This window comes from Akebia trifoliata, chromosome 10 (assembly GCF_017979445.1).
Source record: "Akebia trifoliata isolate Shusen 1 chromosome 10, ASM1797944v1, whole genome shotgun sequence".
Classification (NCBI taxonomy): Eukaryota; Viridiplantae; Streptophyta; class Magnoliopsida; order Ranunculales; family Lardizabalaceae; genus Akebia; species Akebia trifoliata.
This window is the reverse complement of record NC_141384.1, coordinates 19070582-19142670: the sequence shown is the minus strand read 5'-3', so window position 1 is coordinate 19142670 and position 72089 is coordinate 19070582. Positions and strand designations below refer to the sequence as shown.

The window sequence follows — 72089 nt, the reverse complement described above, 5'->3', positions numbered from 1 at the left end:
GTTAGCACAAGAGTGCGTTTTCTACTCTCTATCTTCTTCTCAAATAAGAAGAGAATGAGACAGCAAGAGCATGCAGCAACGTCTCTCTCTCTCTAATGTTTTCAATAAACCAAGCCCTCGTCTCTCTCTCTCTCGCTCGCTCACTCTATCTCTCTCTCTGGCTGCGACTCGCGATAGTGAGACATGGGGCTGCGACGATGCGTCCTGCGACACTAGTCGTAAAAAATTTCTAGATTTGTCCAAATCCATCTGATTCTGTTGGATGGTTTATAGCCCAAAAGTTAAACCTAGACTTTTTGGTGCATTTTTCGAAGTAGCAGTTCTTCCTGTGTACTGTGGGACGAAGGAAGAGAGAGAGAGAGAGCTTCAGAATTGCAATCATGGAAGATTATGAGCTGAAATATGATCATCAATTCTGTTCTGGCACCACTTTGATGGCACCTACTCTTCATCTTTGAAGCTTCCCTATTTGACACTCTGTGTTTTATTTTGGGAACGTGTTGAAAAAAAAAAAAAAAACAAGCTGCGACAGATGTTTTATTCCAATATTCACAATTTGTTATGACATGTACTGGGGAGGGTGTTCGGCCTTGTGATTTAAGGCTACACTTAATGAAGGAGATTTCAGGCAGGCCAACTTCTTTGAAGAGAAAGTCATCAAAGAAAGAGGTTTCTCCTAGTGCCACGTGGATTAGGTTTGTGTTTTTGAAGAATAATTGAATGAAGGCATGATTGATGTTGCTGCCAGCAATATTAAAATGCAAAAATGTGAAGTGTTGGCAGCATGTTGTGTGTTGGCAGCAATTAAAAAAAAGAGAAGCTGAGTTGTGCGTTGCGTGTCATGTTGTAGCAGCATGGCAGCAACATATAAAAATGTGGTTGTGTTGTGGTTTGTTGCTGTAGCAAACAAAAAAAAAAACGGGGGGGTTAAGACTATCTTCACCAAGTTAGTAAGGTTATCTTCCTTGCTAAGGGTCATTGACGCCCCCACGTGGCAGCAAATTTTTTTTTATAAAAAAAAAAAAAAAAAAAAAGAGTTTTATTGTGTGGTGGCAGCAAGAAGATGGTGGTCGACGTGTGTGTGATGGCGACAATTGAAGATAGTTAGATTGTGAGTGGCAACAACATAAAAATTTGTGGCCTATATTCTTTTTAAAAATAGGCTAGTCTTACTAATTTAGTAAGGTCTCTTCCTTACTAAGGGTTATCAATCTCGCCACATGGCATCCAAAAAAGGTGATCTAATGCCACGTGTTGGTGACGAACAAAATTCCATGAACTTTTAAAGGAAAATTTCAAATTTTAAAAAAAAAAAAAAAAAAAAATTTTAATTTCATCTTAAACTTTGATTTGAAATTTCATAATCACTCATTTTCAAAATCTTGGACTTAAATTTCTCATTTTTAAAATTGATCTGTTGGATCCAAATATTTTCCAATCAAAATTGTAAAGGTCATGAAATTAGATTATCAATGAGGAACCACGTGGCCTAATGACCCTTAGTAATTTTGAAATCTTAATGTGTTAGTCGAGATAACCCAAGTTCTCTTTGAGAAATTTGTTGAGTCCTAAATTCAAAAATGCAAAAAATTCCTAAAATTCCAAGAAAAAAAAAAAAAAGAATTTTTTGTGCATGTTTCAATATTGGATCTAATCGATTATTCTGTGCTATGTTCATTGATTATTTGAAATACCATGATCTTAATGGATATATACATGCTTTGATTTCGAATTGGATATTTTGAATATTTCTATATTTTTTATCAATATTTATTCGATATCCACATGTTGATGGCTTGATTGGTTTGATCTGGCCCATGGGCCCACGTGTTTGAAAAAGCCCCGGTGTAACGGCCAAATCATCTGTCACCTAGAGTTAGGTGTAAGCTCGCCCCGGAGCTACCCGGGAGCACCCATGTAATATCATGTAAGGCTCGTTATGAAGCCATGTCAGCCCCCGTACCAGGGCATATCTGTTAGCTTAGGGTACGTGTCAGCCCCGTGCCAGGGCACACTTGTTAGCTTAGTGGCATTTTCGTAATAAGGGAGTATGACCGGCCTCTACTTTTGATGTTTCCTTCTGGAAATCTAGTAAAGACTTAGCATACACTTTGTAGGAAGGGTGTCAGTGCTGTCCCAATCCCCGGCCTACACCCACGTTGTTGAAGCCCTTGAAGCCCAGCTCCGTGGAGGTCCCGCGTGTCATAGGATCATCAATTGCTTGTAACGCATCTATTTGCTTTTATACCGCGTTACACCGTGTAATCAATATTATATCAACAAAGTTGCCTTCGGGCTTTATCTCGTGTTGCCTCGTTTACTTGTTTGCTAGCTACGTGTGTGTGGTGTACGATCATTTTACAGGCTTGCAAGTGGATTTGACCCCCTTGCGCCGCACGACCCCGCTTCGAAAGAATAGGGCCGTGACAGTTGGTATCAGAGCAGCAGTTGTTTGAGCAAGGTTGGTATTCCCCCTAGCTATTCCCCGGAGATCCCATTCAGTTCACGCGAACAATGGTAAGAGGAACTACTAGTACCGCGGATCAACCCGCTCCAAACACACCACCACCACGTACAAACAAGGAACGCATCGAGGTATTGGAGGAAAGGATAGGTATGCTATCCGGTATTGTTGATGGTATTGTGCATTTAGATGATCGCCAGAGCACGCTGGAGGAAGGATCCGAGACATTCAGAGCTAGAGTAACAGCCCTCGAGGAAGATACCCGAGACAGTCTAGCCGTCTTACAGGAACAGGTTACAGAGCTCACTACAAAAGTAGGTCTCCTAGTTCGCGCCGTCGGTAACGAACGGCCTACCAACAGTGAAGCTTCTCCCTCGCGCTTGCGAGTACCCGAGCCACGTACCTTCAATGGTGTTCGCGATGCGAAAGAGCTCGAGAATTTCCTGTTCGACATGGAGCAGTACTTCCGTGCAGCTCGTCCGGATTCCGAAGGGTAAAAGTAACAACTGCTTCTATGTATCTTGCAGGTGACGCCAAGCTATGGTGGCGGACAAAGTACACCGAGATGGAAAGTGGCCAATGTTCCATCGATACATGGGAGGACCTCAAGAAAGAATTGAAGCACCAGTTCTTACCAGAGAACGTAGAGTTCATTGCCCGCAGAAAGTTGAGGCAACTCCAACATACAGGTACAGTTCACGAGTACGTCAAGCAGTTTTCCGCCTTGATGCTTGATATCCGTGATATGTCAGAGAAAGACAAGCTGTTCTCATTCCAAGAAGGACTCAAGCCTTGGGTTCAGACAGAACTTCAACGGCAACGTGTGGAAGATCTCGCGTCTGCAATTGCAGCAGCCGAGCGGTTGACTGATTATACTCCCGCGGGAGGGAGCCAACAGTATGTACATCCTCAATCGAAGGGTTACTACCAGCAACCTGAGTACACAAAGAAGTCTTCGAATGGCAAGAATGGAAGGCATAGAAAGAGTTCCAGTCCGGGATCATCACGGAACTCCTCGCCTTCACAAAGCAGAAGTACCTCGCCAGTCAAGCGTCGTCACAAGCATGGATGTGTTTTGTGTGGTGGGCCTCACAAGACAGTTAAGTGCCCACAGCGAGCCAAACTGACTGCACTATTAGCTTCCCAGAGTGACCCTAGTCACGAGAGTACGAGTGGGCGAGATTATGAAGATTCTCCTCACATGGGAGCCTTGCATCTTTTGAATGCAATGAAACAGACATCTGAGACTCAGAATAGCCGGAAACGGAAGGGTCTAATGTATGTCGATATTGAAGTTGGTGGGAAGACCACCCAGGCAATGGTTGATACAGGAGCTACTCACAGCTTTATTACCCCTGCAGAGGCGAAGCGTCTCAATATCCGGCTCGATAAGGGTTCAAGCCGTATGAAAGCTGTAAACTCCCAAGCCACTCCTATCCAAGGTTCGGCCAAGTCAGTGTCCGTCAAGATAGGTACATGGAAGGGTAAGCTTGATTTACTCGCAGTTCCGCTCGATGAGTTCAGAGTTGTCATTGGGATGGATTTCATGCGACAAAACAGGGTAGTACCAATGCCATTTGCCAACACCTTGGGCATGCTAGGTGAATGTCCAAGCTTTGTTCCCGTCTCCACAGGCAAGGAAGAGGGAAATTTGATTTCAGCCATTCAGGTGAAGAAAGGGTTGAAGAAAGGTAAGCAACCGTACATTGCTTCCTTGAGAGTTGAAGCCGAAGAAAAGGACCATAGTTCAACTCCCACACAAGCCACACAGGTTTTAGCAGAAGATGATGACGAGATAGCGAATTTGCTTCCGAAGACACTACAGCCACGTAGGTCGAATGATCATCAGAATGAATTGCTACCTGTTGCCACACCTCTTATAGAGAGGCCTTACAGGATGAATCATCCAAGACTAGCTGAGTTGAGCAAGCAGCAGTATGGGTCTTCAAGACGTATCGATTATCGAGCAGTGAAGAAGATCACCATCAAGAACAAGTATCCTATCCAGCAGAGTGCCGACTTGTTTGATAAGCTTGGGCCAGCCAAGTGTTTTTCAGAGTTAGGTCAGAGATCAGGTTACTGTAAGATTCAAGTTGCAGAAGAAGCCCCTCAGCCATTTAGTCAGAGTGTCAGCAAGAATTGTGATGTACCTCAGAGTGTTGTCAGCGTCAGAGATTCAAGAGTCACAGGGAAGTTATGGAACGGACCATGCAGACTACTTAGATTCCAGCTTGATTTTCCAGGCAGTGTACATCATCAATCAGCTTGGCCAACGGAGAGATTCAGTTCTGCGTTGGAGAATTTTAGGCATTTTGCCAATGCCGATCATCAGAATTGGGCGAATTTGTTCAATTCCACCATTCAGAAGAACTCTTCCTCCAACAAGAGTACTTTTGAACTTATATCAGGCCAACAGTGTTTAACTTCTCACACTATTGTTTCAGGCTACAGGAGACACAGTCCAAGGACGTACAGGTTTGCTAAACTCTGGTTACCGTACAGGTTACACAGCATCTACACTGTCATCCATGCAAGAAGTCTCAAGCCGTACCAAGCAGATCTAGGAGATCCCGCGCGCAGCATTCCAACACGTACCACTTCTCATTCAGCCTTTCAGCCAGAGCGTGTTGTCGACAAAGTTCTCGAAGACGTCATTTCAGCAGCAGTTCCATCCAGCAACAGCAGCAGCAGCAGCACGTGGAGTACTTCGTCACACCATACATGCCAGAATTTGAAGCTACACAGGAGAGTGCAGAGAACCTACAACCTTTCAAGCAGCAGATTGAAGAGTTTGCCAGGTCAATGCGACGAGGACGTCTGCAGAATAGGTGGGGGAGACTGTAACGGCCAAATCATCTGTCACCTAGAGTTAGGTGTAAGCTCGCCCCGGAGCTACCCGGGAGCACCCATGTAATATCATGTAAGGCTCGTTATGAAGCCATGTCAGCCCCCGTACCAGGGCATATCTGTTAGCTTAGGGTACGTGTCAGCCTCGTGCCAGGGCACACTTGTTAGCTTAGTGGCATTTTCGTAATAAGGGAGTATGACCGGCCTCTACTTTTGATGTTTCCTTCTGGAAATCTAGTAAAGACTTAGCATACACTTTGTAGGAAGGGTGTCAGTGCTGTCCCAATCCCCGGCCTACACCCACGTTGTTGAAGCCCTTGAAGCCCAGCTCCGTGGAGGTCCCGCGTGTCATAGGATCATCAATTGCTTGTAACGCATCTATTTGCTTTTATACCGCGTTACACCGTGTAATCAATATTATATCAACAAAGTTGCCTTCGGGCTTTATCTCGTGTTGCCTCGTTTACTTGTTTGCTAGCTACGTGTGTGTGGTGTACGATCATTTTACAGGCTTGCAAGTGGATTTGACCCCCTTGCGCCGCACGACCCCGCTTCGAAAGAATAGGGCCGTGACACCCGGGCACACCCCACCCTGCTTTGCACACACCACATGCACGTTTACCGCTTTACTCACTTACACGTCCCATTTAGCCAACGTGGCACTAGTGCGTGGCCCGGTCTCTTCGGAGATGCGACGTCATTCATGAAACCCACAACTCCAGTCACGTACCTTAGGGTATATCAAACTGGGGGCATCAATACCATCTGATCAGGTGATTCTGAGAAGTATGTTGATGCACCTAGGCTGGAGCGACCTGAGCCTTTGACCTATTGTAAGCCACACAGTCACATGTCCCGATTGCCAACGTAGTACTAGTACGTGGTCGGTCCCCTCGTGGGATGCCAAACCATTTATGAAAGCTACAACTCTTGACTCGTACCCGTAGGTATAAAAGGTAATCTAAGTATATCAATTGCTTCATGGTCAAAATCGGTGCCTAAGCAAGATCTTGCCCCGCTGTACCCTACTGTACGAGGGGGATAGACTACGTCTATTCTAGACGATAGGTATTTAAGTGGGCCCTTGCTCAGCATTGTGCGCCACCTCTCAACTGGAGATCAAACTGGCTGTTTTTGGCTTCAGAGAAGTGAATTGAGGTTTTAGATTATCACCTATACGGTATATCAAACCAAGTCACCACGTATCGAAAGGTATATAGGTGTGCTTGGGCAAGGGTGGCCAGATAAAAATGCATTGCACGTAGTAAGCTTAGAGTCTAGAAACCTTCCTAGTAGGTCACGACTCGAACTTATCGTGGGTGTTCCCGGGTTGTTCATTGAATGGAATCTTATGAGACTTTGTGATTGATATGAATGTAGATGAATGATGAGATCAAAATGCATGTGAATGATAAAATGGATGTATGTGAATGATGAGATCAGAGTGTATGATTGGCCTCAAGGATAAAAAATGTTATTTTTGAAAATCAAAATGGGTGCACCGACCCAATAAAAAATTCATCTCTTGCAAATGACCCAGCCCAACTCGATTCAACAATCCTGATGGACCAGGCCATTTAAATCGAAATAGAAATCAAATTTTCAAAGAAGAAAAATAGTTTACAAAGGGGAAGTATTTTCCAGAAAAAATATTTTCCAAAAAAAGTGTTATTCTCTAAAAAATGTTTTCTAAGAAAAAACGTTTTCCAAAAAATATTTTCCAAGAAAAGATACTTTCTAAATAAAAAACTATTTTTCAGAAGAAAATGTTTTCCAAAAGAAAAGAAAAAGAAGGAAAAATAATTTGCAAAAGATCTATTTTTGCCTGAAAAGTTTTTATGGACCTTGGAAAACTACCAAAAAAATGTTGTAAAAAAATAATCAGATTTGTGAAATAAAAACATTATTTTCCAATATTTTTCAAGAGTGCAACATAATTATTTTTCTTCTGAATAATCATTAAATGGACGAATTTTTTAATGGATTGGTGCACAAAATTCAATAAAATCTCAGGGTTCATTTAAAATGTTATCAAGGGGGTGACACTGAAATTGGTTAAATTCACCTTCAAAGAGGTTTAAAGGTTATCATTGTATCTAAGCTCAATCGTCCATTGCCTAGCTAGGGTTGTAAATCCAGTCAGTTAGAGTAACGTCAATATCAAGTCAACAGTCAGAAATGAACTCAAAATTTCTCAACATCGTCCAGTTGTTCTTTGAAGATTATAGTGCTTCAATCTTACCGGTTGTAAGCAATATCTCAGTCCTCAATCCTAATCAAACTCGTGTGGGTACATGTCTTGAGTTTTCGTGAGTTATTTGGGTTAGCTCGAGTCTTTTTTTCCAACAAGGTCATGTCTTCCTTAAATTGAGTCTACTCTTTCCTATTGAGTCAAGTTAGTTCATCGAGTCTATAGAGGTGTCTGTTGCCCCATCTGAAATTGATCGGATAAAAGAAATTTTTGAATACCTCGAGCGCATTAACGAATTAACTAATAATTTGATAGATTCCGTTCCTGAACAAGAAGATAAGAGTCGGGCTCAACCTTTAATCGAGAAAGGAAAGGTCTTTGACCTCGAAACAAAAAATAATTCCTAAAGAGATTCAAATAGAAACCATCTTATCCCTAAAGGAACACGAGGGGATAATGAATTGACTCAGAAATTTCAAAAGACTTGTTCGTGTGATCATATGAGGGTATGCTAGGTACAAGCTTGGGTGTTGTTCAACATGGAAAGGATACTCGTCTATATCAATGGAATTAAAGAAGATGTTATAAAAATGTATCAGTGCTATCCTCACTACATCTTGAGTTTCAAATCATATATTATCAGTCGATATGGGGGTACCTTTTGAACTAATCTCTGATAATGGGTCGTACTTCAAAGCATAAATCATGACTCTATGTTTAAAGTTGAAGATCCGGAAGCACAAATCATCCCCCTACCGTTCTCAGATCAATGAAACGGTTAAAGCAGTCAGTAAGAGTCTTAAGACTATCATCAGGAAAATGTGACAATCACATCGAGATTGGTCAGAAAAATTATCATTCACGCTATGGACGTATCGAACTTCAATTCGATCCTCTAGTGGAGCTACTCCCTACTCCTTAGTGTATGGCATGGAAGCTGTCTTGCCAGTTGAAATGGAAATTTCGTCTCTCAGGGTCTTGTTGGAAAATCATTTGTTAGAAACAGATTGGATTCGTCAGCAGTATGAAGAATTAAACTTGATCGAAGAAAATGAGTTAAAGCCCTGTACCATGTGCAAGCTTATCTAAGAAGAGTCACCCGTGCATTTGACAAGAAGGTCAAAGCTCATCATTTACAAGTCAAAGATTTAACTATCAGACTTCAAAGAAAATTGAACACTCCTCCTCGATTATAGGAGAAAGTCTAAATTGGAAAAATTCATTCATTAAGGAAATACTATCTGGAAAAGTCGTCAGACTTCAAGATCATGATGGAGGTGAACTACCAGAACCAACCAACCTTGACCAGATCAAGCGGTACTACATTTAAGGAGGCCATTTTTGGCCGAATCAATTTTCCTATTACCTAATTCTTTATCTCCTTTCTCAACCCCTTTGCAGCCTGTTCAAAAAGAGAAAAATTGTGCCTTTTATTTCTTAGCCTGATCACCTAACCTAGGGGAGGCAAAAATCCGAACTACGTTTTGGTCTGATCCCAAAAAATTTGGGGTACGTAGGCAACCTGAGAAGTTACTTCAGGCCCGACCACACCAAAATAAAAAAAATAGATTCCCCGATGAAGAAAAAATCTAAAAAGAAAAAATTCAAAAGAATGGGGAAGAAAATTCAAGAAAAAGTTTAAATGAAATGCCACACAAGGGGCATTTGGGTTTTTGAGCCTCAAAATCCCTTTTATTTTATGCCTAGTCCCAAGCCTACCTATAAAAGTCCTCCTAAGTACCGTGTGAAAAGGTCAAGGAGGGTAGTAGAACATGATCAGACAGTAATTCTAGAAGGTCAGAGGAAAAGAAAAAGAAAAAAAAATGATGAAGCCTGCTAAGTTGAAAACCCGAAAAAGGCGACTTAGGCAAAAATTAAGGCAAGCTCGCAAAGTTGAAAATCTGAAAGGACAACTTTGGCAACAATCAGAGCCAAAGAAAAAAAAAAAAAAAGCTCGCTAGATTGAAAACCTAAAAAGGCGATTTAGGCAAAAGTTAGAGCAAAGCTCGATAGATTGAAAACCTGGAAAGGCGATCTAGGCAAAAGTTAGAGCAATAAAAAAAAAAAAAAACAGAAGAAAATCCCAAGCTGAGAGCAGTTCGAGCTGAAACATCAGAAATCTGAATAATCAAGTTCAATACTCAGCTTAAACCAGGCATAGATTCAGAAGCCACAAGTATCTTGTCTACGATCGATCTGAAAATTCTTATTTCCCCAAGTGAACCAATGGAGAGAATGGTGAATTCTATGATGAGTCTCAAAAGGAAATATTTTGTTCTCTTGAGCCTAACTCAAAATCTTCAATAAAATTAATCAAAATTAAAAGTTGGATCTTTATTGCGCTTGTGGTAATCAAATATTTCAAACCTTCATACAAGGGGCATTTTTTCTTTTTCCTCTAGATATGTAATTTCCCCCTTATACTAGGGGCATTTTTTAATGATGTGTTCAATGCCATGTTTATTGTCAAACTAGGGACATTTTGTTTTTGAACAATGATGAGAACTCCAAACTTAAGGTTACCCTCTTGATAACAGTTCTTCAAAAAACTTTTGAGGTTCAAAAGAAATAAAAACTCAGGTCTTAAATTCATAAAACATTTGGATAAATCCTTGAGGTTCAAAGAAAAGCACTTCGGATCTCACATTTGACTATGTCCAGAGATCAACTAATATGGTATTCCTAGATCCAATCATTCCTGGATTCGATCATTTCTCTTCCAGATTCAGTATCTTCCAGATTTATTCAATTCACTCTGATCAGTCTTTTCCAAATTCATTCATTATTTCCCAAAAGTCCTTCATTCCTGTGCCAATTTTGCTTAGTTGCCGCTAAGGGTTAACTTGGATTTTACTCAGTTGCCGCCAAGGGTTATCTTGGATTTTGCTCAGTTTCCGCCAAGGGTTAACTTGGATTTTGCCCAGTTGCCGCCAAGGGTTAACTTGGATTTTGCTCAATTTCCGCCAAGGGTTATCTTGGATTTTGCCCAGTTGCCGCCAAGGGTAAACTTGGATTTTGCTCAGTTTCTGCCAAAGGTTATCTTGGATTTTGCTCAGTTGCCGCCAAGGGTTAACTTGGATTTTACTCAGTTGCCGCCAAGGGTTATCTTGGATTTTGCTCAGTTGCCGCCAAGGGTTATCTTGGATTTTGCTCAAATGCCGCCAAGGGTTATCTTGGATTTTGCTCAGTTTCCGCCAAGGGTTCTCTTGGATTTTGCTCAGTCTACGCCAATGGTTATCTTGGATTTTGCTCAGTTTCCGCCAAGGGTTATCTTGGATTATGCTCAGATACCGCCGAAGGTTTTCTTGGAACTATGCTCAGATGCCGCCGAGGGCTTACTCGGAATTATGCTCAGATACCGCCAAGGGTTTTCTTGGAATTATGCTAAGATGCCGCCGAGGGCTTTCTCGGAATTATGCTCAGATACCACCAAGGGTTTTCTTGGAATTATGCTCAGATGCCTCCAAGGGTTTTCTTATAATTATGCTCAGATGCCGCCGAGGGTTTTCTCGGAACTATGCTCAGATGCCGCCAAGGGTTTTCTTGGAATTATGCTCAGATGCCGCCAAAGGTTTTCTTGGAATTATGCTCAGATGCCGCCGAGGGCTTTCTCGGAATTATGCTCAGATACCGCCAAGGGTTTTCTTGGAATTATGCTCAGATGCCGCCGAGGGCTTTCTCGGAATTATGCTCAGATACCGCCAAGGGTTTTCTTGGAATTATGCTCAGATGCCGCCGAGGGCTTTCTCAGAATTATGCTCAGATACCGCCAAGGGTTTTCTTGGAACTATGCTCAGATGCCGCTAAGGGCTTTCTCGGAATTATGCTCAGATACCGCCAAGGGTTTTCTTGGAATTATGCTCAGATGCCGCCGAGGGTTTTCTCGGAATTATGCTCAGATACCGCCAAGGGTTTTCTTGGAATTATGCTCAGATGCCGCCAAGGGTTTTCTTGGAATTATACTCAGATGCCACCGAGGGTTTTCTCGGAATTATGCTCAGATGCCGCCAAGGGTTTTCTTGGAATTATGCTCAGATTCCGCCGAGGTTTTTTTCGGAACTATGCTCAGATGCCGCCAAGGGTTTTCTCGGAACTATGCTCAGTTACTGCCGAGGTTTTTCTCGAAATTATGCTTAGATGCCGCCAAGGGTTTTCTTGGAATTATGCTCAGTTTGTATTTTCTTCATGCTCAGATTTGACTCATTTCCAACTCAAACTCTTTGAAATCTATCTCAGATTTTGAGCCCACACACTTACACAGTTGTTATATCAGTCAAGGAGAATTTTTTTAAATTCAAGGGTCTGACACTGCCAGTGAGAGCTCACGCTCAAGGACCTGACATTTTTCTAGTTTGGGGAGAGTTTTACGCTCAATGATCTGAATACCCCGACGAATTGCTAAATCAGGCTGCAAAATGAAATGTCACTAGCTTTGGCATTCGGATATCGCACTATCTATCAAGATAGATTTGCTGTCTAGTTTGCTTCAACCCTCTACCAAAGAGGGGCATCTGTAGACACCCCATTTTTGTATCCGCCTGATTAATCAAGTCGTCGACCCGATCGCAAAGGTTCCCAATGATGGATGTCTATTCCAATACTTTATTTTGTTACCAGATATGTTTCAGAAATCCAGATGAGGTATCTCGAACTGACAAAACTTAGAAACCACGCTACGCTAGGAAAATACGACCCCAGAAACATAGAAATCATCATCTTGCAAACCAAAAAGAAACTTCACGATAAAAATCACTAAAAATGATTAAATTATCAAAATACCCCTAACCCCAAAACAACCCTAGAGCCTACGTTAAGCTTAGGAAAACTCTCTCGAACACATAAAATAACAAATCGGAACCAAATAAATCATTTCACCAATTTTAACAGAATTTGACAAAATTACGAAAATGTCCATCATAAAGTTCACAATAATTTCACATAAAAATTTTCATAAATGACACAAACCAACATTTTCATTGAATTCCTTATGAAAAACCGATTCTAAAACATCCTAGAACATTAAAAACCGACTTGAAACGTGAAAAGTCCTCACCGGGGGCAAAACGGTAATTTCACAATTTTCATAATTAAAAATTCGAAATTAATACATAAAACATTAAATAATTAAAGTGAAACATTAATGGAATTAATTTAAAACTTTGAACCTAAAAAATTGATCAATTGGACTCTTAGGCAAAATTGTTGAGGGTTCGTGGGATATTTCTTTAAGGACCCCTCCATTTGGGGGTCCAAAGAATTAAAGATATTTTAGAGGGGGGTTCTCCAAAAATTAAAAGTAAATCAAGCAAGACTGAAGTCAAGGTATTAAAGTCAATCAAGTGAGACTGAAGTCAAAATTAAAGTCAATCAAGCAAGACTGAAGTCAAGGTACTAATCGAGTCAATCTCATAAAACTAAGGTCAAAACCCTAAATCAAAACCCTAATCTAAACTAATCAAGTCAATCTCATAAGACTAAGGTCAAAACCCTAAATCCAAACCCTAATCTAAAACTAATCAAGTCAATCTCATAAGACTAAAGTCAAAACCCTAAAACCCTAAAGACTAAGTCAAAACCCTAATTGAAACCCTAATCAAACCCTAATGCTTCTAAAAACTTTATAAATAGGAGCCTCCACACCCTATTTTCGTATCAAAGAAAAAACCCTAGAAAAAGTAGGTGAAGAAGCCTCCATAACCTCCCCAAAACCCTAATTTTGGAGCCCCAACTCCTTCCCTAACACCCCTACTCCGATTTTAGCCTAAAAAACACCCAAAAGCCTCTCAAAAACATCCCAAAAATCCACAACAAATTCGAAGCACCCAGATCCAAGAAAGAGATACCTTACCTCGGAGATCAGAAATCAGATCCGGAGATAGAACGAAGTAAGGAACACGGCACAAGGAGCCATTTTCACCAGATCTGAGGGAATACCACTTTTGCAGATTAAAGGTAAGTTTATTTTTATTTATTTTTTTTTAAATTTTTTTTAATCTAGGTTTATCATTAGCGATGTAGATCTATTTGGGATAAATAGAGACCGGCATTGGCCGGGCGGGGTTGGTGCCTAACACCTTCTAACCCCGTAACATGATCCCCGGATTCAGATTTCTATAGTAGATTAGTTCCTTTTTATCCATTTAAGGGTCAATTTGGTTCCTAGACCATAATAACTAGGTGGCGACTCCCAAACCTCAAGGGTCAAAAGCGGATCTGCGCACCCCGCGGATCGAGGGCGCTTTCAAGTATCGGTTTCGATACCTAAGCACAACCTTTTTTTCTGGTGATGTTGGCATATCCAAGGCATTTTCATGGATCCATCCTGCTAGGTGAGGTGGCAATACTCTAGGGCGACGCCTTGTGGTGGAACCTTGCCTTAATATTATTTAAGATAAAGGAAACCCTACTTGTGACTCACCTTATCCATCCACAACATATCCTAATTAGATGCAAGCTATAAATGAATAATTTCCTAGTATAGGATCACATTTGGGAGCTCAATTATTGGCCATAAAATTGATTTATTAGGAATAAGTTAAAGAACATACGTGTCATTTGCAGTTTCAATTATTGTTTCTAGTCAGTTGAGTCTTCCTTTAGAATAGGACTCTGTTGAGTCATCTTTCTTTTTAGATATTTTTTTGTTATTCTTGTTGTAAAAGATGTATTATATATTTGCTTCAACTTTAATGAGAAAATCAGAATTCAGTTCAACAACTCTCCTATTGAACTTTATTCTGATGTATGGACTTCACTATTTTATCGCACGATGGTTTCAAATACTATGTCATTTTCGTTGATCACTTTACCAAATACATATGGTTTTACCCACTCAAACGAAAATCTGAAGTTCAAGAAATTTTTAAGCGTTACAAAGCCATTGTGGAAAATTATTTTCAACACAAAATAATCACTCTTTATTCAGATAATGGGGGAGAATATATAGGCCTCAAAGATTACCTCTCTCTAAATGGCATAGCACACTTAACCACTCCACCTCATACACCCGAACATAATGGCTATTTAGAAAGATGACATTGCCATATTGTTGAAGCCGGTCTCACCTTACTTTCTCATGCTTCACTTCCAATTATTTTTTGGTCCCATGCCTTTGCTACTGCTATTTATTTAATTAATAGGATGCCAACCACTACGCTCAATCTATCATCTCCCTATGAATTAATTTTTCACAAAATGCCAAATTATTCTAATCTAAAGATTTTCGGATGTTTATGTTATCTTTGGCTTCGTCCATATACATCTCACAAACTTTATCAAAGGTCTAAACCATGTGTTTTTATTGGATACTCGTTATCCCAAAGTGCCTACTTGTGTTTTGAACCATCAACTTCAAAAACATTTGTTTCTCGTCATGTTAAGTTTGTAGAGTCAGTTTTCCCGTACACCTCTCTTCATGATCATCTACCTTGCCCCACTTCCAACACCATAGATACTTGGATTCCCCCAGTGCTCATTGTTTCATTACTTTCTCCAACTTAGCCGACTTCTACTACTCCACCTGAAACGCGCCCTCAAGAATTGCCTCCTGTTGAAGACACTTCACTTCTCTTTGAGATACCAGCACATCAAACAGAAATAGAGCATCACCCACTAACCACCCAACATCGCATGACTACTCGGGCCAAAAATAATATTCATAAACCAATTCAAAAGCTGAACCTACACACCCACTTATCATCCCCACCTGATCTTGAACCTACTTCCATGACTCAAAGATCATAACTGGCGTCAAGATATGTCTGAAGAATATAATGCTCTTGTTTGTAATGGGACATGGGAGCTAGTTCCTCCAGATGGTACCACTAATCTTGTTGGTTGTAAATGGATCTTTCGAATTAAAAGACACTCTGATGGCTCTATTGACCGGTTTAAAGCTTGTCTTGTGGCCAAAGGATTTCATCAATGACCTGGTGTCGATTACCATGAGACCTTTAGCCCGACTGTTAAACCTACCACAGTAAGACTTGTACTCAGTATTGCGATAAGCAATGGTTGGTCTCTTCGTCAAGTCGATATCAACAACGCCTTTCTTCAAGGTCGGTTCTCAGAACATGTTTATATGGCTCAACCAATAGGATTTGTTGGTTCAGATCATCCTACATATGTCTGTAAACTTCATAAAGCTATCTATGGTCTCAAATAGGCTCCACGGGCTTGGTATCATGAACTAAGTCAATTTCTTGTGGATTTAGGTTTCAAGAATTCTCACTCAGATACTTTTCTCTTCGTTCTCAACACTGGCATACATGTTTTGTTTTTACTGGTGTACGTTGATAATATCATAATTACTGGTAATAATGATGACCTAGTTTCTCAATTTGTTACCTGCCTTGCTCAACGCTTCTCCCTGAAAGATCTTGGATCTCTTTTTCATTTTCTTGGCGTTGAGGTTGTTCCACATCGCCATGGCATATTGCTCTCTCAACGAAGATATATCCAAGACTTACTTAAAAAGACTCATATGGCAGATGCTACCCCTGTTCTTACCTCCTTTCCAACAAATTCTTCCTCTCTCACCATCACCTCGGGCTCTCCTCTCTCAGATCCTTCTCAATTTCGTGCTGTAGTTGGGAGCCTGCAATACCTCTCTCTTACTCGTCCAGATATCTTTTTTGCCGTCAATAAGATGGCCCAATTTATGCATCAACCTACTGACGAGCATTGGGTACTTTTTAAACGAATTTTACGGTATTTATGTGGCACGTTGGATAAAGGACTTCTTTTACATCTTGAGTCTCCTTTATCACTTCATGGATTCTCTGATGCTCTTCATGCATTCTCGGATGTTGATTGGGCTGGCAATAAAGATGATTATTCTTCCACTAGTGCCTACCTAGTCTATCTTGGACGGAATCTTATTTCTTAGAGTTCTAAGAAGCAACATACTGTTGCTCGTTCTTCTACAGAGGCAGAATATCGTTCAGTTGTTGCTACTGCTGTTGAACTTTGGTGGGTATGCTCTTTACTTGTTGAACTTGGTGTGACTTTGTTGTCTTCTCCAGTTGTCTACTGTGATAATATTGGTGCCACTCAATTAAGCTCCAATCTCGTGTTTCATTCTCGAATGAAACATGTAGCAGTGGATTACCATTTTATCCGTCATCAGGTTCAATCTAATCTACTTCGTGTGGCACACGTTTCTTCTGCTGACCAACTTGCTGATCTCCTAACCAAAACTTTGCCACGTTCTTAGTTCCTGCTGCTAAGAGACAAGATTGGCTTCTCTACTTGTGGCCTATCTTGAGGGGGCCTAAAAAACATACGTGTCATTTGCAGTTTCAATTATTGTTTCTAGTCAGTTGAGTCTTCCTTTAGAATAGGACTCTGTTGAGTCATCCTTCTTTTCAGATATTTTTTTGTTATTCTTGTTGTAAAAGATGTATTATATATTTGCTTCAACTTTAATGAGAAAATCATAATTCAGTTCAACAACTCTCCTATTGAACTTTATAAGTAAACTTCTAATATCAAATATAATCACATTGGATCTATAGGGGGTATAAAATTTGTTTGATTGTGCAAGATATAAGGAAAATAGATGTTAAAGGTATACAACCATTCCTTTGTGTTAGCTGCCAATGCAGCATACATTTAATCCTTACATAAGCTGGATGTCTATAATATGTCTATCAGGATGATCTTGAAGGAGAAATCTACCTAAAGGTTCCTAATGTGACCCTTCCACTAAACCAAAATTACTAAGTAAACATTGGGAGGCCCTTTTATAATTTAAAGCAAAACTTTTCTATGGCTATTATCTTTAATTAGGATGATTTTGACATACCTCTCCACGTTTTGGTGAATATTGGAGTGTTTTTTGTCTTCAGACTGATAACATGCCCTCTTTGACCTTGGTCCTTTTTTATATGCTAATGAAAAAAATGTCCTAAATGCCTGTTTGATTGCACTGAGAAAAAGAAGTATGAGGTGATAAAAGAAAACAGATTCTAACGAGGTTGGGGCAGGAGGTTGTTGAGGAAGCGACCTGCTCGATGGGGATGGGCTGTTCCCTGGTCCCTATGTTGTGCACAACAGACACTACGCTATTACGGGTCGAAGGATCATGCAAATGACACCTCAGCCACCTTGATTTTGAGTTTGAAGATTAACTGTTGTTAAAAAATTTAATATATACACGTATATTAAAGAAATGTTACTTCAATCTAATTATTAGAAATCATATGTAAAATTATTTTTGGTTTATGGGTCCGCCAAAAAATTGGTTTTTAAGATTTGTCTGACTTAAAATAATATACATTTTTGCGGAGAGTACATCAAGGTTTTGTTAAAAAGGGACAAAACGAATTCTTTGCATCTAGAAACATGTTGTTTCAATCATAATTATTAAACTCCTACATAATTTATTGGTTGTTTTATCTTTTGAAATTCTTTGAATTTTAAAAATCGAGTGTCTTGAAGTTATCGATTACAGTATCTTTCATCGATTAATTCGTCCATCCTTCATTGATTGATTGACATATCCAGAATTGAGAATCTCTTTAATATATAGAGAGCTGCTATTGGCATCACAACTTTTATTTATTACACCCCAAATAAATAAATAAAAGTCAATGCCTGAAGCTAAGTAAAAGTTGGGGTGCTTTCTCTTCAGATTTCTGTTTGTTACATTAGAATTTTATATGGGGCTAATCCCAATTGTAAAAAATTGTTAACGTTGTTTGAATGTGTGATAATACTGTGTGATGTTGAGGTAATAACTTTGAAGAAATTCTTCGTAATGTTTACATGATATGTTTTATTCTTTGATTAAGGTATGATAAATAATTTAAGAAATCAATATCATCTCTATTAATGTGATTTCACCCTTAAAGAAGATAATACTAGATCAAATCTACAATTAATGGATCAACTCTATGTAATTTTGCATTGACTCAGTAGTTATACTTGTTTGAAGTTTGAACCAATTTGTCAGTTCATTCTAACAAGAAATTAGTTCAAGTTATATATTATAGAATAATGCTATAATGACCTCATATCACACACCCTGACGTGAAAGTGGATAGCAACCATAGATGTTTTTCCTCAAATGTCCAATCTTGAAGTCACTCTATACATGCTTTTCCTCAAGATTAGAACTCCAGCATGACTCCATATTATATTTAAATTTTTTTTCCCATATTATATTTAATTAATTAATTTATTTATGAAATAGAAGATAAAGATAATTTTGAATTTTAGTTTTATTTTGTTTGTTAATATTTAATAAATTTAACTTATATTTGTTTAATCACTTGTTATTGAGTTAACTCCACTTCATAGGTACCTCTTTTAAAATCGGTAGTTCAATTGAATTCAACGAGTTTATATATAACAATTGATCCCATGGTTGAGATGATTCGCTCAAGTAATTTTGGTATCATTCATGAATGAGACAACACAATGAGTCCGAATTAAATCTTTTTTATTTCTTTTTTCCTTTTGGTTCACTGATTTATAAAAGGCTTTGTCTTATTAAGATATTTATATAATAAAACACTACTAAGTTGGTACAGTTATACTAAATTGATATAGTTATGAGACACAAAATTTTCTATGGGATTTACTTTAACTATATATATTTTTTTCTCTTTTATCCCTTCAATTTTATTTTTACTCCACTAATTTTATTATATTTCCTTCTTTACATTTTTTACCCATTTTATTATTTTTCATCTTTTACCCTTTTAATCTCAAAATTCTTTAATAATATTCTCCTAACCTTTTTCTTTTTTTACTTTCATGCCTTTAACCCTCTTATAATTTTGTAGAACCCGATTTATTTCTTTTACACTTCACCCCCTATAACTTTACTATATTTGTTTTTTAATATATTTAATCCACTTTATAGTTTTTCATCTTTTAACATTTTAATCTTTAAAAAATTCAATAATATCCCAAACCCACTAATTTTGTGTCAATTTCAAGTTGTGTTCGCTGGTCATGTTAAAATTGAAACCACTTACTCTAATTTTATTTTTTTCACTTTTACCCCCTTAACCTAACAGAGGATGCTACAGCATAGGTGAACTACACTATAACGATAAGATTGGAAATTGAAATTGAAAACCATTACTGAGTTAATCTATTTGAATTAGGGTAGCCCCAAGTCCGGTTTATTTTTCACAAAACGATAGTTTACCCAATCGATCAACCCAACTTTGACTTCTTTTATGAATTGTTTTAAAATATTAAATTTAGAATTTTTTTTATAGGCTTGAATTTTAAAAATTAGTATTTAAATACAACTTTGGGGAAGAAAAGTATTATTACTATAATTGGAAGATGATTTAATAATCGAATCTGAATGATACATTTTATGAAAATAATAGAAGATAATTTTAGCAAAAATTATATATAATTATATAAAATAATGTAATAAATGAAAAATATAGGAAAAAACTATTCACAAACGAGGTTTGAGGCGCTTCATCAGAGTAGTGGTTGGGATGGAAAATACTCTTCATGATTCCCAAGAAAATGCATCCCTAGATGTTAGTATTGATTTTATGAAAGAATTTATGTATAAAATCTGTATTTCTCTACCTACGTTAAGGTCGCTTTAATGGAGTGTTTCAAATTCTGATTGAAGTTAACTAGCCTCAACCCATTACTGAGGCTGTCCATCAAGCAGACGGTTGAGAAGCTAGGGATTACCAAGAAAAATGTATATGTAAAAAATTGTAATAGGAAATTTGAGTTTTTTCATTTCATTCAACCATACATTTAAGAAAAAAATAGAAATATTAGCCTGAATCCATAGTTGAGGCTCTCCATCAAACAAACAACTGAGATGTCACGAATTCTCGAGAAAAATGTATTTCTAAAAAGTAATATTAATCCCCAACAAACAAGCATTGTTTTGACATCCATGAACAAGACCAAGTCGTCTTGGATGAGTTGTCCGATTTATTCGAGTTATCTTGACCAACAATGAACTCCCTCCACTTTATATGAGAAACACATCAAGTTTGAAATGACTTGTCAATCCGTCTTTGATGGACAATACCAAGACGAGTCTGACGAGATTTAAAATCATGGAAACAAGAATTGACCTCTAACCCTCAAAGGTTAGTAAGATGGTTAGGACCCCAGTCAAGGCAAGCAGAGGTCTTGAGTTATTCAAATCGCCCTTAGGAGTCACCCTCAGGGATTTATCCCAAAAAATTCTGGTCCTTGTTGGGGGAAGGGACTACGTACACATTTCCCGATAATTAGTTGGGTGCACTAAGAGACCCAAATACCTCGATTTCACTGGGAAAAAAAATGATTTCTAAGAAAATTTTGTTTTTCCTATATCTCAGCCATCTGTTCCATGTTTAAGATTTGGAAAGTTCAATAAAAATCCCTCTCTCTCTGTCTCTCTCTCTCCATCTTTTTGTTTTTTTAATATTTCTTTTCAAAAGAATTTTCAAGTCTCAACCACTCAAACTCTCCATCAAAGAGACAAAGGGAAAAAATAAAATTTCTTAGAGATCTATTATTAATTTATAGGGTTTAATATAATATTCTTGGATGTACTAAAGGTTTCTTGGGAATCTCTAACATCTCAACCTTCTTATGGCTATTTTTTTTCCCTCTTTAGGTTGATTTACCAGGATGTGAATTGAAAAATTAAAATATTTTAAAAAACAGTGCAATAGTCATTTCAATTCAAAAAATAATAAATTATCATTTTTAAATTAAAAAATATTTTAGTTAAAGTAAAGAAATTTCTATATTTTATAGAGCAGAATTATTATTTTGAACTGTTTACCGAAATTGAAGCGGAAAAAATATTTACTACTTTATAAAAATGAATATAAGAATTTCTAACTCTCCCACGTGGCATACACTCCATACTCCCCCCCACATGACTGTGTATAGAATCATAATTTATTTTCTCGGGATATATAACTGCACATCCTAAAAAAAATACAATTCTATATTCCGAGGAAAAGATCTATGATTCTATGCATAACCCCGGAGAGAGTATGAGCGTGTTGTCAGAGTGTTCAGAAAACTCACGACTCTTATAAAATAGGATATTTTTTTCACTTTAACCAGAATGACTCAACTCCATAAAGAATAATTTGTTATTTTCAGTTGAAATGAATAAATACTATTAGTTTGAAAATTTTCAATTTTTCTCAAGCTCTTTGATGATTAGTGTGCAATGGATTTGATGGAAAGAAATTCTGTATGTACTGGTTTCTCATCTCAACTATCTTCGCTGACTCTAAAAATTTCCTTGTCATTTTTGTCACGTGGCACTTAATTATTCGTGGTGGGTCAAGCCATGAGTACTATAGTAAATTAAGAGAATAATATCGATCTTATAAATAAATAAATAAATAAATAAAAGAGAGATTTCATTGCGACATCAATTTTTTTTTTTTGTTAACGTCACTTCAGTAAATCATCATAGAATCAGCCGCCCGCATCTTGGGGCGGCTTTAGAAAAAGTTGATGTGGCAAAAGAAGCTCTCTAAGAAAATGTTAATAAACAGTAGATGTGGTTGCCTTTTAAATTTATTTAAAGTTTGAAACAACGCATGTCATTGTCATCCATTTTCTCATCCAAACAAGCAGGACAACAATTGTACAAGTACTTTGCTTATCTCTTCCCTCCTTCATCTCTCCCATCCTCGTGAGAGAGACCATGGCCTTCTCAAACTGGCTCTGTTCCCACAACACAAAGAATATGATTCTGAAGATTGTTCATCCAGTGGTCATATAGAGCTCCATGATCGTCCCATAGTCGCAGCCGAGATCATGATTCGTAACCCAAGATGTTGTGTCACCTATCCTCATGTATTCCAACAACCATGGGCCATAGTCCCTCCACATACCACACTCATGCTAGGCCAAAAATTCTACATCGTACCCATCAGCACCGTTAGAAAGCTTCAAAAGCTCTCTCGTAAACATTCTCCGTCAACTACACACGATGGTCAAGGAAGAAGAAGGATTATCACTACTTGTTGGTTGTTTGGGAATCAAAACAAGAAAGATGGGTGTCTTTCAGATGATAATTGCTTCATGTTCAAGCTTACTGTGTCAAGCTTAAGGTCAACAACCAAGATTCAAGGGATGACGAAGGATCAATAGGTTCAAGTAGATCCACTGAAACAAAAGAAGTCGAGAGCAAAAGAATCAAAGAATATACAAGGAGGGGGAAGGTAGGATCACCCAACAGGCTTTCAACCTTTGATAACTGGCAACCTCGCCTCGAGATCATTAAGGAAGAATCAATTGATTAGTAACACATTTTGTTATCTTTTAATATTTAATTTAATAGTTTTCAATTATGCCGAGTCATCTCGAAATACCATTGAGTCAACTTGACTCGGTGGTAGTTCGACATGACTAGGTATTCAAACCCATTTAGCAATATGGAAACTTGTGAAGTCGATGAAACAACTCAGAGTCAGATTGGAAACTTGGGCGAGTTACATGTTTGTATAATATATATTACATGTGTGTGTGTGGGGGGGGGGGATTTGAAATATTAAGTTTTTTCTGGAGTTACAGAAGCGAATCATAGAAGAACAATAGTTTTCCTCTTATTTGTTTATTCTTCAATGCACTGATGTGGTACCTATCAAACAAACTCTGATGCTCAAGTCAGCCAACTGCAGCCCACAACATAAACTAATGGCATTAAAATTTCCTTTTTCTGAAGCATACCTTCTTTTTCTCTACGCCCCTTTGTTTACAACCTCCTTGTAAAGTCTTAATGAATTCGTATAAAGAAATTTGTGGAGAGGAATCAATTTCTATTTTGTTAGTTCCGAAGCATATCGTGTAAGTTAGGTCATTAGGGTTGAGAGATCTTGTAATCCTTATAAAAGGACACCATGAGTGACAAGTCCAGCATCTCAAAGTTGAATACTCAAATTCTTTTGGAAGATTTCGCCATATACGTGAGAGTTTGCTTAACTATCTTATTTTCTTCTTCTTGGCATTTTCGTGTTTGTCAATTTGTATCGAGCAACGCTCCTGCCTTATTAACATAAAAAAATTATGGCGAAAGGAAAGGGACTAGATCACAAGAATCTAAGAAAGAACTCTAAAAGTCAAGAGAACTAGGGTTTCTTATTCCAATAAGACTAAATAATAAAATTACATAATAATCGTGTTTTTATAGACTCACTAGAAAATAGGAAACCTATCAATAGTAGGATATCTACTAATAATAGGAAATAAGAAAATAAATAAATAATATAATCTAACATCCTCCCTCAAACTCACGATGCTACTGCTAGAAGCATGGAGAGTTTGCCAAACAAGAAATGAAAAACGCGAAGTGGAGTGCGCCTTGGTAAATATGTCGGCAATTTGCATGGAGGAAGGAACGAAAGGCAATGTGATGGTACCAAGTTGAAAATGATGTCGAGTGACGTGACAATCAATCTCAATATGTTTGGTCCACTCATGAAATATCGAATTACGAGCAATCTGAATAGCACTTTTATTATCACAATATAGGGAGTAGGGTGACGAAGAAAAATACCCATATCTGCAAGCAACCAACGTAACCAAACTATCTCACAAGTAGTAGAAGCCATGACACGATATTCTGCTTCTATGAAAGATCTAGAAAACAACATCTTGCTTCATACTCTTCCAAGAATAAAAGAATCGCCAAGAAAAATATATAAGCCAGTGGTGGACTTGTGATCTGTAGGATCACTAGCCCAATCAACATCAGAGTACGAATGCAGCTTTAAGAATGAAGTAGATGGAAGTAAAAGACTATGAAAAAAGAGTGCCCTAAAGATACCTTAGCATACGAAGAATAGTAACCCAATGAACTATAGTAGGCACAGTAACAAACTTACTAATTACATGAACAACATGTACAATATTTGGACGAGTGATGGTGAGATAAACCAAGTTGCCAACAATAGTACGATATAAACTAGGATCCAGCAAGGGAGAGGGAGAGCCATTAGACGGAGAGTACTAGGCATTAGTCTCAAGAGAGGTATCAACAACCTATTATCAGTAAGACGTGCAAGTTCAAATACATCAACTATATACTTGGACTGGGATAAAATATAACCTTTTGGAAAGGAGGCAAACTCAATGCCTAGAAAATAACGTAGTGTGACTAAATCTTTCATTGCAAAGCAACGAGCTAGCTCAGACTTCAAAGATGCAATACCGTCAACATCATCACCAGTAATAATCATATCATCAACATATAAAAAGAACAGAATACGACCTGTACCAGTACATTTGACAAATAATGTCGAATCATGATGCTAGGATGAAAATCAAGCGAAGTAATCACAATAGAAAACTTCTCAAACCAGGCTCATGGTACTTGTTTGAGACCATAAAGGGCTTTTCGGAGCCTATAGACTTTACCAGGTTGGTGAGAAACACCAGGAAAATGCTCCATGTAAACTTCTTCAAGAAGACCACCATTTAAAAAGGCATTTTTGACATCCATCTAAGATATGTGCCATTGCCGAATATAAGCAACTGCGATGAATGTATGAACAGTAGTCATTTTTGCAATAGGGGTTAAAGTCTTCTCATAATCCATGCCATACTCCTGAGAGTAACCTTTAGCAACAAGTCGAGCTTTGTATCTTTCAATAGATCCATCAGATTTAGTTTTGATTTTGTAAACCAACAAGAACCAATGGTGCATTTTCCTGGTGGTAAAGATACCAAGTCCCAAGTATGAGTCTGATGCAGAGCAGTAAGTTTCTCAACCATAGCATCCTGCCAAAGTGGGTCACGAACAGCCTCTCTATAGGACAAGGGCTCAGAAAAATGATGAATAGAAGCTAAACATGAAGCAAAAGAACTAGAATAGCAAGAGTAAGAAAAATCTGGTAGCTTAGTAGACTTACGAGCACGTGTAGACTGGTGAATAAGAAGAGGAATCGTAGTCTCAGGAGATGATTGGTCAGCCACAGGAGCAGGAACAGGTGTATCAAGAACCAAGGGACCAGATTCTGTTGAGCTGTCAGTGGGAAATCTACAAGATGCATTATCTAAAACTAGAATAGCGGGTTGTGCTTCCTCAGCGTCAATAGTTAAGGGATCAATGCGAATAAGATCAAGCTTGGTCATATTATGAGGACTAGTAGGAATAAAAATGAATGAAATGTGCTCAAGAAACACAATATGACGAGAGACATAATTTTTGACTAACTGGATCAAAACAATGATATCCTTTTTGTCGTATGTCATAGCCCAGAAAGACACACAAAACAGACCGTAAAGACAATTTTTTACGCTCGACATGAGATTGGAGGACAAAACAAGTAGAACAAAAAACACACAAGGAAGAGTAATTAGGAGCATATCCATACAACTTCTCAAAAGGTGACATACCTGAATTGTGTGAGGTTGGAATCCTATTAATCAAATGAGTAGTAATAAGAATTACTTCTCCCCAAAATGCACTAGGAACATCGGTAGACAATAAAAGAGAACAGGTTGTTTCAACAAGATGCATATGTTTCTTTTTTGCAACACCATTCTGTTCGACGATATCTGTACAAGAGGCTTGATGAAGAGTATCATCGAAAACAAGCAAATTAGAATCGTTAGAAGTGTATTCTCCTCCCAAATCACAACGAAAACATTTTATGACAGCCAAATGTTGAATTTTTACAAGATTCTGAAGTAATTAAAAATAGAAAGATAATCAGAACGACGTTTCATAAGATAAACTCAAGAATAACGAGTATAGTCATTAATAAACGAAACATAATATCGTGACCCCCCTTTTGTGATTATAGGGGAAGGTCCCCGTACATCAGAATGAACAAGATCAAATGGGCAAAAGTAAAAGAAAAATTTCTATAAAATGGTAAAGCAGAAAATTTTGCCAGTTTGCAACTACTACAATCAGAAATATCATGAGTTTTTAAATTTACTAATGTTCTAGTATAAGCTAAAAATTGTAAACGAGACGCTGAGACATGACCTAAACGAGAATGCCATAAATAAAAGATGACAAACCCACACTTGAAGCTGCAACTTTCGATATTTTGAACTGATCCAAAACATAGAGTCCTCCTTGCCTACAATCTGTCCCAATCAGCTTCTGAGATTGCGGGTCCTACACATAACAAGTGGAAGAAGAAAAAAAGACTAAATATCCTAACTCACATAATTGACTAACAGAAACATGATTCAAAGTAAGAGTAGGAATGTAATAAACATCCGGAAAAGACAAACAAGATGTAACAATGGAACCAACACTTACTAATGGCATAAGAGATAAAGAAACAAATGATGACAGATTAAGTGACATATGATGAAAGGAGTTAGAATCTAAGATCCACAAGAAGGGAGATATACCTGAAGTACTAGAAGATGACAAACCTATATGAGAGGCAGCAGACATGGCATATGGCTGTGAGGCAATAAACTATTGAAACTGCTCAAACATATATGGATTTAACGATGGTGCAGCCATTGCATTATTAGGCTAGGGTGATTGATTACCAAATTTCCATGGAGGAATCTGAGATGGCAGTGGTGGCTGCTGAGGTCGCCGTTGTTGTTGTTGTTGTTGTTGTTGTTGTTGTTGCTGGGGTTGTGGTGGTTTGACTTTATTCAACAATAATGTGCACTGAGCCTTCCAGTGGCCTTTTTTCTTATAGAAAGCACATTCATCAGGAGAAACCTTCGAATTCAACCTAGTTTGATTAATATTCAGGGGTTTTTGAGGAGCTGCAAAAATAGATGGAGTAGACGTTGGGACAGTTCCTTTGTTTGCCTGAGACTTAAGACGTATCTCCTTAGCTAAAAGTTCATTGACCACCAAATCAATAGAAGGGAGTGGGCTACGATGAAAAATTTTCCCACGCAATCCCTCAAAATCATCACGGAGGGCCATAAAAAATTGTACCAATCGTTGCTCGTCTCTATGAGTGATGTAAAGTAGGAATGCTTGCAATTCAACGGATTCTGTAAGTGCTAACTGGTCCCATAATTCTGACATTGCAGAATAAAAATCTTGAATACTCATATCCTTCTGCTGAAGAGCACGATTATCTGTCTCCAACTGATATGGTCTTGCTAAGTTAAAATGCGTGTATAGTCTTGCTAGATGATCCCAAACTTCCTTGGCAGTCTTATACTTTGCCAACTGAGCACCTATAGAGTGCGTAACAGAATTATTGATCCAAGTGATGATCTACAAATTATCAGCCTCCCAAACATCCAATAATTCTGTATAATTAGTAGCCTTGTCTATAGGTTGAATTCTTGTACCCGTAACATAACCCCACATAGAACCTGTAAAAAATTCTTCATAACATAACTCCAATACGAATAATTTTTCCCATCTAATTGCACACTAATCGACTGGAGAGAATCATCTTTACAACCAGCCATGATGAGAAAAAACATAAAAAGACTAACAAATAATCACCAAATAATAAACGAAATCAAACTGAGATGCAAAATTAAACTAGAATCCAATCAAGATGTCAAACTGAGATACGAAATCAAACCAGAATGAAATCAAACTGAGATGCGAAATCAATCTAGAATCCAATCAAGACATCAAACTAAGATGCGAAATCAAACCAAAATCCAATCAAGAGGTGCGGAAGCAAGCAAATAGTAGCGAAAACGATTGTACGAACGCACAATCCAATTCGATCCATAAAAGCTGTGGCTAAGAATAATATTTCTTCAATAAGATGAACAAAATCCATAAGATGGTGGCTTTGATACCATGTGAAAGTTAAGAAAACTAGGGTTTCTTATTCCAATAAGACCAAATAATGAAATCACATAATAATCGTATTTGTATAGACTCACCAGAAAATAGGAAACCTACCAATAATAGGATATCTACTAATAATAGGAAATAAGCAAATAAATAAATAATATAATCTAACAAGAACGAGATGATCAAACACCTGAGAGAAAGCTTAGACAAGTAAGTTGTGGCTTGGACGGAGTTATCACAACTTGTAGTGACATTAAACCTCAAAAATGAGCTCAAATTGTTAGTGGTTTGGGTGACGGAGAATGTGGTGAGATCTAAAGCTATATTAGACTTAAACACCATGCCAGTAGAGATTTCATCTATACGAAATACGCAAAAAATATTTTCCCTCATTTTGATGGAAACAATTTGAAAGGTTGGATTTTTTTATACAACCGTTTCTTCAGTTTCAACAATATTGCAGAAGAAGATATGGTTTACATTGCCTCATTTTATTTAGGAGGTAAGGCACTTGAATTATTTCAAGATATGAAAAACGTTTCCAAAATATATATCTACATGATTTGGAATGGGCAAATATGACACAGTAGGTCAACTCAACAAACTTAAGCAAAAAGGTTCTGTACAAGACTATCATGATCAATTCGAGATTCTAATGGGCCAAACCAAAGGTCTTATTGAAAACTTTTTTGTGATTTGTTTCACAAGTGGACTGCAAGCAGAGATCCAAAATGGTGTGTTAACTGAAGCAATTGGGTTACAAGAAACCATGAAGGTTTTTTTCATAAGGCATGAAGATCTTCCAAGAAAAACACTCCCTTTTTTATTGTTAATAAACCCCCAGTACAAGCTACTATACTGCCCATAAACAATATATCCCAAGTTGTATTGGAGGAAAGATAGACAAAAGGGTTATGTTGTCACTGCAATGAACGATATATGGTACGTCACCATTGCAAAAGATGATCAATTTTCTTACTTGAAAGTGAAGAGGCAGTGGTAATGGTGAAAAGAGATGAATCAACAAATGAACATGGACAAATTGAGGAACCAATTATCTTGGTTCATATACTAGCTTGTTTGACCCCCTATCACACCATGAGTATGCTAGGATTCATCAGGTGCATACCGGCCAGTTACCATCTTCATCGACTCAGCAAGTATGCACAATTTTCTCGACCAATGGATTTCAAAGAGGACTGGATGTAAGATTTATCAAACTAATCCTCTATTTGTTGTTCTAGCTGATGGAACCAAAAATTATTTGTTCAGTTATTTTCCAATGAACTACATTGGACCATGCAAGGTACAACTTTTGAGACAACACAAGCATCTACTTCCATTGAAGGGGGGGGGGGTTGAGATATGGTGTTGGGAGTTCAATGGCTTGAAATTTTGAGCCCATAGCATGAGATTTTCAAAATCTTCATATAGAGTTTAAGAAAAATGGGCACCGACACATAAAATTAATTATTGTAGATCATATTAACAAATGAAGCAGTCAACCCATGCAGTAGTAGTGGCCCAACTACTTTCCATACAGCCTATGTATTAGTCGTTCATAAACCAAGTTGACTCTAGTGATTATGAACCTCTTATTTTCGCAGCCCAAGACACCTCCAAAAAAAAAATATACGAGTTTGTTCAAGTCCACATTAGTCATAGTATAAATCAAACTAAAGGTCCAAGTCGAGAATAGTACTGCGCGTATGACCATTATGCAAGAAAACATCCTCAAAAAACTTCTGAAGTAAATTTTGAACTAGATTAGAAAACTTTATTGATTTGATTTGATGAAACTTTTGCAAAACCACATGCTTTACCAATGAGTAGGCCATAAGATCACCGAATACTCACCTATCAATGTTCGTCCATATTATTATCCCTATATTCAAAAAAATGAGCTTGTAAAGATTGTAAAGTAATTGCTAGCAGCGTGGAACATCCATCCTAGTATGAGCCATTTTTCTTCTCCACTTTTGTTGGTAAGAAAGAAAGACAACTCATGGCAAATGTTCATTGATTATTGAGCAACTATCAAGGAAAAGTTTTCCATACCCGTCATAGATGAGTTATTGGACGAACTTGGAGATGCTGGATTCTTTTCCAAGTTAGATCTTAGAGTCGGCTATCACCAAATAAGGATGTATTTTGATGACGTCCATAAGATTGCTTTCAAAGCCCACAAAGGCCACTATGAGTTCGGTTATGCCATTTTGGTAACCAACATTCCATCTACATTCCAAAAGATTATGATTGATTATTTAAACCCTATCTTCTTAAATTTGTGCTTACGTTGTTTGATGATATATTGGTATATAGTTACAGTTGGAAAGATAATCTTCATCATTTGAAAATCACTTTGGGCATATTACAAGCACATCAATTGTATGAGAAGCACTCCAAATGCCTTTTCGGATTCACTGAACTAGAATGCCTTGATCATCTTATCTTGGACCAAGGAGTGGTTGTGGATCGTGCCAAGATTTCGATTATGGTGAGCTAGAGAAAGCCAATTTCCATCAAGGCTCTTAGAGGATTCTTGAGGTCTAATGTATTACTATCGGCAATTTGTTCACGGTTACAGAAAGATTAGTCAACCCCTCATGAATATGCAAACAAAGGATAATTTCAAGGAACACTTGAAGTTGAACAAGCTTTTATCCGCTCAAGCTTACCATGAGTACAACACTGGTCTTTGCAATGCCTAACTTTGGCAAGATCTTTTTGGTTGAATGTGATGCATCCAGAATTGGGCTAAAGGTAAATTTAATGTAAGATGAGAAGCCTATTTCTGTTGCTAACTAGGCCTTATTCCCAAAGAATTTGGGCGTTTCCACATATGAAAAAGATATGCTTATTGTGGTATTTACAATGGAGGCACTATCTATTGGATTGTCATTTTAAAATTAAGACGGACCTTTTCAGCCTCAAATACTTTTTAGAATGATAGATTACTACTCCAATGCAACACAAATGGCTCACCAAATTTAGGGGTTTTGATTTCAAGATATCTTGAAGCGTACAAGAGAACAAAGCAACAGATGGGTTATCCTAACAATTTGAAGAAGTAAATGCACATTAAGGCCCTCTTTCTACTGTAGACATGAGAATGTTCATCCTTGAACCTCAATGCTACGTTGTTTGGAGTCGCCACCATTCTTTTTGGAAATGGGTGTGAATGGGCACCCGAATCGATTATTTTGAAAATAATTTTTTCATGGCATTGTAGTGACTCTCAATCATGGAAAAGGTATGGTCTACCTAAGATCTAGGTAAGGAGATTCGATTAAAGAGTGGGGAAGGTATTAAGCACCCCGTTCTCTCCACTTATGGTGGTTACCTTTAGATTTGGCCATTTAAAAAAAAAAGATTAGCATAACAATTAAAATGCGATACATGAAATAGGTGGGTGCACATGGTGTGTATGTACTTCTTTGAAAGAAGATTTGATGTTGGTGTTGACATAAGAAATATCTTATGGGAAAAGATATTCTATGGAGTCAATACACATTTGCATGAGTTGGGATGTTGGTTTAGAATTTTAGAGAAGTTCCATGAATGGAGTTCTCTTAGATCTATAACTTTAATGCATGTATGCTTAGTTAGAAACTTAGTGTTTTAACCACATCAAGAGAGTTACACATTTCTTCATCATAGCCAAACATGTGTGATGTGTGTGCATAGTGTACATTATTGTGCATGATATGAGAATGAGTTAAAAAGGGCTTCAACCTCCATCTTTTCAACCAAACCGCCTCAAGCATTCCATGCCCAAGGTTGAGGTTCAATTTATTCGGGATGAAGGAGGGTTCTCCATTACATCCTAAAGGCTTCTAAAAATAAAAAGAGAGGGATAGAAGAAGAAGATGCAAGTTAAATGATAAATAAATAACTATTGTCCCACCTTGTCTCTTTTGAAAGTCTTGAATGAACTTGAGTCTGAGAGATGAACTTGAGAGTTGAAGGGTGGAGTTGAGGGGTGAGAGAATTGAAGGTTAGGAGATGATAGATGAGTAGAGATTTTGGTAGAGTTTTAGGTTGAGAGATGGGGGCTTTAGAGCATGCATTGTTTTAGAAAATGAGGGTATTTATAGAGTTTTTGGAGAACTTTTGGGGATAAAGTGGTCAAACCCTAAAAATAATGAGAATGGACATAAGGTTTAGGTTATTTCATTTTGAATTTTTTATTTGTATGGGGTAAAGATGACATTTGTGAAGAAACCCTAAAAGCATTATTTGATCCTTGATTTTTTGATAAATAGAGGTGAGAGAACAAAAACACTTTTGGGAGGGTGAATAAGGGAGTAACATGTGTAAAGGTGGAGTGGTAGGTAAAAAGTAAACCTTAGTTCATTTGTAAATAACTCATAAAGCAAGGGTGGAAGTATATTTTTGAAATGAACCAATGGGAGAACAAAAGTACTTTTGGGAGGGTGAATGGGAGCATGACATGTGTAAAGGTGAAATGATAGGTGAAAAGTAGACCTTCGTTCATTTGTAAATAACACATAAAGCAAGGGTGGAAATATATTTTTGAAATGAACCAATGGGAGAACTTTATGTATGTACTTGAAGATTCCCACCTTTTGAGGGCATAATGGGAAGTTCTTTCATCTTTATCGATTATTACCAAAGACCCAAGAACCCTTTTGGTTTGACCAACCTTTTTGGGAAGGGTATTCTTGAATTTTCACAAGGAAGAGTTGACTCTCCAATTAGATGATGCATTAGGTATTGAGAGCTTATGAGAGATCAACATGTGTCATCTTTTGAGGGGATGTGGAAGAATGGGCTTAGAGTGGGCTTGGTATTGGGCTTAGGGTAGACTTGGCTTTGGATTTAGGATATGGACTTGGATTTGGGCTTAGAATGGACTTGACTTTGGATTTAGGATATGGAGTTGGGTTAGGTTGGAGGAGGAAATGGACCTTGGTTATGGTATGGGTGATAGAGCGGTGAATGGAGAATAGTTATGGGTTAGGGACAAGGTTGAGCATGCAAACTATATGACATGATGTATGTATGCATGTATGCATGAATGATGATGCCAAGTGGCAATGTGGGTCCGTCAAAGAGCTTGAGTTCTAAATCGAAATCAATTCGAGGAAATTCGGATTTTTCTAACGGGTTCGTGCAAATTGGGGTGTCTACATCTACTCTTATTGCACAATGAGTGGATGAGCTAAAATTGGAGTGGACTACGGATCCAACAATAAAATAGTTAATACGAGAAATACAGAACGAGCCAACTAGTCATTTGTGGTTTACTTGCGAGCATGGTCTACTATGATTTAAATACCGATTATGGACAAAACTCAACTCTCAAGGCTCGTGTTCCCTACGATGCACACGACAACCTAAGTAAAGACCATTTGAGTGTTCACAAGAAACTCCATTAGGTCAAATATAACTTCCATTGGGTCTATACCAAAATGTAAACAAAGGAAGTAGCCAAAAAGAGCAAAACAGAGATGATTTGCTGAACTAAATTTTATTACTCAATGAAGTATCCACAAAGAGAACAATTACAGACTTTATATATGCTAAAAAACTTACTAAAATATCTCAACCAATACGTATGTGTCCACTAAGTTTATTTTCCTAATTAAAAACAATTAACTCCTAAATAAAAGGTAGATAAAATCAACTTCCTAAATAAATGAAAACTTAAAAAAAAATAGACTTATTCAACAAGACTAATTCAACAACTTCTAACAGTCCAGAATATGATAGTAAGTTTCACTAATTTGTAACACTCCCCCTTAGTGCAAACTTACTATTAATAACACCCAGAGCATTTTGAAACACTTCAAATTTTGCTTTCCTAGGTGCTTTGGTAAACATATTAGTAACTTGATTTTCAGTTCATATTTTTTGTAGCTGAATGTCCTGGGTCAAAACCTTTTCTCGAATGAAATGGTAATGTGTTTCAATATGTTTTGTGCATGCATGAAACACTGGATTCCCAACGAACTTAATTGCACTTTCTTTGTCATAGTGAATGGGAACTGGATAGTCCAAGGCTAAAAACATTTCTTGAGTAAGCCTTTTAAGCCAAATACACTTTTGAGTGGCCATAGTAGTTGCTACATATTCAACTTCACAACTTGAAAGAGCAATAGTAGTTTGCTTTTTACTACGCCATGAGATTGTTGTTGAACCTATATTAAAACAATATCCTATTGTAGAGTGCCTATCATTCACGTCACCAGCTCAGTCTGCATCTACAAAACCTATCTTGTCCATGAACTGAGAGATGACTCCTACGGAATATGAAATGTCAGGCCTTGTGATAGTTAAATAGAATAAACTACTAACAAGTTGTCGAAATAGTGTTGCATCTTTCAATAGTTTTCCTCCATCTTTAGTTAACTTCAAACAAAGTTCCATAGGAGTAATCATTGCTTTTGACTCCCCCATATAAAAATGTTTCAGTAAACTTGCTGCATATCCTTTTTGAGAGACAAAATATCCATCTGACTTTATAACCTCCAGGTCAAGAAAACAGCTAGCTTCTCCCAAACTCTTCATTTCAAAATGAAGAGACAAAACATATTGAAGACGAGTTATTTCAACATTGTCATCATCAGTAATAATCATATCATTTACATAGAGAAGTAGCAATGTGCATACTAAGGATGTTTTCTTAACAAATAGACTTGGATCTGCATTTGAAGACTTGAAACCACAAAAAACAAGGTATTGAGCGATTTAGCATACAAAGCACGTGGAGATTGCTTGAGGCCATACAAGGCCTTCTTGAGTCAGCACACATAATCAGGAAACTTCTTAGAAGTAAATCCAAGCGGCTGCTCCATAAAGATATCACCATCTAACTCTCCATAGAGAAATACGTTCTTCACATTAGTTGCCACAATTTTTAGCCTTTGTAAGCAGTTAACGAAATAACTGTTCGAATTGTCACCATTTGGCCACAGGGCTGAAAGTCTCCTCGTAGTCTAAACCATATTGCTGAGAAAAATCACGAGCAACAAGATGAGCTTTATACTTGTCAATAGTGCCATCAGTCATTTTCTTCAACTTGTAAACCCATTTACAAGTAACTAATTCAGCATTCTTTGACTTCAGAACAAGCTCCCATATGCAGTTCTTGTTTGGAACTGATATTTTCTCTCACATTGCATCTTCCCATTTAGAAATCCCTTAAGCTTCATTGTAAGACTTCGGCTCATTTTCACACGAATCGCCCATCATAAAACATGACACAACAGAACAATGATTTAACTGAACTTCATAATCAACTAAATAATCAGGTTGCTTTCTTTTTCTAGAAGACTTTCGAATCATAGCCTCAGTTGTATTGTCTTGTTGAATGTTTTCCTTGGCTGAAGTGATATTACTCTTCCTTTCACTAGATGCAGCATCACTAAAGAAAAGCATACGATCAGTTTTGTTGTTGTTCATATTTGAAAGTTGATGCGATGAAGCTTCGTCAAACACCACATCACTAGAAACAACAACCTTCTTTGTTTCTGGTTCCATACATCTCCATAATTTTCTGTGAGTGTCATAACTAACAAAAATACAACACTTTGCATTTGGGTCAAGTTTAGTCTGATTACTTTTTGATACATGAACATAACATATTGAGCCAAAAACTTGAAAATAACTCACATTTGGTCTGCGGTGGTATAATGCTTCAAAAGGAGATGATTCAGTCCCTGGCCATGGAGGCAAGCGGTTGATGACATGACAAGCTGATTTAATAGCTGCTATCCATAGCTTCCTCGAAAGATTCTTTGCATGCAACCATGACAAACACATAGCTATAAGATGTGCCAACTTACGCTGAGCAACTTCATTTTGTTGTGGAGTTTTTGGAAAAGTCGTTTGATGCCGAATCCCATGCTCCCCACAATATTCGAGAAATTGATTGGACATGTATTCCCCTCTATTATCAGTGCGTAGGCACTTTATTGGCAGCCTAAATTCTTTCTCCACTTGCTCTTTGAATTGAATAAATTTGGAGAAAGTTTCCCTCTTGTATTCCAAGAAATACACCCAAGTAAACTGAGAAAAGTCATCCACAATAACATCACATAACAGAAACCAGCATAATTAGGTGTTCTTGTTGGCCCCAAGAGATCTGAATGCACCAGCTCTAGTGCAATAAAAGCTCTATTCTTTGAATGCGGGAAAGAGAGACAATTTGATTTTTTGTATTGGCAACCAAAACAAACCACATCATGGTGAAATTCCTTAAAGAGAGGAATTCCATCAAGAAGTTTCTTTGTAGAGATTTTCTGTAGCAATTGATAGCCAACATGGCCTAACCAAGCATGCGAAAGTGTTGCACTTGCATTCTGACCTGTCTTTTCCACATATGCTTCACTTGTAGATAATACATATAGTGAATCTTTTTTTTTTTTCTAGTCAATAAAACATCAGATTCAATGTGCTTTATATTTGAAATAATTTGCACATCATCTAGACCAAAAAGAACATACTTCCAAGAATCAGCTATTTGCGACATGAAAGCGAGATTCTTTTTTAAACCTAGAACATGATAAACATCTTTGAGAGAAACACCTTTTCTATTTGAGTTGCTTTCCTTGATATTGAAATTCCCTTCTTTCACTACAAGATGTAGTGAATTATCAGCTGTTACAATGGCCCTTTTTCTACTATGCGGACGAACATCAGAAAGTAGAGAAACATTTCTTGTTGCATGATGAGAGCAACCGGAATCAACAATCCATTTCTTGTTGTAGTCTATGGAAACATCAACATATGTTTCTATGTTAGTCTAGTGCACAATAGAAGACATATTAACCGATTGATCAATAACTTCAATGGATAAGCATTGCTCCCATTTGAGTTATTGTGTAACATTTGCTCCTACTTTTATGAGAATTACATGACAATTTTGTTTAATATGACTGATTTCCTGCACCGATTACACATCACCTTCACACAACAATCGCGCTTTCAGTGTCCCAACTTTCCACACTTATAACAGCCTTTTGAATTTCTTCTGGACTGCCCTTTAGTGTCGGATTGCTTGGTGTCACCTGAAGAATGCTTGGAAGAAAAATTGTTTTTTTACTTTGTCTTTTGTGTAAAAAACATCCTCCACTTGTGAAAGAGATTGCTTGCTGCTGTTGGCCATTTGTTTCACTAATGCTTCCTGATTTGAGAGCAAATTCTCCAATTCAATGATAGAAGGTTGATTTTCCCACCCCAAATAAAGAGCATAAACTCTTTCCGTAGTCTGCGAATGAGATAACGACACAAACGAGCCTCACTCACAGGCTCCTTTGTATCAAATTATGAAATTTCAGCACACAAAGTTTTAATTTTTAGAAAATATTTTGAAATTGAAAGATTACCTTGAGTCATCCTAGCAAGTTCGTTCTCTAAAGACTGCAGCCTCATCGTGTTCTTTTGAGTGAACAACCTTTCAAGTGTCTCCCATACTTACTTTGGTGACTATACATCACGAACATGTTTCATTTATTCTTTATTGATTGATGTTCGCAAAGCAAACAAAGCTTTGCCACACTTGATCTTTCATTTTCGTCGCAATTCAGCATTTTCGGGATTATCTTCTAGAATTATAGTTTCATCACCAGATATAAGATCCCAAAAATCATGCCCTTGTAAAAACGCTTCCATACAAAGTTTCCAGTAATTATAGTTGTTACCAACAAGCTTTTGTACAGAAGCATAGGAGGTAGCACTTTTACAATTCATCTTCACAGAGCAATAAAATCAAACACCTACTAGGCAACCTTGCTTTGATACCATATACCAAAATGTAAATAAAGGAAGTAGCCAAAAAGAGCAAAACAAAGATGATTTGTTGAATTGAATTTTATTACTCGATGAAGATATCCACAAAGACAATAATTACAGACCTAATAAATGCTAAATAACTTCCTAAAATATCTCAACCAACACCTGCGTGTCCTCTGAGTTTATTTGCCTAATTAAAAGCCACTAACTCCTAAATAAAATGAAGATAAAATCAACTTCCTAAATAATTGAAAACTTAAAACAGAAGATTTATTCATCAATAACTAATTCAACAACTTCTAACAATCCATAACATGACAGTAAGTTTCACTAATTTGTAACAAAGGCAACCTGACTTGGCTAGTCATGCGACTACTAGTCAAAAATGGAAATAGAGGTCGTTATAAGAGTGATGGAGGCTACCTCAATAACAATATCATTTAGGTCATCCAAGGGATGTCTAGGCTTTTGTCAGCAACAACAGATTTTTATATCTTCTTGAGAGACCTCCCTGGGACTAATACTTCCTGATCTTCCGATGAATCTTGAGATGCCTCCTTAGGAGTTGGATTGACAATAATAAGTCCTGGGTGAGCTTGTGCACCATACCATGAAAAAAAAAAAAAAAAAAACTAAAGTCAAACGAATGGGTTTTTTACAGCGAATACCTGTAGTAAGAGGTTAGTCAACATCACATCCTGAGGTAGCGAACTCATAAAAGAATATATAGGGTTATTGAGGGTAGGCTTATATGATGGAGCAAACAAAGGAATAGAAAGGATACCAAGGTTTTGTTGACCACTGTCGTTGAATGAGGAGTTGTGGCGTGAGAAGTGTTGAGGGTAAGGAAATTAAAAACCAAAGACTATTTTTTTTTCTTTCCATTCGAAGAGAGGGAAGACAATCAGCACGAGGTTGAAAAGTAGTCATGCTATCATCATTTTCTTCATTGCACTTGCATGCACTACCAAAGTTTTGTGAGGGTGGTAGCCTTTTGAGTCATGATTCTCTGTGATAGCTTCATCATCCATGGGACCACAAGTGGAAGGCACAAAAGCTACGTAAGGAATTTTTTGACTCAAAGTACTCTTCCAAAAAATGTTGGGCATTGCGGTTAAGATAAGAGAAGAATTACCCAGACATAAAGGGGAATGAGAGGTATGGAAGGTGGCCGCGTTACTCATTACTGCTTAAACACTACAAAATAAAAGACCTTTTCACCTTCTACGGCAATTGTGAAGATCTCTAACAACATTTATTTAGAGTTGAAGTTTCTTTAATTTTAACTATTACTGGTGTGGTTCATAAATGTTTACAATAACAACCTTTTTCAAAAATCACTGCCAAGGTAATCTATTATCACTACATCATAATGCGCCAAAAATGATTGCCCTTATAGTCGTAAAAAGAGTCGTTTTAAAAGGAGTGATTTTTTAAATGCGACAGACCAAAACAGTCGGAAAAAAGGACTATCCAGGACAGTTGGAAAAAAACGTCTATCTTTGACAGTCACAAAAAACGACTATCTTTGAAAGTCGAAAAAAATAACTATCTTAGACAGTCGTTTTTCTTGATTTATAATTAAAAAAAATATTATTTTTTTCCTGAATTTATAAATTGAAAAAAATGGATCATTAAAAAAATTATTTTTAACAAAACCACCTAGATTTATTTTAAACAAAGATCTGTTTTTTCTCCTTTAGTAATAGAACTAGTAAGTAATTTGCAATAAAACCACCCAATTAGTAGACATGATGACGCATCATCAACACCAAACACCACACTGACATAAAACCGATCAAGCAGGAGCAAAAAATGCAGACCTCTTCAATCCAATAGCTTCCAACTTGAGAAGCTACACCAGACATTTTGGCACAGGAAAATAATATATACTATCCAAATTATCTCCACACTGTTTCATTTGTATCCGTGAAAATTGCATTGTGATGCTCCATGAGGCACTGAACAACTTCGATGGCACTAAAGTCAGTGGGCAACCCATCATCTAGCGGGATGGTTGAGGATGCATCGTCTTCTTCTATGGAAATAAAAAATGAAAAAGAATGAGTAATAAATAAAGAAACAGTTGTTCGACACTTTGACTCTTAGTTCAATAGACATAATGAAATGCAACTTTGAGGTCTGTCAGTGGGTTCAAGTGCTGCTTACTCACCCAAATAGAAAAAGATAGAAAAAAGAGAAAGAAAGTTGAGAAGATGGTAAGCTGATATACATATAATTATCCATCAAACATCACTTTCTACCTACATGGGCTCTGCATCCTTGATTGTTATTTTCTGCAAATTTTGATCAAAAGAAAACAACAAGTAGATTATGTGAGAGGTTTGTACAACACAATTAGACAATAACAACGATGCCAAATCTAAATATCTAACCGAATAAGATTAGCAACTCAAATTAGCTTTGCCTCGAATTGTTCTAACATGCTCATCTTGGCAAATATATTATCATAGAACTTGGCGTCCTTCTTGTTGTATTCCTTGATCTTCTCCTTCAACACCTTGTACTCCAGCTTCACATCCCTAAATGAATCCACTCACAACGGCAAACCCAATAGCATTAGCATCGGAGATAGCATGCAACAAGTAAAGATGAAATATAAAAACTCCGTGCCACTCAGTAGATAGCATCACGTTTGTGAATCTAACTCTCTACCTACAACTGTATTAGTATTTTCATCCATCCATTCAATATGTATAATATTATTAATCACACCAATGCACATTACTATGCATTACCATGAGTCCATGACTAGTCAAACCTGATTTGATGACATGAAGCCTGCCTCAGAACTCGTCACACTTTTCAAAACAATATAGAAATAGAGCTTCTATTGGTACTCCAACTTTTACTTATTACACCCCATTTTTTTAAAAAATTATTTATCAACCCCCTAATTAAAGATTAAAACACAACATTCAAACATTACAAAACTTTGGTTCAAGTTACTACTACAAATATTTAAAAACATTATAATACATTCAAACAACTTCAACAATTGTTTCCAATTTGGATTAGGCTCATATAAAATCCTAAATCTAACAAATAGAAGTCTAACCAAAACAATGGAGAGAGTTTCTATTGGCACACAACTTTTACTTATTCTAATTGGGACATAATAAGTAAAAGTTGGGGTGCCAATAACAGCTCTTTGAAAAAATCATCCAGTCATTAAAGATTAACCTTCTAGAACCATCACCAAGAGTTCAGGTCTCAGGCAACAAGCATGTACAAGTCTATACCAACACATTTAAACACAAACCTTGACAACAAGCACATACCTGTTATCGAGATCAATTTCAAGAGCTTTCTTTATATCTATCTCAGCAAGATCCAAATCAGCCAGCTGTATATGTGCTTGAGCCCATCTATAAAAGTGCTTTCACACTACTGCCCTCAATCTCTAATACCTAGAGCACATCCATAGCATTCCACACGTCAACAAAATCATCAATTACAACCGATAAATCGCGTGAAAGGCACTTCACAAGGAATTACAAGGAAATGGATTCAAACTCAATGACCTTTGTGCACTGCTTCTCCCCTTGTTTGTAGTCCTTAAGTTTCAGCTTGCAAGCTGCATTGCTGCATTGTTGAGGTTGGAAGCTACCTTTAATGCCTTAGCTTGTTTCGTCTCTTTTTCACTGAAATTAGAATCGTACTCTAATTGCCATGTGGCAGAAAGTAATTGGGTCAATGATGACATGGCAGAAAATCTATGGAACATTGATGAGTTATGGCAGTATAGACAGTTACAAGGGAAGGGTATAACCCATTGTTGATTGGGTCTATTACACATTTAAGATCATTTTTAGTGAAATTTAAGGGTGGGGGAGGACTTGTACTTTATTGAGTGTTTTAATATTAAAGTAGTTTAGATTTTTGATTTGTTTCCTCAGTGCAAGACTGCTATAACTTTCCAAGTCCACTAAATTCATAGTGACTTGAAGGAATCAATTCTAGGAAACAAGCTTTTTCATTTTTTTCCTCACAACTTTGCATTGCATTTAGACTTCTTATGGAAGAGACCCCAACAGTGTAATGACATCACAAAGCACGACAAAAGCAACTATAATTGATTAATGAGCAAAATGTGTGATATTTCTCCAAATATTTCTCAGTGAGTGAGAGAAAGTCCTATCATAGAACATTCCAAATATTTTGAACCTTGTCAAGTTCAGTCAGCAATCACATTGATCTTGTAGACATCCCCATATTATGTGAGAGAGTACGTTAGAGGAAATCAAGTAAAGATTTTGGCAAACCTAACAATATATTAATGTTTGATCAAGCACCAATAAAAATTGAAATTAAGCCATAAATCAAGTAAATGTTTATATATAACTAAGAAGCCAAGATAACTAAACAGATATATATATAACAAGATCTCAATCATGATATACCTATCAAAATGAATAAAAACTTGCATGACTACACTTGTTTCATTTTCATTACACAACTACTAGATACAAAAAACTACAGACAACTACTAAGACAAATAAAATAGAACTCCTCTTAAACTAGGAAAGAAGGTGCTATGCTTCGATTCTTTCCTTTCACTATTAAGGCGTACGAATGTTAATCCTACATCCCCCTGAAATCGCCTCGACCCATTTTCTATCAAATAGTGGGTAAGGGATCCGATTGGTAAATTGGGGGCTTTTAGGGAATAAGGAGTCGCCACCTAGTTTAGGTCTAGGAACCATAATGACTCCGAAATGGATCGGATCGGTCCGCGGATCAGAAAAATGGGTAAGGGGTCAGATTACGGGTTTCGGAAGGAGTTAGGCACCGAATCCGCCCGATCGAGATGATCGGTCTCTACTACGATCCAAAATATGCTACGGTCAACGGATAGAGACTAAAGTTAAGAGTATGGTCCAATCATCATCACCATCACCATCAAATTATATCGAATGTACTAAACGAATCTCAAGGCCAATATTCTCCAAATATTACACCATATCTTGAATTCCGTACAAAAACGGAAATATTTGAAAAAACCTTAGTTTTAACCTATACTCCAAAATCCATATGGCAACATGTGAAAATTTTCTGAATAGACCAAAAAAAGGAATTTGCAAAGGTTTTCTAAAATGGAAAATTGAGAATATAAAATTCCTAATTTGGGAATTCAAGGAGTTTCTAAATTGAAAATTTGAAATTTCCTAAATTGAAAGTTTATAAAAATATGAGAAGCTCCCAAATTGAAAATTTGGAAAAACAAACTTCCCGAAATAGAAATTTCCAAATAAGAAAGTCCCAATTTAGAAATTTGTAAAAAGAATTTTCCAAGATAGAAAAATTATCAACATTGGCTTTTCCAAATTAACAGTTTACAAATTAATTGTCCAAAAATGGAAAATCATGATTTTAGGAAGATTACTAAATTGATGAAAAGTCCATAAATTTCCAAAATGAACAAATTATGATTTTTCAAGAAAGCTCACTTTTGCCACATGAATTCTTCGAATTTTGCATAGTCCTATGTCCACAAGATCAATAAGTCAACTCAAATCCTTTTGTATAAACAAAATCCGACTTTAAACCCCCAATGTACAAACAAATCAGTGAGTTGACTCATGGGGCAATTTTATTAAAAATGATTTTGAAATTCCAATGTACATAGAAATCAGTGAGTTAACTCACGTGGCAATTTTATAAAAAAATCAAAATTTGAAATTCCAATGAACATGAAAAAAAATAGCAAGTCGACTCGTGTTAATTTAATTAAGAAAACAATTTTGAAACTTCTAATGCACATGAAAAAAAAAAAAACAGCGAGTCGACTCGTGTTAATTTAATTAAGAAAACGATTTTTGAAACTTCTAATGCACAAAACAAAAAAAATCGAGTCAACTCATGTCAATTAGAAAACGATTTCGAAACTTCTAATGCACATGAAAAAAAAACAGCGAGTCGAATTTTGTCAATTTCATTAAAAACGATTGTGAACTTTCATGTACATAAAATCAATAAGTCAACCCTCGTGCATATTATTAGAACATCGATTTTAAACTTTGGTTTCATGAATGTGAAATATGCATCCAACCAAGGTCTCCAAAAATTCCAGCACCAAAAAATTCCAAGTAATCTACACGTGAAACAAATCATTAAAAATAATGACTAAGAATTTACCTTGAAAATATAATTGTTGTGGGTATTCCTTCAAAGTGTTCGAGTGCCCACCAAGCCCTGAGAGACTTGTGAGGAAGACACAAAGCTAGAAGTTTGTAACGCCAAACGAGATAAGGTGGAGCTGAAAAGAGCAGGTATGCTGGTGGAACGTTTTGGGCTGCTGTTTATGAGGTAAAAGGGAGTATTGGGGGCTGTTATAAGGGCTTCTAATCGAAGATTAAGATCACCATTGGTAGGGGCGTTTCGGGCTATTGTAAGGGCTGTTGATCGGAGACTAGGATGGCTAGTGAATGGGACGTTTGGGGGTTGTTGTGGGTTGCTATAATGGCTGTAAGAAAGGGAGGACGTGAATGGGACAGCAAGGGGGTGCTGTTAATGGTGAAGAGGGGCTGTTCTGGACGTCTAAAAAGAAGAAGAAGAAGATGATAGAAGGCGATGTTGATGAGGGAAGGTGAGACCGAATGGGCTATGAGGGATTCGTTTTCAAGAGTTGGTGAGGACGGTTGGGCACGTTAATGGCTGAAGAGGAGAACTATTGCTGATTTGGGCATGGAACAGGAAGGAATGCAACTGTGAAGAAGAGGAGGAAGAAAGTGATTGGCTACTGTTTTAAAGGCCAAAGTTGGGGCTACTATCAATGGGGAAGGAGATGGTTTGTACCTCAATTGAGTGTTAATGGAGGAGGTGGAAGAAGAAGAAGAAGTTTGTGTTTGGTTGGGTGATGAAGACGATGACCGTGGCTGTGATGTGTGAGGCTGCTAGTTGCATGGAGATGATGAAGGGGGCTGATAGAGAAGACGAACCAGGTAGCACTCCTTCCTCTCCTCTCTTCTTTATTTTCTTTTTCCCATTTTCTTTTCTTTTGTTTTTCAGAAGTTTGCTCTTTATATCCTTGCTGCCGTGTGTGAGTTGTGGGAGCAAAAATTGAAAGAGAACAGCCCCCTCTTGTCCAAAACGTCAGACCTCTCCCCTTTTAAGATAATGTCAGCCTTTCCTCTTGGTTTGTCTCCCTCTTCAAGAGAGAAAGCTATTTCCCATTTATCGCATTCTCTTGCTATTTTTTATTTTATCTCTTTCTTTTTTTCATTTATTTCTTTTCCGTTTTTGTTTGTTCTACTTTATTTGTTTCTTTATTTGTTTTTTTATTCTTTCTTTTATTTGATTATTCTTTGACCGAACCAAAGAGGGAATATCTCTCTTTTAAAGTTTAGAAAGAATGGGATCATGATCCCACGCTTTACAACACGTGGCACATTGGTAGATTAAATTTCGATTTTTAATTTTGGTTGATGGTTTGGATTACAATTTTTAATTTTGGTTGGATTTTAATTTGATAGATTAATTGTATTTCACTTTTCGATCTTGATTGGTTGATTAAATTAAGATTTTAATTCGATTGATTAATTATGTTTTGATTTGGATATTGATTGGTCGATTGAGTTTAATTTAAGCTTGAATTTTGATTTTTTAATTTGTTGATTGGGTTTTGATAGAATTTTAATTCGGATTTGTTAATTGATCTTTAATTTGATTTTAAAATTTATTTTTGATTTAATTTTGAATTTTAATTTGAATTGATCTTAAATTTTAAGTTGTCGATTAAATTCTAATTTTAGTTTAATGGTTATTTTCAATTTGAAATTTTTTTATTTGATTGTAAATTTTAATTGATTTAAATTTTAAATTTTAATTTAATTTTGATTATTCGAGATTTTTATTGAAGTATTTTTAATTCTTTAATTGTGTTTTCCTAAGCGTCAAGGTTTCTAAGAGTCGGACCTTGAGGGGCGTTGCGCTCATTTTGCGATTTTTCATAAATTGCTCCGATTTCATCGATTTAGGTCCCGTTAGACTCAAAATCATGTTTTGAATGCAACGGAGGTACTTTCGAAAATTTTCAAAGGTCCGAAATTCATGAGGGGTATTTTCTTCATTTTATCAATTTTCGTCTATTTTGGCGTGAAATTTCTTTTAATCGCAACGTGATTATTTCTAAATCTCGAGATTATGTGGTCCTAGCATAGCGAGGTCTCTAAGTTATCCAAATGTATAGCGAACCTAAGCGTACATGCTTGCTAAGTTGCGTGTATGGTGTAGCGATCCTAAGCGTGCGTGATTCTATGTAGCGTTGCAAGGAGAAATAATAGAATAAGATCAGAAGACAGGGGAAATTAAAAGGATGTTTCTCTCAAGCTTTTGAGTTTTTTACGCTCATCATTAGGAATCCACAGCAACCGGGTGACGGATCGTCAAGTTAGACGGATGCAAAAATGGGGTGTCTACAGATGCCCCTTTTTGGCAGAAGGTGGAAGCAAATTAGATGGCACATCTATTTTGGTAGATAGTGCGACATCCGAATGCCAAAGTCAATGACATTTCATTTTTGCAGCCTGATTTGGTGGTTCGTCGGGGCGTCCAGATCCTTGAAGGTAAGTACTCCCTAGACTAAAAATGTCAAATCCTCAAATTTTGGAAGATTCTCCTTGACTTATGCAATCGTGCACGTGTAATGTTGTGATGCTCACGAAATAGTCTATCGGATCATTGAGATTAATCCCTCCTCGATAACAAATGTCAGGTCCTAAAGATCTTCTCTCGCTGACGGTGATGATTCAGATTAAAATGCACATTTGCAATGAAAACACTCATATGATATTAAATTAAGGCAAGTTTGAACAACGAGATAATTAAAATCAGAACATTATCAGAATTAGGTGATCTAGGAACTTCATTAAATCCTATCGATTTTTTTTTTTTTTTAGAGTTCGAAAAAAATTGAGTCTCGCTCATCGGACTGAAGCTTATTGGAGCCACGTTTCTCGGGTTGAGGTTTATAGGAACTTAAAAAAATCTTATTTCAAAAGGTTGGAGTCTAGTTTCTCGGACTCAAACTGAGATTCACAGGAACTTAAACAATCCCGTTAATTCATTATATGATTCAAATAAAGCTGGAGTCTCGTTTCTCAGACTCTGGCTAAGGTTTACGGGAACTTAAACAATCCTATCACAGTTGAAGTCTCACTTCTCGGACTCGAATCTACTAAAGCCACATTTCTCGGGCAAAGGTTTGTAGGAGCTTAAAAAATCCTATTCAGGTTGGAGTCTCATTTCTCGGACTCGAACTCAATGGAGCCACGCTTCTCGGGCTTGGGATTGTAGGAACTTAAAAAATCCTGTCAAAATTAGAGTCTCATTTCTCGGACTCGCTTATTGGTGCCACGTTTCTTGGGCTGAGATTTGTAGGAACTTAAAAAATCCTATTAATTCATTATATGATTTGAATAGAGTTAGAGTCCCATTTCTCGGATTCTGGCTAAGGTTTATAGGAGCTTAAATAATCCCGTTAATTCATTTTATGATTCAAAAAAGGTTGGAGTCTAGTTTATCGGATTCAAACTTGCTGGGACCACGCTTCTCGGGCTTGGGTTCGCAGGAACTTAAACAATCCTGTTAACTCATTTTAATGATTCAAAGGAGTTGAAGTCTCATTTCTCAGACTCGAAGTCAATGGAGCCACGCTTCTCGGACTTGGATCAATTAAAGATTCAATATTATCAAGCTCAACGATTGAGAGATTGAGCCTTTATTGGCTTATCATGCATCTAGATTCATAATTATGATTGGGCTTCATCGGACTTCGAAGCTTTTGAACAAGATTTTACTTTTTGATCATGAGATTAAGAATGAAAACTTCGGAATCATAGTTATTCTCAAAAATGCCCCTAGTTTCAAGGTTGGCCTATATATGAAACTTGACTATGAAACTGATATAATGGATTATACTTGGAAGGTGGATGAGAAGCTACGGACCCTGACAGACAGAAAGACTGACATTCCTTTACATGTTCAAGACTCTTAAGATTATCATATGTGCAATAAGGAATTGATCATTCTCTTTCGAGTTTCTTTTTGAAAAATGCTTGGGCTGGACTTTGAAATTTACCTTGAAAATATAATTGATCATATGTCCAAGTAATCTACACGTGAAACAAATCATTAAAAATAATGACTAAGAAATTTACCTTGAAAATATAATTGTTGTGGGTATTCCTTCAGAGTGTTTGAGTGCTCACCAAGCCCTGAGAGACTTGTGAGGAAGACACAAAGCTAGAAGTTTGTGACGCCAAACGAGATAAGGTGGAGCTGAAAAGAGCAGGTATGCTGGTGGAACGTTTTGGGCTACTGTTTATGAGGTAAAAGGGAGTATTGGGGGCCGTTATAAGGGCTTCTAATCGAAGATTAAGATCGCCGTTGGTTGGGGCGTTTCTGGCTATTGTAAGGGCTGTTGATCGGAGATTAGGATGGCTAGTGAATGGGACGTTTGGGGGTTGTTGTGGGTTGCTATAATGGCTGTAAGAAAGGGAGGACGTGAATGGGACAGCAAGGAGGTGCTGTTTGGGGCTGTTAATGGTGAAGAGGGGCTTTTCTGGACGTCTAAGAAGAAGAAGAAGAAGATGATAGAAGGCGATGTTGATGAGGGAAGGTGAGACCGAATGGGATATGAGGGATCAGTTTTCAAGAGTTAGTGAGGACGGTTGGGCACGTTAATGGCTGAAGAGGAGAACTATTGCTGATTTGGGCATGGAACAGGAAGGAATGCAACTGCGAAGAAGAGGAGGAAGAAAGTGATTGGCTATTGTTTTAAAGGCCAAAGTTGGGGCTACTGTCAATGGGAAAGGAGATAGTTTGTACCTCCATTGAGTGTTAATGGAGGAGGTGGAAGAAGAAGAAGAAGTTTGAGTTTGGTTGGGTGATGAAGACGATGACAGTGGCTGTGATGTGTGAGGCTGCTAGTTGCATGGAGATGATGAAGGGGGCTGATAGAGAAGACGAACCAGGTAGCACTCCTTCCTCTCCTCTCTTCTTTATTTTCTTTTTCCCATTTTCTTTTCTTTTGTTGTTCAGAAGTTTGCTCTTTATGTCCTTGCTGCCGTGTGTGAGTTGTGGGAGTAAAAATTGAAAGAGAACAGCCCCCTCTTGTCCAAAACGTCAAACCTCTCCCCTTTTAAGATAATGTCAACCTTTCCTCTTGGTTTGTCTCCCCCTTCAAGAGAGAAAGCACTCTCCCATTTATAGCATTCTCTTGCTATTTTTTATTTTATCTCTTTCTCTTTTTCATTTATTTCTTTTCCCTTTTTGTTTGTTCTACTTTATTTGTTTTTTTATTCTTTCTTTTATTTGATTATTCTTTGACCGAACCAAAGAGGGAAGATATCTATTTTAAAGTTTAGAAAGAATGGGATCATGATCCCACGCTTCACAACACGTGGCACATTGGTAGATTAAATTTCGATTTTTAATTTTGGTTGATGGTTTGGGTTACAATTTTTAATTTTGGTTGATTTTAATTTGATAGATTAATTGTGTTTCACTTTTCGATCTTGATTGGTTGATTAAATTAAGATTTTAATTTGATTGGTTAGTTATGTTTTGATTTGGATATTGATTGGTCGATTGAGTTTAATTTAAGCTTTAATTTTGATTTTTTAATTTGTTGATTGGCTTTCATTGGGTTTTGATTGAATTTTAATTCGGATTTGTTAATTGATCTTTAATTTGATTTTAAAATTTATTTTTGATTTAATTTTGAAATTTAATTTGAATTGATCTTAAATTTTAAGTTGTCGATTAAATTCTAATTTTAGTTTAATGGTTATTTTCAATTTGAAATTTTTTTATTTGATTGTAAATTTTAATTGATTTAAATTTAAATTTTAATTTAATTTTGATTATTCGAGGTTTTTATTGAAGTCTTTTTAATTTTTTAATTGTGTTTTCCTAAGCGTCAAGGTTTCTAAGAGTCGGACATTGAAGGGCGTTACGCTCATTTTGCGAGTTTTCATAAATTTCTCTGATTTCATCGATTTAGGTCCCGTTAGACTCAAAATCATGTTTTGAATGCAACGGAGGTACTTTCGAAATTTCAAAGGTCCGAAATTCATGAGGGGTATTTTCGTCATTTTATCAATTTTTATCTATTTTGGCGTGAAGCTTCTTTTAATCGCAACGTGATTATTTCTAAGTCTCGAGGTTATGTGGTCCTAGCATAGCGAGATCTCTAAGTTATCCAAATGTGTAGCGAACCTAAGCGTACATGCTTGCTAAGTTGCGTGTATGATGTAGCGATCCTAAGCGTACGTGATTCTATGTTGCGTGGCAAGGAGAAATAATAGAATAAGATCAAAAGACAGGAGAAATTAAAAGGATGCTTCTCTCAAGCTTTCGAGTTTTTTGCGCTCATCATTAGGAATCCACAGCAACCGGGTGACGGATCGCCAAGTTAGGCGGATGCAAAAATGAGGTGTCTACACCCCCTCCATTTATTATGTTAAGGATAGTACTCACCAAAGAGTCTTGCAACTCAGCCTCCTAGAACATTTTTGCAAACCAAGCAAACAAATTTTTATTAAATAGTACTCACCAAATATTGTTGCAACTCTCACCTACAATTTAAGAAGTAGAACAAAGAAAGTGAGTATGACTTTATATTGAGTTCGCAATCACCTATTGAAGGTCATTTCTTAAGCAATGATGTTGGAAATTCTGCTCAAGATGAACTCAGGGTTTATGGAATCAAAATTATAACTAAATATAGTAAAGAAATGCGAAATTCATCTCGTAAGAATTTTAATTCCCCAAAGTTAAGGTGTAGAGAGACATGGAGATTCTCTGTCCTAATTTGTCTACTTAGAGATAGATAAGGTCTTGGAGACAGCGATTCTCACCAAAGAAATGTTCAGGTAAGCAAGAAGTGAGATCTCGAAGCCTTGATAGTTGGTGCTTCGTTTATAGACTTTTCCTACATGAAAAATATCTTAATCACAAAGTTTATGAGGTCTAAATCAACATCAGAACTATAAAAAGTCCAAATTCACAATATTACTACTAAATAGCAACCCAAGAAACATTCCAAAATAGTATGATTTCCAAAAAAGGAGAAGAAAGAATCAAAATACTATAAAGAAAAGTTACAAATGCACTAAAGAAAAGCATCATTGCATTTTACAATAAAAATTTCTAATCCCATATTTTTAGGCTTTTCATTATTAAAAGATAATTAATGTCCATTTGCTCACTCTTCTCATTGAACCAAATGCATTAAAATGGAACTTAAAAAAATAAAAATAAAAAATAAATTTTTTTATCACCCAATAATTAAGCTATGTAAATTGTTTAAGGTCAGCTCAACCAATCATGTTCCTCCCTTCAAATATGTTCAAAGCCACGTCTTTGTTATTGTGGATCTTCTTCTCACTACTTTATAACCTTCTTGTATAATGCTTCTAACTGAAGTTGCAATCAGCCTTAATAAAATGTGTCCAAACCATTTCTATCAGTTTTCTCTTAGGGTATGTTTGATTGCACATGAAAATAGGTGGAAAATCAATTTCCATGGAAAATGATATTTTTCAAGTGTTTGATTGCACATGGAAATGGAATTCATTTTCCACCCCATTCAAAAAGTCCACTAAATCATGGATTTCACTTCCCACCCATATGGGTGGGAAAATGAAATCCACCCATATTTTCCATCACCAATTCTTCCCTACCACCACCACACCACCACCACCACCACCACCACCACCACAATCACCACCACTACCACCACCACCACCACCACCACTACCACCACCACCACCATCACCATCACCATTATACTAACCTCGTCATCGTCGTCATCGCCGTCATCACCATCGCCGTCGCCATCGGCTCCGTCTCCGACCACCTACTATCTTTCTTCTTCTCATTCTTCTCCATCCCTCACCTCATCCGCCACCACTACCACCACGTTCTCCCTCCCATCTTCCTCACTTACCTCCGTCGCCTCCGTCGCCACCGTCACCGTCGTTGCCGTCGTCGCCGCCACCATCGCCGTCGTCGCCGCCACCGCCGCCGTCGCCATCGTGGCTGCCACCGCCGCCGTCGCCGTCATGGCCGCCACCACCGTACTCGTCGCCGTCGTGGCTGCCACCGTCGCCGTCGTCATGGCCGCCACCGTCGCCGCCACCTTCGTCGCCACATCCTCCCCCCTCCCTCTTCCTCGTCATCTTCTTCTTCCTCTCCCCCTCCTATCATCTTCTTCCTCCTTCTCCTCTTTTTCTTTTTTCTTATATTTTTCCATGATTTTATCCATGCGAAATCAAAAAATGGAATTTGATTTTCCAACCCTACCTATTTTCCACAACTAATTTTCCATGGATTTCAAATTCCATGGAAAGTGACTTTCCATGCAATCAAACATACCCTTAATTTATTGTCTTTTTAATGGTTCCAACAATGGCTAGCAATTATTCAACTTTTTGTTCTATAGTGTACCAAAAGTGAACCAAATATTCATAAGCCAATGGGCCCATGAATGTCACACTGATACAAAATGGTGAACTATACCTAGCCAATGAATTTATCTTTATGAAATACTATATTTTCTATTCATCAACAAATAGTAAGCTCAAATCACAATTAAATAAAGGTGGGCTAAAAATAGTTATGAATCTTGCAATTATGGTGTCAAATATAAAAATAATTCTTACAAGTTGAGCCCAATTAAAATGCTTTCCTGTCAAAAAGAAGAATGTCATCTCATACCTCAAGGGGTACACCAAGTTCCTCTCCCAATGCACGCATTTTATATAAACCAGCATGATAGTTTGGACCACCTCTTCCAATATAGATGTGCATTATTGATGCTTTTAGCTTGGATTCCTGCCAACATTTTCCCTTAGCACCCGAATAATTCCATTAAAGGACCACAAGTCTCCTAAACTCAAATAGAGAAGAAAAAAAAATTCAAGAAACAAAAAGTGATCAATTGGATTTTTTTTCCAGTCAAGAGGATCAGATCTTAATCTCCTGACAAACCAAGAACTTTCACTCAAAATAACCAAACTTACAATAACAATTAACAAGGATAATAACATTCTTATTCTAACAATGATTTCATTTAATCCATACCTTCAATTATAAAATCAATGTGTGTGTGTGTGTGTGCGCATGTGTCCATTAAAGAAGACTAACAAGGGAAGAAAAAATTGTATATTTTTATCCCCACCAGCTCTTTTTATTCTCTTTTATCCAAGAAACCAAGCAAATTATACACTTTGATGAAACCTATAACAAAAGTCCAATCTACAATCTACATGGCTATGATTTCTCAAGAATCTGACTATCTACCAACATTTGGAAACCAATTTCACAGAAACAAAAACAAAAACAAAAAACAGAACCAAATTGATTGCTTAAGAAGATCAATAAATACTTGAAAACACTAAAAGATGTTCATTGCATGACAAAAATTAACCAAAAACCTAACTTTCCACCTCATATACTTTTAAAACCTCAACAAAATAGAATAATCTCTCAATTTCATATCCAAACCCTCATAATCCTCATAGAATCCACCATTAAAACATCAAAATAATACAAAATGAATCACTGAAAGAATATAAGATAGATTAAATCGTAAGACACACTAGTAAACCAACAAATCATCATCGATTTACAGTCGATTCTCCTCAAATCAAAATTTACAATCAATCATACCTTGAAGAGTGAGAACACCTTAGCAGAAACTCAACTTTCAATCTGAGAGAGATCGAAACCCAAAGAGTTGAAATTCGATTTCTCCTGAGAGAAATCGAAACCCTTGAGAACTGAATCCTTTTGCGTCTGAGAGAAAATCTGAAAGAGATCGACATAACATAAACCCTAATTTTTGAGTTTTTTTCATTTTTGACTTGTGATCTCTGCAAACCCTAGATCTAGGAATTTGTGGAGGGAGAGAGTGCGCGAACCCTAGGTCTGGGAAGCTGTGGAGGAAGAGAGTGCGCGAACCCTAGGTCTGAGAGAAAGTGTGTGCGTGTGCGCTCGCGCAAATCCTAGATCTGTTTAAGATTTGTAGATTTGAGACAAATTTAGGAAGTGAGTTCACAAACCCTAGATCTGGAATGCTGTGGAGAGAGAGTGTGTGCGAGAGATAGAGAGTGTGATCGAAAGTTTTTAAGAGAGAGAATGCGAGAGAACAAGAGAGCGAGGAAGAGAGACAGAGAGTGTCCTTTTTCTCTCTCTTAGACGGGGAAGAAAGTGTTTTTTAGAGTGGCTATTGGCACCCCAACTTTTACTTATTACTGTCCGTGCTTCTGTAGAAACGACGGTTAAACGACAGCTAAAAACTATCGCAATTAACGACAGCTTTTAGCAATAGTTTTTTGCACAATTATGACGTCGCGAAAAATGCAATAGGACGTAGTGGTGGTTAATTAATTGCTGTTAATAATGTTATTAATAATATTAATATGATTTAGCGACAGTTTATAAACTGCCCGCAATGAATACTTCTAACGACATTCTTAAATAATCGTTGGCGATTAATTAATTGTCGGCGGTTTATGAATAGCTAGGAATGTTTTTTATTTTTATTTTTTTATTAATATATTATTTAGGTGATTATAATAGATTCTTTTATGTGACTAAGGCAGATATACATCTCCCTATACTATAAGCAAAAGCAGAACAAATACAAATCCATGGATATTATGAAACACATGTTTTTGACACAACAAAAAAATAATTTAACATAAAAACATTTCTTGAAAGTGAATAAGAACACTTACGTCACATCAGACAGATCACAAAAGACATACAACTTATAAAGAGCTTTCTAACACTCGGGAAGGATGTATTCCAGTCTTGAAGTAAGAAGTTTAAAGAATTCATGAACAAGAAATAATCAATGTAACCTAGAGCTCCTATGTTTCAACTCAAGATTGTATGTTCTAAACCTCTATTTTAGAATAATGTGAGAGTTCCAATCCAGATGCACCAACAGAGTGAATGTTGCTCATGCAATCTACTAACAACAACAAGAGTAATTTGTTTTTTTTTTAAGTTTTACCTTTTTATTTTGTCCCTAGGACCTTGCACAACAAGCACTTATCAGTTGCCTTATCGTCATCTCCATGCACAAGAAGCTACCAAAACTCTATTTATCTAGCCAACATAGAGAGCCCCATCTCTTTCTTCAAGTCTATAGTTTTCACAATAGTTCTATAACAGATTATTGATAGTCACATTGACCACTGAGTTCAATGGGTTTGGCGTAAACCCAGCCATTGTGAACCGCAACTTCTATTTCCAAAGAGCATCATGCCACTCCACCTTCTCAGCCCCCTCACATGCTATGATGTTGACCAGTCTTGGGTTAGGTAGTGCTTCTTGCACTTATTTGGTCGTTGCTCTACCTCGGGACTCCCTCGACAGTGCCACATCAATTAAATCAAACATAGTTGTATAATAGCTTAATGTCTCAAGAAATCGTGGGAATTGAAGAATGGGGCTATGTTGGTGTTAGATTCTTGCTCCACACACCACCTTGGGCGATAAACTCTTGACTAGTTTAATCTCAACAACTGATCCTTTGTGCTCTACCACAATGGATTTGAACTTTAGTTGGTTATCAATAGTGATTTATTTTATTAAAAAGAAATGTGAAAGATATGCACACCTGTAAGTTGACCCACCACCCATAAAAGAAAAACACCACATGCTTGTCATTAATTCAAGTTATTAGAAATTTTATTAATTCAATATAACTAAAAATAAATGTATGATTTCATAGTACATTAGAATTCCTAGAAAACTATTTCATATATTTTTTTACTCTCTTATCCTTAAGTAGGAATTCAAGTTTAGGAACTTTATTGGGCTTTAAATTTTCGGCTTGGCGTTTCGAAGCGTGTCTTTTTAAAATAGATAAACAGTAAAGTTACTATTTAAAATTTTTGTGTGATGAATTCCAATTATTAAAGCAACATATGCACAACAGTGAATTAATTATTTTTCCTTTCATCCAAGATACTTTAGAAGAAGTTCCTATTCCATTCCTGATTCAGACTCATCACAATCTAATGATCAATTCTCAAATGATATAAATTACACATAAACCAGCAAAATGATGATTCTTTATTTGTGTGCAAATGGTTCAAATATGAAAAGAGTTCGATCAACTTCAAGATATAAACATCCAAAAAAATAAAATAAATACTACCAATTTGGAACACTATTGAGATACAACAATCACATGAATATCTAGGCCTACTCTAAAATCAAAGTAGCTTTATAGGTGTTTCTAACTATCAAATCAAATGGTAAGATTTCTTAGAATAAAATAAAAGTGATAGATGGATCACCCAACTAAAACCCATAAAAAAGGAGCTCTTGGTTACTCACTTTTTTCACTCAGATCTATCATTTCTACCATCTATTAAAATCTTAAAAAAAAATATGCAGAATGCTAATTGAAGCGAGGTGGAACTATTGAGCTCTTTAAGCTACAGAAAATCATTTCTTGAGATATTCACTTTAGATGAAAGAAAAATAGAGCTATGTATATTTCAAAGGAAGATGAAGGAGATCTAAGAAAATTTCGATGAAAAAAAACCTTGCATTAAGAAAGAGATCTGAGGTAGAGCCCAATACAAAAAGAAGATTATTAAATCACAAACTAGAAAACATACCATTTTAAACCATTCAAGAGATCATGATTATTAAAACACATTAAATGTAAATATCACAAACTTGAAAAACCCCTGTACCTTAAAGTTTTGAGGGAATCACTGGAGGAACTTAAAAAGAAAGACAATTGGATCAGATATATACCAATGATAATCATATTTTTGCATCACAATGTCTTATTCAAGGAAAGGAGCCGAAATTAAAATGCAAGACAAGAAAGTGAAAAAAGAAAAAAAAAATCATTTTACCAGCAAACCTTAACCTGATTAAGGATAAAATTTGACCTCTAACCTTTACTCTTCTTACTTCTAAAAACCCTAATCAGCTAGGGATTAAATCAAACTTAGTTCATTGGTCTATTTCTTATTGATTTTGGAAAAGGAAATCTTTAGATTGCATACAATTCTTCAAGTAAGAAGAGGTCGAGATCAAGATGGAAATGGAGAGATATATTCTATAACTTGGAGACTTAGTGTGTGTTTGGTAACACTTCTGAAGTCTGAATGGAGGTGGTTCACTTTTAAAATTCAGACTTTAGAAGCTTTATTTCTGTTTGTTTTGGTTCAAATTTCAGACTTCAGAAGTTTTGAACCAGTGATGGAGAGATGCTAGATGAAACTTCTGAAGTCTGATTTCTAGTTTCAGACTTCAGATGTTTCCAGACTCTAGACTTTAGTCTTCAGAAGTGTTACCAAACATAGCATTAGAGACTAGAGACTCAGACAACGAGGGAAAAATAATGAGAGGGAAACTTTGGCGCTGAAATTTTATATAATAAAGAAAAAATATGAAAGCAATTACCAGTATTTTACAAACTGCCGTTAGTTTAATTTAACATATTTAATTAATTTTATAATTTAATTTACTAAAGGTTTTAAAATAAACGCTATTATTATGTCGTATTACCAATGATTTACTAATCGCTGTTAATTTAACTATACATTTTTAATAAATTTAAAAATATTGTCGATGAAATTATCGGCAGTTTTCAAATAGACGTTGTTTTGTGGGCATTGCCGATGGTTTCATTATAAACGTTGTTGTTGCATGATAATTACCAACGATTTTAAAAATTACCGCTAAAATTCCACCCCAAATGCACATCGTTTTTGTAGTGAAAACAAAGAAATCAAGGGCTTCGGTGGAACGTGGCTTAGCCCATTCTTGTGGGGAATGCCTTGGTCAAAAGAAATTTGATGGGCGTAGTAGTCTACACTATACAATTGAATTCCTCAATGCCACCACAAGAAGCTAGCAATGAACCCAAACGTGATAATAATCACAAATTCCATATGTTCCTTACTTAGTGATGTTATGTCTCTAAGATCTAATTTATTGTCCTTCGATGGTGAGACGTCAATGTTTGAGGAATGCCTATGGGAATGCATAGATAGGGACTCACATAAATATAACAATGAATCCAGATGTGGCATTGATCACATATATTATATGCTCCTTACTAAGTGTTCATCAAGTAAAGATATCCCTGAAAAGAAAAAGAATGGATATAAAATTAAAAACCTACTTTAGATTGGCAAGTAGGATCATTCCATTGAGGTTTGGAGAACTAATATTCCAGATTTTTAAAATATAAAAGAAAAAATGATTTGATTTTAGAGAAAAATTGAAAAGTAGTTAAATTAACTAAAAACTCTTAATTGAACATTTAAGGAAATTGAATCCTTCAACAATAATTTATTTATATTAATTTATTTTCAAGTTCTTTTTGGATAACTCAAATCAAGAAATCGAAAAAGGTTCTTGATTCGAAAAGTTTCACAATAAAATCTTTATTTTTTTATAAATCTAAGAATTAACTAAGATTTTCTCCCCTCCAAAAATTTTATTACCCAATAATCCTATATCACAATGAGCATCCGATATATTGAGTTCTCCCCAAAGTAATAGATTATGCTCGAAATGAGAGATAAAGAAAAATAATGTTTGTTGAAGAGAAATCTATTAAGAACTTTGAAAAACATGTAATAACTTTAAAAATAAAAATAAAAATTAACTAAATATCTTGACTTCATCAATCTCCTTAGATTGAAAGATTAGTCAAGATTCATTTTAAAAAATCAACAAATAAACATATGAAAAATAACTTATCTTTTATTAATCTTTCAAATAAATCTTGAACAAATACTTGACTTTCAATTTGTAAAAAATAATAACTAAAACTTAAAATAAAAAAAGGAGGTGAAGAGATTAGAAGAGGAGAGAGAACAAGAATAGAACCTAGAAACTAGAGAATTAAGATCTTTTTATAGACTAAAACTAAGGTAATTTTAACAATAAGTTTTCATCCTTTTTTCGTCTAAATTTACTCTTCTTTGTGAAATAAAAATATATTCATCTCTCAATTAGAGTTCCAACCCCACTGACTTTCATCCGTTATAGTAATTGAATAAAAAAAGTTATGTCCAAAAATGGTAACACGTGATTGATTTGGAGTTTTTGACTTGTCATACATTTTTGACTAATTAAAAGTTCAAATTTACATTTTTTCGTGACATGAATTTATTCTCCTTTGAATTAATTTTCTAACCTTTTGATTTCACCCTATTTTGTTATTTGAGTCAAAATTTATGACGAAGTAGATTCAAAGTATAGGAAAAGTTGATTTTGTCAATTCAAGACCATTAGATCTCTTGGGTCGTACTTTGACTTTGATTTTTAACTTTGATAGTTTTTCTACTATTTGATTCTTCAAATTTTAAATCTTTTGTTTGGAAGAAATGAGCATATAATTAAATCCTTAAAATTCGTAAAAAGATATATAATTTAATTAATAAAATGTAACTTATGATGAATTAACTATTATGCATAATTTTATAAAGAAATCCTACTTTAAAAATAGAAAATACAATTAAGTACTTTATAAAATAATGAGAAATTACACACGTTTAGGCACTTAACATACCCCATACCCCAAGTCCCGGGCCAAACAAAAACACAATGTCACTTTCATGGGCTTTTTGACTACATTTAACTAATGTAACAAAACCTTAAATTCCTAATAGACGAGTTTGACTCGTGAGGGTTTCTAGTGAATATATCCACCAAATTCAACACATAGTATTTTGTAACAAAATTTAGCTAAGTTAACATTTAAAGACATTAAACTAACTTAAATTTACTAGAAAATCAGTTATTTACATTTTAATAGATCCAAAGTCATTATTAAATTAGTTAGGAGAATTTTAGAAATATTATGACCTTGAATGCATAGTGATAATCTGATTAGGACTTTGAGGTTCAATTTCATAAAGTAGAGTTAAACTCAATCTACCTAAAATAGTCGAGTTAACTTAAAATCTAACTTCAAACTAGCATCTTGTCGAGGGTAGTGAGAAATGTGGATGTTCAGTTTAATACTTTTAAGGAGTTTTATTTGTGATATTTCAATTTACTCACGTTTTTATCATTGCATAAGTTATATTTTACTGACTAAATTACATGTACTTTCACAATTTTTGATGGTTTAATTATATGTCCATTTTTTACAGATAAAATAGCGAAAAAAGACCAAATTCAAAGTTCAATAAAAAAATCAAAGTCAAAGCGTGATCCAAAATATTCGATGGTTTTCGATTGATAGAATCAAGTATTAAATATGCCACGTCATATCATTTTTTTCATAACTTTTGACTCACTTATTAAAATAATACGAGATTTTATGGTTAATAAATTGATTAAGAAGAAACAAATTTGTATTTCATGAAATAAAATTCATTCGGACTTCGAATTTGTCAAAAATACATAACAAGTAAGAGATTCCAAGTTTATCATGTTTTACCATTTTGGACGTAACTTTTAACTCATTTATTGAAATGGGGTAAGCTCAGTAGGATAAGAAGTCTAATTTATTGAGTAACATGTTTTGATTTTCGTAAAAGATCAGATTTAGATGAAAATATGTTGCCAAAGCAACCTTAGTTTTTTATTTATAAAAAAATCTCAACACCTTAGTTTTTGGATTTTCTCTTCTCTATCTTCGATCTCTCTTTCTCTTTCTCTCTCTTCTCCTCTCCTTATTTCTTTTTGTTCTCCTTTAGATCTAGATTTTAGTTATTATTTTTTGCAAATTGAAAACTAAGTATTTGTTTAAGATTTATTTTAAAGATTAATAAAAGATAAGTTATTTTTTAATCTATTTATTTGTTGATTTTCTATAATGAGTCTTGGCTAATCTCTCAATCTAGGGAGATTGATGAAGTTAAGATGTTTAATTAATTTCAATTTTTATTTTTAAATTTCTTATATGTTTTTAAAGTTCTTTATAGATTTCTTTTCAACAAATCTTATTTTTAAAATTTTGTTATTTGTTTTTTTTATCCATCATCTTGGGCATGATCCATTATTATTGTGAAGAACTCATTATATCAGATGCTTACTGTGATGTAGGATCATTGGGTGATAAAATTGTTGAAAAAAAAAGAAATCTTAGTCAATTCTTAGACTTATAAAAAAAAATAATGATTCTTATTGTTATACTTTCCGAATAAAAAACATTTGTTAGTTTCTTAATTTGATTTATCCATAAAGAACTTGAAAAAAAATTGATTTAAATTAATTATCCTTAATTGATTTCGATTCCTTAGATGTTCTCCAATTCATATTTTTTTTAGTTAATTTAATTAGTTTTTAGTTAATTATTTAAATCACACCCTTTTTCTTTTGATTTTCTAAAATCTAGAATATTTATCCCCCAATTCTTAGTGGAATAATCCTACTTACCAATATAAAGTAGCTTTTTAATTTTATAGTTTATTATTGCCCTTTTCAGAGACATCTTTACACGACATACATGTTTTTTTTATTTTTCTACTTTTCATTCTTTTGACTTTGGTTTCTTTTGAGTCTTTTCATTATGTTTTACATTCCATGCTTTAATTTTTTACTTGACTTTTTTTTTCTTTCATTTTACTTTTGAAGCAGGTAGCCATTTTTAAGGTGCCCAATAGTATCCTAAGGTTGTTGTCTAAGACATAAATATTTAATTCTATTTTTCTTCTAACTAATCAACTAAAGGACAAAGAAGTCCAAGTTCACTAGTCTTGATTTTCCCTAAGTCTGTAGGTAAACATGTTCCACTTTACTTTAATCAACTTAGACTCTCAAAACTAATCAAATGTGTAGTAAATTTTTCAAAGATGTAATTCTTTCAAAAATTAACTAAGTAAATGATAATAAAATAACTCAAATATAAGACTTATAACTGAAATTCTAATTTTAATAAAATGTCTAAAACATCTACTAATATTTTATTTTAAAAACTAAATATCAAAATATTTTTAAAAAAACTTAAAGAAATCTTATAGATCTTAATGCTTATTATTTCAAGGAAATATCACACACACACCCAAATCTAAATAATGCATTGTCACCAATGTATAGATGACATGCAGTAGAATGCAAACCAAGGACAAAATTAAAATTTCTTACTAGTCAGCAGGAATGTGAAAGAAGAACCTAAAAAGTAAGAAGTGACAGGATTGTCTCCCATTAATGTTAAGTTTAATGTCTTCAGCCATATAGAAGGGAGAGAGAATGACTAAACCCGATAATTAGGATCCCCTAAGGAGTTTCCTTATCTTCTAAGACAGAGTAGTCAAGATAGGACTTTAGTCTCTATGTATTGACTTAAAAAATAGACCTATTCTTGGGATCTTGGAACTCAATTACACCATGAGGATGAACTATGAAAGGTCTAGTCTATCTAGTTTTAAACTTCAAGGGGATTAGATGTAGTCTAGTGTCATACAGTAACACTTTTTGACATGGGTAGAACTCTTTGAATACTATAAGTTTATCGTGCACTATCTTCATCCTCTCCTTATATCTCTTGGTGCTATCATAAACATCATTCTTGATTTCCTCTAACTCATTGATGTGGATTTTCCTATGATTTTCTACCTTATAAAGATCAAATTCAGGTGTTTCATCGCCCCAATAAGCTCTATATTCTAACTTGACAAGTAAATAATAGGTTTTTCTCTCAACATTTTTAGAAACTTACCTTGCTATTCAGTATCTAGATCAGATACTATAATCCCAAGTAGGGTTTTAGAATCACCAAGGCAACAATAAGATAGCATGTCCAAAAAGGTTTTGAACTCCAACGACACATTAATAGAGACAAGAAGTGATTCTACCTTGGGTTTCCATTTCTTACAGTCTAAAGGAGGTATAGAATCTATCAGTCCATTAACCTCTTCGATAAACTTATCAATGTCAATACCCATTTGGAATAGGTTAAACAACTCTCTAAGGGACCATAAAGAAATGAGTTATGAAGAGACTTACGAATAAAAGTATCGATCATGTGAACATCCTGTAAAATCATTCAAATTGTGAGTTTGAAAATTATTGTGAAAGATATTCAGCTTGACTTTCATGTTATCAAATGCTAGTGTCATAACTTCATTCCTACAACAAATAATCACATCAAAAGTGACTAGGAAAGACAACTTAAGATTATGGGGACACGATCGAAATCTATAATTGGTTCGGTATCTAATACTACGAAGTTTGTTGGGAAGTACAATTCATTAACCTTAATGATCACATCTTCCACGATTTATTTTGAGACCTTTACTGACCGGTTTATGAGATTAAGGGTGATCATTGGTTTCAACTCCCTCAAACCTAGTTGTTTGCATATTAGGTAACTCTTAAGTCTATGAGACACTTCTCAACTACAGTGTCAACAATAGTGATTGGGATCATGGGCTGGGATGGGTTTTTATACTTGGTTGCAATTTTTGATTGAATAAGACCCAAAGCTTGGGTTTCCATGATAGCTTCCCGACGAATTATTGTTTTCCTCCTTATAATGGTGAGGTCTTCCAAGAACTTAACGTAGAATGTTAGTTGCTTGATAGCATCGAGAAGAGGGATATTCATCTAGACATTCTTGAAAATGTCCAAGATTTTCCTGAAATGTTTACCCTTCTTATTGTCTTGGAGATGCTGAGGGAATGGTGCCTTAGGCACATAAGCTAGTGATGTTGGGTTACAAGAAGGCTCTTGATCCTTCATTTTCTCTTTCTCAAGGGTCTTAGGTCCCTGAGGTTCAATGGGTTCAATGACTCTCTTTTCATGATTTATATAAGAAGATAGACTTGGTTGTCCACTTGTTTTCCAGGCCTTAAGGTATGAATGGTCTGGACGGTCTCATGACTAGGACCTAAACTGCTAGCTACCTCATATTGACCTTAGGGTGCATTTATTTTGAATATTTGCCTCTTGGGCTGGTGAAAGCGCCCTCGACCCGCGGGGTGCGCGGATCCGCTTTTGACCATTGAGGTTTGGGAGTCGCCACCTAGTTATTGTGGTCTAGGAACCAAACTGACTCTAAAATGGATAAAAACTAATCTACTACAGAAAATCCGAATCTGGGGATCATGTTACGGGGTTGGAAGGTGTTAGGCACCAACCCCGCCCGGCCATTGCCGGTCTCTACTTATCCCAAATAAAGTTACATCGCTAATGACAAACCTAGATTAAAAAAATAATAAAAAAAAACTTACCTTCGATCTGCAAAAGTGCTATTCCCTCAGATCTGGTGAGAATGGCTCTTTGTACCGTATTCCTTACTTCGTTCTATCTTCGGATCTGATTCCTGATATCCGAGATAAGGTATCTCCTTCTTGGATCTGGGTGCTTCGAATTTTTTGTGGATTTTTGGGATGTTTTTGAGAGGTTTTTGGGTGTTTTTGAGGCTAAAATCGGAGTAGGGGTGTTAGGGAAGGAGTTGGGGCTCCAAAATTAAGGTTTTGGGGAGGCTATGGAGGCTTCTTTACTTACTTTTCCTAGGGTTTTTTCTTTTTTCCGAAAATAGGGTGTGGAGGCTCTTATTTATAAAGTTTTTAGAAGCATTAGGGTTGATTAGGGTTTCTTTTAAGGTTTCAATTAGGGTTTTGACTTAGTCTTTAGGGTTTTATTTAGGATTTTGACTTTAGTCTTATGAGATTGATTTGATTAATTTAGATTAGGGTTTTGATTTAGGTTTTGACCTTGGTCTTATGAGATTGACTTGATTAGATTAGGGTTTTGATTTAGGGTTTTGACCTTAGTCTTATGAAATTGACTTGATTAGTATTTTGATTTAGGGTTTTGACTTTAGTCTTATGAGATTGACTTTAATACTTTGACTTTAGTCTTTCTTGGTTGACTTTAATGTTTCGACTTTAGCCTTACTTGACTTTAGTCTTACTTGATTGACCTTAATGTTTCTTTTTACATTTTTTAATGATTTATTTATTAATTTTAAAATTTTTAATTATTAAAGTTTTATAAAATTACTGTTTTGCCCTCGGAGAGGATTTTTTACGTTTTAAGTCGTTTTTCAATGTTTCAGGATGTTTTGAAATCAGTTTTTCATAAGGAATTCAATGGGAATGTTGGTTTTTGTCGTTTATGAAATTTTTTGTGTGAAATGATCGTGAATTTTATGAGGGGTATTTTCGTAATTTTGTTGAATTTTGTGAAAATTGGTGAAATGATTTATTTAGTTTCGATTTGTTGTTTTATGTGTTTGAGTGGGTTTTCGTAAGCGTAATGTAGGCTCTATGGTTGTTTTGATGTTAGGGGCATTTTGGTAATTTGGTTATTTTTAGTGATTTTTATCGTGAAGCTTCTTTTGATCTGCAAGATGATGATTTCTATGTTTCTGTGGTCGTATTTTCATAGCGTAGCGTGGTTTCTAAGTTTTGTCAGTTCGAGATAACTCATCCGAATTTCTGAAACATATCTGGTAACAAAATAAAGCATTGGAATAGACATCCATCATTGGGAACTTTTGCGATCGGGTTGACAAGTTGATTAATCAGGCGGATGCAAAAATGGGGTGTCTACAGATGCCCCTCTTTGGCAGAGGGTTGAAGCAAACTAGATAGCAAATCTATTTTGGTAGAAAGTGCGATATCCGAATGCCAAAGCTAGTGAAAGTTCATTTTGCAGCTTGATTTAGCAATTCATCGGGGTGTTCGGATCCTTGAGCGTAAAACTCTCCCCGAACTAAAAGGTTGTCAGGTCCTCGAGCGAGAGCTCTCACTGATGGCGTTAGATCCTTGAATTTTAAAGAATTCTCCTTGACTAAAAGAACAAGTGTGCAAGTGTGTGCACTGTGTGAAACTGAGTAAAATCTGAGCATAAACTAAGCATAACTGAGCATAAATTGAGCATAAAAAAATTGAATGTCTTACTTTACCTACCCTGGGTGAAAGAGTAATACACAATTTTTTTTGGAAAGTTTTACTCTAGCTACTCGGGGTGAAAGAGTAATGAACTATTTTTTCTAGGAGTCCTACTCTACCTACTCGGGGTGAAAGAGTAATGAATTCTTTTTCGGGAGTTCTACTCTACCTACTCGGGGTGAAAGAGTAATGAACTATTTTTTCTGGGAGTTTTACTCCACATACTCGGGGGGTGTTGAAGTTGCGGTGGGACTTATTTTCTGGAGTTCTATTCTACCTACTCAGGGTGAAAGAGTAATGAACTATTTTTTCTGGGAGTCCTAATCTACATACTCGGGGTGAAAGAGTAAGGGACTTATTTTCTAGGAGTTTTACTCTACATACTCGGGGTGAAAGAGTAATGGACTTATTTTCTGGGAGTTCTATTCTACCTACTCAGGGTGAAAGAGTAATGAACTATTTTTTCTGGGAGTCCTACTCTACATACTCGGGGTGAAAGAGTAAGGGACTTATTTTCTGGGAGTTTTACTCTACCTACTCAGGGTGAAAGAGTAATGAACTATTTTCGGGAGTTCTACTCTACCTACTCGGGGTGAAAGAGTAATGAACTATTTTCGGGAGTTCTACTCTACCTACTCGGGGTGAAAGAGTAATGAACTATTTTCGGGAGTTCTACTCTAAATGCTCGAGGTGAAAGAGTAATGAACTATCTAAGTATAATCTGAGAAAACCCTTGGCGATATCTGATTAAGCATAATCCGAGAAAGCCCTCGGTGGCAACTGGCTGAGCATAATCCGAGCAAACCCTCGGCGGCATCTGGCTGAGCATAATCTGAGCAAACCCTCGATGACATCTGGCTGAGCATAGTTCGAGCAAACCCTCGGCGGTATCTGAACATAGTTCCGAGAAAGCCCTCGGCGGCATCTGAGCATAATTCCGAGAAAATCCTCGGCGGCATCTGAGCTTAATTCCAAGAAAACCCTTGGCGGCATCTGAGCATAGTTCCGAGAAAACCCTCGGCGGCATCTGAGCATAATTCCAAGAAAACCCTTGGCGGCATCTGAGCATAGTTTCGAGAAAACCCTCGGCGACATCTGAGCATAATTCCAAGAAAACCCTTGGCGGCATCTGAGCATAGTTCCGAAAAAGCCCTCGGCGACATCTGAGCAAAATCCAAGATGGCGGCAACTGAGCAAAATCCAAGATAACCCTTGGCGGCAACTGAGCAAAATCCAAGTTAACCCTTGGCGGAGACTGAGCAAAATCCAAGTTAACCCTTGGCGGAGACTGAGCAAAATCCAAGATAACCCTTGGCGGCATCTGAGCAAAATCCAAGATAACCCTTGGCGGCAACTGAGCAAAATCCAAGATAACCCTTGGCGGAAACTGAGCAAAATCCAAGATAACCCTTGGCTGCATCTGAGCAAAATCCAAGATAACCCTTGGCGGCAACTGAGCAAAATCCAAGATAACCCTTGGCGGAAACTGAGCAAAATCCAAGATAACCCTTGGCGGAGACTGAGCAAAATCCCTTGGCGGAGACTGAGCAAAATCCAAGATAACCCTTGGCGGCAACTGAGTAAAATCCAAGATAACCCTTGGCGGAAACTGAGCAAAATCCAAGTTAACCCTTGGCGGCAACTGAGCAAAATCCAAGATAACCCTTGGCGGCAACTGAGCAAAATCCAAGATAACCCTTGGTGGCAACTGAGCATAGTTCCTAGAAAACCCTCGGCGGCATCTGAGCATAATTCCAAGAAAACCCTTGGCGGTATCTGAGCATAATTCCGAGAAAGCCCTCGGCGGCATCTGAGCAAAATTGGCACATGAATGAAGGACTTTTGGGAAAGAATGTATGAATTTGGAAAAGACTGATCAGAGTGAATTGAATAAATCTGGAAGATACTGAATCTGGAAGAGAAATAATCGAATCCAGGAATGATTGGATCTGGGAATACCATATTAGTTGATCTCTGGAAACAGTCAAATGTGAGATCCGAAGTGCTTTTGTTTGAACCTCAAGGATTTATCCAAAAGTTTTATGAATTTAAAACTTGAGTTTTTATTTCTTTTGAACCTCAAGAGTTTTTTGAAGAACTGTTATCAAGAAGGTAGCCTTAAGTTTGAGATTTTTAGGATTAACATTGCTCCAAAAACAAAATGTCCCTAGTTTGACAATAAACATGGGATTGAAAATAATTGAACACATCATTAAAAAATGCCCCTGGTATAAAGAGGAAAAAGAAGAAAGAAAATGCCCCTTGTATGAAGGTTTGAAATAATTGATTACCACAAGCGCAATAAAGACTCAACTTTTAATTTTGATTAGTTTTATTGAAGGTTTTGAGTCAGGCTCAAGAGTACACAATTATTTCCTTTCGAGACTCATCATAGAATTCACCCTTATCTCCCTTGGTTCACTTGGAAAAGTAAGAATTTTCAGATCGATCGTAGACAAGATACTTGTGGCTTCTGAGTCTATGCCTGGTTTAAGCTAAGTATTGAACTTGGTTATTCGGACTTCTGATGTTTCAGCTCGGATCGCTTTTAGCTTGGGATTTTCTTCTGTTTTTCTTTGTTGCTCTAACTTTTGCCTAGATCACCTTTTCAGGTTTTCAATCTAGCGAGCTTGCTTTAGCTTTTGCCTAGATCGCCTTTTCAGGTTTTCGATCTAGCGAGCTCTTCTCTTTTTTTTTTTTTTTCTTTGCTCTGATTGTTGCCAAGTTGTCCTTTCAGATTTTCAACCTTGCGAGCTTGCCTTAATTTTTGCCTAAGTTGCCCTTTTTGAGTTTTCAACTTAGCAGGCTTCATTTTTTTTTTTTTTTTTTTGAACTTCTGGAGTTGCTGCCTGATCATCCTTTACTATCTTCCTTGACTTTTCGCACGGTACTTAGGAGGACTTTCATGGGTAGGCTTAGGACTGGGTATAAAAAGAAAGGAATTTTGAGGCTCAAAAACCCAAATGCCCCTTGTGTGGCATTTCCTTTTCAATTGTTTTCTTTTACCTTAAATTTTCTTCCCCATTTTAGATTTCTTTTTCTTTTGAATTTTTTTCTTAATTTTTTATTGTGTGGGGAACTAGATTTTTTTATTTTGATGTGGTCGGGCCTGAAGTGACTTCTCAAGTTGCCTACGTACCCCAAAATTTTGGGATCAGACCAAAACGTAGTTCGAATTTTTCCCTCCCCTAGGTTAGGTGATCGGGCTGAGAAAGAAAAAGGCATAATTTTTATTTTTGAAATGACTGCAAAGGGGTTAAGAAAGGATATGTTGAACTGGGTAACTGGGTAATATAATGATTGATTCGGCCAAAGATGGCCTCCTTAAATGTAGTACCGTTTGATTTGGTCAAGGTTGGTTGGTTCTGGTAGTTCACCGCCATCATGATCTTGAAGTCTAACGACTTTTCCAGACAGTATTTCCTTAATGAATGAATTTCTCCAATTTAGACTTTTTCCTATAGTCGAGGAGGAGTGTTCAATTTTCTTTGAAGTCTGATAGTTAAATCTTTGACTTGTAAATGATGAGCTTTGACCTTCTTGTCAAATGCACAGGTGACTCTTCTTAGATAAGCTTACACGTGATACAAGGCTTTAACTCGTTTTCTTCGATCAAGTTTAATTCTTCATACTGTTGACAAACCCAATCTGTTTCTAACAAATGATTTTCCAACAAGATCCTAAGAGACGAAATTTCCATTTCAACTGGCAAGACTGCTTCCATGCCATACACTAAGGAGTAGGGAGTAGCTCCATTAGAGGATCGAATTGAAGTTTGATATGTCCATAGCGTGAATGATAATTTTTCTGACCAATCTCGATGTGATTATCACATTTTCCTGATGATAGTCTTGAGACTCTTACTGACTGCTTCAACCGTTCCATTGATCTGAGAACGGTAGGGGGATGATTTGTGCTTCCGGATCTTCAACTTTGAACACGGAGTAATGATTTATGCTTTGAAGTACGATCCATTATCAGAGATCAGTTCAAAAGGTATCCCCGTATCGATTGATAATATGTGATTTGCAACTCAAGATGTAGTGAGGATAGCACTGATACATTTATAATATCTTCTTTGATTCCATTGATATAGACGAGTAACTATTTCATGTTGAATAACACCCAAGCTTGCACTTAACATATCCTCATAGGCCCATGCGAACAAGTCTTTTGAAATTTCTGAGAAAATTCATTATCCCCTGTGTTCCTCTAGAGATAAGATGGTTTCTATTTGAATCTCTTTAGGAATTTATTTCTGTTCCGAGGTCAATGACCTTTGCTTTCTTGAGCCCGACTCTTATCTTCTTGTTCAGGAGAAAAATATATCCTTGAAGTTAGATTATTAGTTAATTCTTTAATGCGCTTGAGGTATTCAAAAATTTTCTTTATTCAATCAAATTCAGAAGGGACGACAGATACCTCTATAAACTCAATAAACTAACTCGACTCAACAGGAAGAAGAGTAGACTCGATCTAAAGAAAATATGACATTAAAAATTTGGACTCGAGCTAACTCAAATAACTCATGAAAACTCAATACAACTACCCACAATGGGCTTGATTAGGACTGAGGACTGAGACATTGCTTACAAACAACAGGATTGAGGCACGATGATCTTCATGGAACAACTGTGCGATATTGAGAAATTTTGAGGTCATTTCTGACTGTTGAATTGATATTGACGTTTACTCTACTGATCGGATTTACAACCCTAGCTAGACGATGGACGATTGAGCTTAGATAACAATATGACCCTTAAACTCTTTAAAGGTGAATTTAACCAATTTCAGTGTCACCCCCTTGATAACATTTTAAATGAACCCTGAGATTTTATTGAATTTTGTGCACCAATCCATTAAAAAATTCATCCATTCAATGATTATTCAGAAGAAAAATAATTATGTTGCACTCTTGAAAAATATTGGAAAATAATGTTTTTATTTCATAAATCTGATTATTTTTTTGCAACATTTTTTGGTAGTTTTCCAAGGTCCATAAAAACTTTTCATGCAAAAAATAGATCTTTTGCAAATTATTTTTCCTTCTTTTTCTTTTCTTTTAGAAAATATTTTCTTCTGGAAAATATTTTTTCTCTGAAAAATAGTTTTTTATTTGGAAAGTATCTTCTCTTGGAAAATATTTTTTTGAAAAACGTTTTTTCTTAGAAAACATTTTTTTTTTAGAGAATAACACTTTTTTTGGAAAACACTTCTTTTGGAAAATATTTTTTCTAGAAAATACTTTCCCTATGTAAACTATTTTTCTTCTTTGAAAATTTGATTTCTATTTCGATTTAAATGGCCGGTCTATCAGGATTGTTGGATCAAGTTGGGCTGGGTCATTGCAAGAGATGGATTTTTTATTGGGTCGGTGCACCCATTTTGATTTTCAAAAATAACATTTCTTATCCTTGAGGACAATCATACACTCTGATCTCATCATTCACAATACATCCATACTTCATCAATCAACAACCCGGGAACACCCACGATAAGTTCGAGTTGTGATCTACTGGGAAGGTTTCTAGACTCTAAGCTTACTACGTGCAATGCATTTTTATCTAGCCACCCTTGCCCAAGCACACCTATATACCTTTCGATACGTGGTGACTTGGTTTTATATATCTTATAGGTGATAATCTAAAACCTCAATTCACTTCTCTGAAGTCAAAAGCAGCCAGTTTGATCTCCAGTTGAGAGGTGGCGCACAATGCTGAGCAAGGGCCCACTTAAATACCTCTCGTCTAGAATAGACGTAGTCTATCCCCCTCGTACAGTAGGGTACAGTGGGGCAAGATCTGCTTAGGCACCGGTTTTGACCAAGAAGTGCAATTGATACACTTAGATTATCTTTTATACCTATGGGTATGAGTCAAGGGTTGTAGCTTTCATAAATGGTTTGGCATCCCACGAGATGACCGACCACGTACTAGTACTACATTGGCAATCGGGACATGTGACTGTGTGGCTCACAATAGGTCAAAGGCTCAGGTCGCTCCAGCCTAGGTGCATCAATATACCTTCCAGAATCACCTGATCAGACGGTATTGATGCCCCCAGTTTGATATACCCTAAGGTACGTGACTGGAGTTGTGGTTTTCATGAATGACGTCGCATCTCCGAAGAGACCGGGCCACGCACTAGTGCCACGTTGGCTATATGGGACGTGTAAGTGGGTAAAACAATAAACGTGCTTGTGGTGTGTGCAAAACAGGGTGGGGTGTGCCCGGGGCCTTTTTC

The 72089-nt window shown here is 36.3% G+C and overlaps 1 long non-coding RNA gene across 11 annotated transcripts; it reads right to left on the bottom strand.

Moving 5' to 3' along the window:
• Positions 1–26280: 26280 nt before the first annotated feature.
• On the bottom strand, positions 26281–54290 carry LOC147393220 (uncharacterized). Of its 11 annotated transcripts, none has more exons than XR_015181933.1 (10): positions 53674–54290; positions 52720–52836; positions 41520–50932; positions 41277–41405; positions 40371–40517; positions 40148–40271; positions 38643–40012; positions 38398–38531; positions 26832–27773; positions 26281–26589 (listed from the first exon to the last, which is right to left on the bottom strand). It is a non-coding gene; the product is annotated as an uncharacterized LOC147393220 (long non-coding RNA). The 11 variants fall into 11 exon arrangements; XR_015181942.1 differs by lacking the exon at positions 26832–27773 and having other exon boundaries at positions 41520–41658; positions 44134–50932; positions 53674–54288; XR_015181934.1 differs by lacking the exon at positions 26832–27773 and having other exon boundaries at positions 41520–50502; positions 50859–50932; positions 53674–54287.
• Positions 54291–72089: the final 17799 nt, after the last annotated feature.